At 32.2% G+C, this 72,089-nt stretch overlaps 1 protein-coding gene across 1 annotated transcript; it reads left to right on the top strand.

The window, feature by feature from the left end:
* Positions 1-14,609: 14,609 nt before the first annotated feature.
* On the top strand, positions 14,610-68,435 carry LOC134681507 (uncharacterized). The gene is made up of 4 exons (XM_063541145.1): positions 14,610-14,634; positions 15,198-15,506; positions 58,023-58,106; positions 66,601-68,435. Exons 1-4 carry the CDS (start codon positions 14,610-14,612, stop codon positions 68,433-68,435), a joined length of 2,253 nt encoding a protein of 750 aa, XP_063397215.1.
* The last annotated feature ends 3,654 nt before the right edge of the window (positions 68,436-72,089 follow it).

The following is a 72,089-nucleotide window of genomic DNA, read 5'->3' as shown; positions in this document are numbered from 1 at the left end:
TATTCAATATCTTTTAAAATAAAATTATTTAATTTCCAGTACCCATTACCTCTTTTAGAATTTAAAACCTGAATGTTAATTACTACCCCTTGGTGGTCAAACACTTTAATAGGTGCTTGTTTTATTTTACAATTCTTAACAAGAGACTGAAAATCTTTTCCAATTAAAATATAATCTATCCTACTTGCTTGAGTCTTATCTTTTCTTCTCCATGTAAATTCGGTATGTGCTTTCGTGCCAAATATCTATCAGGCTATGAATTTTTATAAAGGTTTTTAACTATTAACAGGCTCGGATAATCGTGCATTTTTATTTAAACTTTTTCTATCAATATTTCTTAACGCTTCATTCAAATGGCCTCCAACCAAAATTATGCAAATCGAGTTTTCCTTTATAACATTGTTGACCTTTTTATAGAAAGAATTCCTATCAATACTGTAATTTGGTGCATACTGACAAACTAATGAAAACATCAAATTATTCATTTTTACATTTAATAGGGTAAGTCTCCCGTCGTTATCACAGAATTTATCAATCACCTCTGTATCTGCGTATTTATTCATAGCGATTGCTACCCCTTCAAGATTTGTTTTTGTGTCTTTGTTAAGGTTTATGTACCCTTCTGTAGCCATTTTTGTACGAATTTTTCAAACCTCAATTGTATCAAAACTACAGATATAATAAATAATAGAGATAGGCCATTTAGTTCATATTCCAAGGGGAAAATTGATGCAAAGCATTATTTTTTACTGTTTCATTGCATTTGATAGAAAAAGAGGACTTTGTGGCAAATAAATCAAATTTTTTATAGAGTACTCGCAGTTATCTGACAGCTAGTTTAAGGTCCACTAACAACTAATAAAATAATCATGCATCTAAGTCTAAACAATCAATCCGTACACATCCAACATCCTATGGATTTAGTGTTTAGACATCAAAACAGCCAGAGAAAAACATGACCTTGTGCAAACTTGTAGGTCGTATTGCAAGTTGTGAGTCGGAAAAGCCGGAGGTAATGGTTTGGCTTGGAAAGGAGGGACGAAATATACTAAAAGAACAGTCAAACTCATTAATCGAAAATAAACTGACAACACCATGGCTAAAAATTAAAAAGACAAACACACAAACAACAGTACACATGACACATCATAAAAAACTAAAAAATAGGCAACACGAACCCCACCAAAACCTAGGGGTGATCTCAGGTGCTTCGGAAGGGCAAGCATATCCTGTTCCACAAGTGGCATCCGTCGTGTTGCTTATGTGATATTAAATCCTGTTAATAGTAAAATTCGGTAGGTCACATCATTAAAGGGGACGATAAATGGCTGTCCCGTGTAAAGATAGAGCCATATCTCTTGCACGTTAAAGACACCCTTGTAGCTTTCGAAAAAGAGTAGGCTAATGCCGCTACAAGGCAGCACTCGCACCCGCAAAGTGGAAAGGGATTTATATAAGTTGTAAAAGTTGTTTCCCAATCCACTATAAATACATATGTTTAAACTAAAGGGAAGGAGATTGTAGTTACGACGTAAGGAACATATCCGATATCATTTGTGTAACAGTCTGGAATGTTGCTACTTAGAAATGGAAAGTTCACAATTTGAAAGCAGAAATCATCTCTTTTGTCGTAAAGTTTATTTTTCAACCGACCCTCATTGTCAATTTCTAGATCTATGTAAATCAAGATATGAGGCCTACTGTATCTGTTGTATCCTTTATCTCCAGTTCGGTGGGATAGATGCGTTAAACATATTGTCACCAAATTTTGAATTATTTAGTGAATGAACATCATTTATATAGCGGAAAGTAGAGTTAAAGGATATTGCTAACTTCTTATCTTTCTTTCTAAGAAGTTCCTGTATAAAGTCAGCCTCATAATAATAAAGAACCAAGTCGGCAAGAAGAGGGGCACAATTTGTTCACATTGGAATACCGATCTGTTGAAAAACACGTCCTCCGAACGTAATAAATATGTTATCAATTAAGAAATCAAGCATCTTGTCGATTATGTCAGTATCAGAGAATTTTTTGTTTGAATCAGAGTAGTCCTTTACAAAGTAGGATTTATCCCTTTCTAAGACAAGATACTTGTATCTACGTTGGCCATTCTTTTTTATGAAACAAAGCAATAATAACTCTTTCAATTTGGAACTTGCGAGTTCACTGAAAAGGTGAGCTCACCGATATTTTTCGATCAATTCGTCTGAAACTAAAGATGGCGTAAATTAATAGTTTCTATAAAGGCAAAAATATTAGAGGTTATTTTTTTATCGTGTCCCATCTTTGCTTCCAGACACTGGAATGAATACCAAGGAATGCTATTCAATTAACGTTTGCAGACGAGGACATCTGGCTTCAGGAAATTATTGAAATTTTCTGGGGCGGTTCCACGCAAGGGCGTATGGGCGTATGCCCCCCTTCCACAATAACCCCTATCATTATTTGCTTTATTAAACAATAAAAAACACATACTCTGAATTCTTTTTATACTATTTCCCTACCCGATGGGGACTTGGACACCCTTTTTTATACAACAAAAACGGTAAGTAATCCATACATGAAATGGTTGTTTTGTGTGACACTTCCCCAATGGTCATTTCACTTGTACCTGGATGATACTTACTAGATAAATATGATACCGAGACGGGTATGTTCCGACGGACAGGGTTGATTTTCAGCTCATTTGTCTGAAATGGGATTATGTTTTTTTCTCCTTGTATTTGAAAGGGTCAGGCTTGACTTTCTAAAACGGGGCATTATAAATACAATTTTACACCATTGTTTCAGATAAAGGCGAATGTTTGATACAATTAAAATGTTTGAACTCGTTGCAATTGTTTGCACCTGTCCTAAGTCAAGAATCTGATGTTCAGTAGTTGTAGTTTGTTGATGTGGTTCATAAGTTTCTCGTTTTTATATAGATTAGACCGCGAAAACCATTTGAGTGGTTTAACACTAGTAATGTTTGAGCCATTTATATCTTGCTGATCGGTGTCAGCCAAGACTCCGTGTTGAAGACAGTGACTTTTTTTTTTACCTATAATGGTTTACTTTTATAAATTGTGACTTGGATGGAGAGTTGTGTCATTGGCATTCACACCCTTTTATATATATATACTAAATTCAAAACAACGGTTCAGAAATGCCCATATAACAAATCTTATATCATATATTTGGGAACTATTCAAGAGACTGACAAAATATTAGTTGAAATTACTAAGGTATACATAATAATTTTAAAGACGCAAGAAAAACATTTTTATTTTTATTTTTCAACTTTTCCCAGGTTCTGAAACAAAATTCTGGAAAAGAGGGGGGGGGGGGGGGGTAAGGGGTTTTGATTTTATTCTAACACAATGGTTCTCTTAGGGAAAATGTGGGAGTTTTTGCGATTGAGATTTAAAAAAAAAACTTTTCACAATGCATGATTGATCATGTAGTGTGACAAATTAACTCACTTCTTTCAAGGACATAAAAAAAAGAATTTCCTTTTTTTCTTTTTGAAACAAACTGTATTCTATTCTGAATATGAAAGCTATAAACTACGTTTAAACAACATTGAAACCGATCGTCGTTAAACGATGCCATAAGTTCGTTTTTTTTTATTTGGATTTTATATTTCGAAAATTAATCAAATCTGGGCGCCATATTTAAACTGGTGTTATTGAGCTCAGACTCGAGAATAAAATCTCCTTAAAGTGATGGATTAAAAATATTTCTTTAGCACAAGTAAGTAATTTTTTTATAGTTTTCGTGCTCAAGTTATTTAAAATGATATTTGGCCCGTTAAATATTTGACTTAGAAAGAAGACTGAAGCAATTTGGTTCCGACCTGAAATCATGTCGGAAAGTGCTAAAGGAATTTAACGTATCTCGATATGACTTCGCATTAAAAAAAAAAAAAAAAAAAAAAAAAAAACAGTATAAAAACGTTAAAAATTTAATAAGAATGCGAAATCATATGTTATAGGACTACCATGCTACTGTGATATCGTGACACCAAATCGCCTGCACTGCAGCCGTCCCGCTAGACCACACGACCACCCGGGCTTTCAAAAAAAGAGCTTTCGCTGGCCATGTGTTACCTTTCCACGTCAGTGTTAATCTAGCGGCGTACTACAGTACATGATATATAAGGCATGAAGATGTTATTGTTACAGATCAGCTAAATTATCTATAGTAAAGGATCCTACAAATTAATGTAAGATACAGTCACAGAAAATAATTATTTTCATAAGTACGTCTGAGTCAGTGACAACCCTACAACAGATGTATCCATTGGATCGCCATCAATGATGGTGATACATGGCTGTGTACATAATGTATATACAACTCGTCTGAACAACAACCCAACAATGTTAGATCTGAAAATTTGCTTTCGCAAATTTTTGGTTCTTCCCTCGCCGGGATTCGAACCCATGCTACTGTGATATCGTGACACCAAATCGCCTGCACTGTAGCCGTCAAGCTAGACCACATGACTACATGGGCTCTCAAAAAAAGAGCTTTTGCTGGCCATGTGTTACCTTTCCACGTCAGTGTTATTGTAGCGGCGTACTACAGTACATGATATATAAGGCATGAAGATGTTATTGTTACAGATCAGCTAAATTATCTATAGTAAAGGATTCTACAAATTAATGTAAGATACAGCTACAGAAAATAATTATATTCATAAGTACGTCTGAGTCAGTGACAACCCTACAACAGATGTATCCATCGGATTGCCATCAATGATGGTGATACATGGCTGTGTACATAATGTATATACAACTCGTCTAAACATCAACCCAACAATGTTAGATCTGTAAATTTGCTGTCGCAAATTTAAGGTTCTTCCCTCGCCGGGATTCGAACCCATGCTACTGTGATATCGTGACACCAAATCGCCTGCACTGCAGCCGTCCCGCTAGACCACATGACCACCATGGCTCTCAAAAAAAGAGCTTTTGCTGGCCATGTGTTACCTTTCCACGTCAGGGTTAATCTAGCGGCGTACTACAGTACATGATATATAAGGCATGAAGATGTTATTGTTACAGATCAGCTAAATTATCTATAGTTAAGGAACCTACACATATGTAATACTGATGTTCATGTTTTCCTCAGAAACTGCAGATTTTAAATATGTAAAGTCATGAAGTTTGTTTCCAGTTTTTGGAGAAAAAAATAATTTGTTTTTGACCCTGAGAAAAAAAATGTTTGTTTCACCCTTAGCTGCCACTATACGTTATGCTAAAATTGAAAGAAAAAAATGTTTTCATCTTGTCGCCCAAAAAAATAGAGCGAAAAAAAAGTTTGCGTTGAAAAAACCCCATACCCCCCTCCCCCAGAAAATCAAATGATTGCTGCCTAAGTCCTAAAAATTACGCATGCCTTTGACTTAAAAGACCCCCCCCCCTCTGACCAAAAAAAAGAAACAAAACAAAACACATAACGATAACTGTATGAATGAACGAACGGACGATCGAAAGGAAAATTATGAAAGAAATCGATACGACCAAACAGATAAGTTGTTCATTTTAAAAACTCAGCGGCCGGTAACAATATGCACGAAATGAATCTTTTCTCAACTTTAACTTTTAAGTACGATGTCAACAAATCAATCTCATGATGGCGATGTAGGCCTTAAACTGTTAGTTTACCAAGTAAAGCCTGTTTTGGTATAACGTTGATATGGATTCAACATACTGCCTGACTTTCTTGACATTAAGATAAACAAAATTGATACAAAGAAGAAAATATTCCAACTTTTACTGACATTTTACGTTGACATTTTCGGCGCCGGAAATTGACAACGTTGATCTATGTATTAACACAACATCGGATGGGGTCGATTCCGGCATATTTTGTTAAAAGAATCAGTAGCACTTAAAATTTATTGATGTTTTAAGATTCATTCATTTTTTTCAATAATATTCAGTTGATAATTAATTTCGAGAGATGAATAGCTATCGTGTACTTCAGAAACAAGGGAAAAGGAGGACCACGCCTCCATAGTGGGGACAAACAAAATAAAGATGACCGTTCTCCATTTCTACTCGATAGAAGTTCCTAATTTTTTCATAACATCTGCATTATGTACCAAAGATTATAAAATGAAAGTAAAAAAAAATCGAGGCGGAGATTTTTTTAGAATCAGCTAATAATTATAGCAGACCAATAAACGTAATAAACAAATAGGCGAAACTGGCGCCTTCTTCAATTTCGAAAAAAATCTATAATTTTACAATTTATTGACATATATTGATATTTTTATAGAGGTTACATATATAGGGACTCAGCTATTCTTGATAGTTGAATGAATATTTACTTTAGAAACAGAATATTTCCCAATTTCTAATTCTACCGGCCATGCAAGGAAAAACCTATAAAAAAATGAGACCCCTATTTTAAAATGGGTACTATATTTTGCCCTAATTTGGACACCCCTTTTCTTTACGGATTTCGATGTGAAAAACTAGCGGAATTACGATGTAAAAATTTTAGGGTAATTGGAGGATAGGCTTTTTTTTTGTACCCCTTTTTAATATCGCTATTTAATTCTACAGTGCAGAAAATCGAAATCTGAAATTCTATGTTCAGATGTGAAAAAATAAGATTGTCTTTTATTTTTTTGTTCAAACATGAAAATAGTAAGTAAACTCATATATTTTTCTTTTATAAATGTGCTTACAATCAACAGCATTGACCGCCGGTACTTTGCTATAAACGAATGATTTTTTTTTTACATAAGCGCGCAATTTTTCAGCTGACGTCGGCCGACGCAAAAAAGTCCAACTTTCGGCGTAGGACTACTGAGCGCCGCCGAATCACATTTTGGCCAAAAACGCACATCCGGTTGTCCTACTGTTAACTAACTGCTAACTTTTCGCAGTAACGTCCGTAAAACGTATGCAGTTTCATTTTAATCCAGTCTGCTTCTTCGCTGTCTTTATTTTTTAACTCACGAACAATGAGGCAAATGTTTGTTCTTTTGGTAGATGTTATTATTATCTCACATTTTTTATACATTTTTAGCTATGTCTACTTATAAAACTACCTTTCAGCCGTTAAGTCAACGAAAAACGTCATTGGACATTTTTCCTATTCCTGCTTAATATGCAGCCATCGAGTCCAACGGTTTAAATTTTACCAAGAACTAACACACCTCGTTGCTTCTGCCAAGTTTTGGGAAGATCAGAGAATAAAAAATAGGAACACTAGACATAAGAGATAAAACAATTGTTCCACATAGCTTTGTTGTTTTGATCCTCAGATATACTATACATTTCTAAGCATATGACCAAGAGCTAAAAGGAAAACATATACTGAATTAGTTTTTGTATTGGTTAGTGTTTGTTAACATTTTATTTGGTTTTGCGGAGGAAATTTCAAAGTTTCTGTTTTAAATCACAGAAGTTGTAGGAACAGCCTGCGTGACGTTTTACCATATTTTAAGTAAAACCAATCGAAAAGAGTTGTATATAACTTGTGTTTATTTTTTCTTCTTTCTTTTGTTAGTTTAAACATATTTTATTGTTCAAAACAAATGGATTAGACACAAGTTTTCCAACTTAGTTCCGTCTTCTCCATAATATACATAAATATACATTATATTTATATAGCACATTACATAAATTTGTATTTTTCTAATAAGCATGAAGGCATGAAAAATAATTAAATAAATCAAAACTATTGTTACTATAACATTTATACACAAAGAATAATAGAAACGGCTCAATGGATATCAAACGTTCTTCTTTTAAATAATCAAACACACCCAAACGATTAGTCTAAAGGGAAAACACCTACTGTTATTAGTGTGTGTTTTAAATGACTTTCTATAATATTTACCTGTATAAGTTGTAAAAGTAACATGCAATATTGTGAATATATATAATTGTGATACGGACATTAAATTCTGCCGTTAAAAATGCGGATAAAAGGATGACAAGAACAAAGATTAATGTAAGTATCGTTTTTGTTTTAACTTCAATAATTGAAATCCATTGAGGCGAAACATTATGTTACCGTTATGAACAATAAATCAATCAATCGAACAATGCATCGTCTGTACTTTAGACTAGTAAATAAAACAATAACCAGCAAGGTTGTTATCAGAGTGAGAAACGTTGAGTTTCTTTTATATATTTATGTACTGCAGAAAATATTACAAAATTGTCTTTTGTATCTAAGTTGTCATTACCAAACAATAACAAATCAATTGTAACAGGAATGTCCAAGTGGGTCAGTTCAGTAAGCATAACATTTCTTTGCGATGCAAAGTTATTACAATATAATAAATAGTGTTCAACACTTTTACTAGTGTACCCACATGCACAATATGCATCATGTACTAAGTTGGCCTTGTTTAAATCTGCGCTCAGTGCACTGCACTTGTTGCGTAGCCTTGCATGTAATACAGATAGCAGTCTATCTCCATAAAAATAGTACCTAGGAGGTTTAACATTATGAAAATACAGTTGTTGCAATTGTAACTTGAAAGACAAGAATGTAGGAATTTGACGAATATGCAAATCTAATTCATTCCACAATGTAATAGAAGAAGGAAAAAAAGACTGTTGATAAACTGATAGACGATTCAATGGTATATAAATGTTATGTCTATTTCGAAGGTTATAATTATTAGTATCTGATACATACGGAGGAACCAATTCTTGTAAATAATCCGGTGTTTGATTATTTACAATTTTATAAAACATGGTCAGTTTTTTAATTTCCCATCTGACACTTAATTTCTCCCATCCCGTCTCTCTATAAATAGAGTTGATACTAGCATAACATGGTAAACCGGTAACTATACGTGCAGCTTCAATCTGAATCTTTTCTAACCTTTCGGAATTAATTTGCCCACAGTTGTCCCAAACTTCAGATGAATATTCCAAAATAGGACGAATAAAAATCATATAAATCTTTTCAAGATATTCCCTTTTGAGTCTAAATTTTAGTTTCCTCAGTACATTTACTTGTTTTGACGTCTTCTCTATCAGTTTATCAACATGTTTATTCCATTTACAGTCACTACTAAAAATAATACCTAAATGTTTATGTATATCTACAGGAGCTATTGAGACTCCACCAAAATCAAAAGTAAGGACGTTCTGCATATCCCTAGTATTAAAAATCATAATATCTGTTTTATTAGGATTAAATTTTAGCATCCACTTCTCAGACCAATTTTGTAAATTATCTAAATCAATATTTATTAAAGTGTTGAGACTTGTAACATCGGGTGCAGTATGGCCAATAGATGTGTCATCAGCAAAAAGTCTACTGAACCCACTTAGATCATCTGCAATGTCATTTATGAAAATCAAAAATAATAATGGACCAAGTACCGACCCCTGGGGCACACCAGCTCTTAATCAGCCCAATGTGGATAGTGAATCTTTCATAACCACTCTTTGAGACCGTCCCGATAAGTAACTTTTCAACCAACACAATAAATCCCCTTTAATGCCATATTTTTCTAGCTTATATAAAAGACCTTTGATCCAAACTGTATCAAAAGCTTTACTTATGTCCACAAATGTTATACTAGTAAGTTGTTTGTCGTTTAGTGACTTTAAAATATGGTTATACAACTCAATCAATTGATGGGTTGTGGAATATCCAGGAATGAATCCTGATTGAAACTTGTATAATAGATTATGTGAATGCAAATGATTAAAAATATTTTTAAAAACTATTTTTTCCAGAAGTTTGCTCACACAAGATAATAAAGAGACATGTCTATAATTTGAGGGCAAAGATTTATCACCGCTTTTAAATGATGAAATAACATGTGCAATTTTCCACTGGTTTGGGAATATTTTATCACGTAATGACCTATTGAATAATAAACATAATGGTTTTGAAATTTGATTTCTGACAGCAAGTAACATTCTGTTGCTTATAATATCAGGCCCCACCGCTTTTTCAACATCAAGTGTGGAAATCATATCGTGCACGTCTTGTTCACTAACTACAATCGATGACAGGAAATCAGCACAACGATCGTTAAAAGCCGGTAAATCCTTATCTGGATTCTCCAAATTAGCTATAGAACAGAAATATTTATTCAAAATTTCAGACTTTTCAGAACTCTCATATGCCAAATTATAATTTTGATTCGGATCCTTCAAAGGTGGTACGTCATGAACAGGCCTGTCGCTTTTAATGTGCATACTAATAATCTTCCAATACTGTTTCGGATTCGCTTGTTTGATTTCATCTAAATTTTCATTTAAACTGGCGTAAAAGTGTTTTTTAGCCTGCTTTTTCATGTTATTTACTTTGTTTCGCTGTTTCTTAAACTTAAGTTCAGCGAAAGATGATTTCAAACGTAGAAATAATTTACGAAATCTGTCGCGCTTGCGCATTTCACGACGCAAGTTAGAATTATACCAAATTTTGTCATCACATCGCACTACAATTTCTCATGTAGGTATACACTCTGATGCTATGTCAAGGAGTGAATTAGTGAAATTAGTGCAAGCAACATTCATGTTATCTGCGTCATAAATCAAATGCTCCCAATTGGTCCTTGATACCTTTTGATTCATGAGGTCAAAATCCCCATTTTTATAATCCCAAATTTTCCGCTTATAAGCACGACTACTAGTAAATCCGCAATTAATTGTGACATATGTTCCATCGTGATCACTGATCTCTCTATCAATAGGTACCGTGTCTTTATCGACAACAGGTATCGAATCTGTCACTAAAATAGGATCAAGCAACGAAGTGTTACCTGTACGTGTATCAAAGTGCGTCGGCTTATCTATAATGTTAATGAGGCCGTTAATGAAAAAAAATATCTCTTATATTTGACGATATATCTGACATGAAATGTTTGTTCAGATCACCCAAACAAATTATACTATTATTTTCATCTAAGGCCCTTTTCAACATCATATCAAAATATTGCCAGAAACAAACTGAAGACTGTCGCTCTGATCTATAATTTATATTAATCAGTATTGATCGAAGTTTCGTTTTTAATTCGAACCACATACTTTCTACTTCATCATGTTCTAAATCAACACGACGAACAATATTAATTAAACTTTTATAATACATAATTATGCCTCCGCCGTTGGCATTCCGGTCTTTTCGAACTGGTTTCTCAAAACCAAATAATGATAAATCGAAATCAGTAACTTTAACATCTAAATGTGATTCGGTAAAAAATACTATATCGAAATCTTCAATTATGTCAGTAATATAATTCAGTTTGTTTCTTAGGCTTCTAATATTACCGTGGAAAATTGACAATGTTTTTTCGGGCGGGTCTGGTGTGCCTCCTGGACCAGGATTACTTTCTATAACGCCACATATTAACAATAAGCTATATAACAACATATAAAATGATACAATATCAGAAAATGATTTGTATTTACTTAGTATCCACAACTTACATTTCTCCAAATTTACACATATTTCAAAAAGTACATCAATAAAACTAACAGTATGTTTAATAACTGTTTTTACACAACCAGAACTCAGTTTGCAATAAAACAGTCCTATTGATATTCTGTGTGCAACAATATCACTACCCATTGTCGAATACAAAGTATTCTAGTATTAAAAAATAGGACCGTTTTAAGACATTTAAAGAATACAAACAATAGCACTTCGAATGATCAAAATTGAGTTTTTCAACGGCATTACATGCTGTAACAATGTTGTACAAATTGAGGTATAACAACGTAAAAGTTGTACACATTGAAAAAAAGGGGGGTGATGGTTGCGAAATTGAACGAGAGAAGTTTTAATAATCTGATAAATATCATTTCTATTGATGAGATAAACAAAAGTTATATATGTATTATTGATGTTCAGGTGCAAAGAACAAAAATTATTGTATTATCAATTACTATTGTCGATAAAATGAATAAGAGGCGGAGTCTAGTAAGGTTTGATATTAAGGCCATATGTTATTTACTTCTAGTCACGCTAGAGTAAGCATGACACTTGAGTGTTAATTAAACAACACAAAATAATTTGTATATAGGTTTTGAAACTGAGAACTCTACTCATACATTTACCACAGTATTTACACACTCAACAGTGTATGTAAACAGAAGCACGTGCTATGTCATATAATAACAATAACAAAACACAGGATAATACAGTTCAAAACGACAAGAAAAAAAATAAAAAAATAATAAGACAAATTCGTATGAATTTGCTAATTACAACCCAATATTATACAGAATTTGTCAGTACAAGAATATTAAACTTGGTGGAAACGGAATGTCTAATCCTCATCTTGGCTATCACCCTCAAGGACTTCCCCACCGAGTTTATATATGTCTTGTCTAGATTTTATCTTTTTCGGGCTGGATACATCAGTTTTCTTAACAAGTATTGTGCCGTCATGTGTCCAGAATGAATGTATCTTGTCTTTGATACGCAGAGTATTTAGTCTGTTTATCAGATCATATCTGTGTTTAGTTAGGTTCTCAGCTATAAAAATCTTGTCGGGGTTGTTTTTAAGTTGCTTCTTATTGCTGAAGACCATGTTACGCTGACGATAAGAAAGGAATCTTACGATGATGGAGATCTTTCCGTCTTTCATTTCACCAATGGGATGGGATCGACCTATGTCGAAAATATTTAGTTTGACTTTGAGCTTTTTGTTACAAATGCGTAAAACAAGATCATCTGTATCAATTGGTGTTATGACTGCACCGTTATTATCGGTTGGTACAGGAACATTATGGAACCTTAAACTTGTTCTCCTGGAGTATTGCTCTTGTTCCTCTATTCAAGATTCTACCTTAACTAGCTTGGATTTTAAGGATTTTATTTCGTCACTTTGTTTTTTCATTTCTGCCTCTTGCAGTATTAGAGCATCTTTGTGTTTGGTAATAGTGTCAATATATGGTTGGATTCTGTCATCAACAATTTCTATTATTTTGGGCTTCACTTGATCCATGATTTTTTCTGCTATCATAGGAATTATTGTATTGATGAATGCTTGGTTGTTTAATGTAGCAAAAACCACTTCTGATAGTTTAAATACTGTTTCATTTTCTATGGATCTTGCAAGAATGTGTTCAGCAAGTGGAATATGATTATCATCATGACTTGGGGATGTTTCTATGTCTTTTAGCTTAGCTTGTTTTTCGACCTGTTGCGAAGAAGGAGAAGATAAGTCAGGACTACTAGCTGGTTGATCACGTTTAGCTCTAGACTTAGGAGTTGTGTTGATAAATTTGTCTAACTTTGATTGTTTATCTTTGTTTACTAGGTCGGCCATGTTGCTCATTACTAATCAACTCACTTTGATTGATGTTCAATATCTTCAATTACACACTTCCAGAAGTTGTTGATGACGGAATACAGCATACAGATATCTCATATAATAAATGTTCAATTCAATTCATCATTAATAATTTGACAAGAAATACTTCATGATATAGATTTTCTCTCGTTTTTCGCTGCTCTGAAAATTTTCAAACCTCCATACTCAAGGGCACATAACTCCTCTTTAGTTATCCGTATAAACACTGAGTCAAGTTGAAACAGAAGGAATTCACGAAAACCGTAAAGGGTTAATTTTACGCTGATCTCATTTAACAGTTCATTGATATTGTTATGTGTGATTTATACCTGTAGTAAGATTTCGTAATTTGAGATTTAAAAATAAAATTTCATTTAAATCATAAAATATGTGACAGCAAGTCAAACGGTTTATATTTAGCACTCCCTTTTAATTGACAACGGAGGATTTGGAATTGTTTCCTACATATACATATATAATTATGTTTTTCAGACATGTATTGGACATGATGGATTTTCTGCCATTACTGATTCTAATAAACGTTCAGATAATACAAGGTAATTAAAATATTAGTGTGCATTTATCAGAGCTTCAGAGAGAAGGATATCATCAGACTTTAATATATATTCATAATATCTAAACATATTTTTTTTTACTTAAACCTATAAAAAAGATACAGAATTTGACATGAATACTCCCCATATTTCACTCCGATATAACAAAACAGGTTTTATAGTATGATTAAATATATGTGAAAGTGTGTTAATTTTAAGTTTATATAAGTTAAAACTTTTTATATATTCAAATAAAGCTTTCAATCCCCTATTATATAAATCTTCTTTAGCCTCTGTAAAGCTTCCACTTGCGCTTACATAAATGCCTAAATATGTATAACCCCTAGCCCTTTCAATAGGTATATTATTAATATTGAATATTTGGTCATACAGTTTTCCTGTTTTATTACATACCACTGATTTTGTTTTCTTTATATTTATTTGGAGTCCCCATTTATCACAGTAGTTATAAAGTTTATTAATACACTTCTGTAAACCATCAGTTTCTGACATCAATACTAAGTCAATTGCATACAATAACCAATTAAGCTGTAAGGAATCCAAACAGCAGGTTTACAGGTCTCATCAAATGAGTCAATAATATCGTTTATAAAAACATTAAATAAAATGGGACTTAAATTATCCCCCTTTTTTACTCCTATGTTAGATGTAACGTTTTCAGTCATAGAAAAGATACCTTTACACAAAGTTCAATATTGTTATACATATCTCTTAGAGTGTTTTAAATTTGTATTTCTCAGTTTATGAAAAAGTCCATCATGACTAACAGTGTCAAGGCTCTTCGTAGGTCAACAAAGCATGTAAAGAATTTTTTATCTCCTTGTTGAGTATACTTTTCTATTAGAGTTCTCAAAACAAAATGATGATCACTGGTGCGCCTGCTTTTACAGAAACCAATTTGTTCCGGTGTATGACATTTCTACTTGCCAAAAAATTCTCGAACCGAACATTTGAAAAATTTCACAAATAAATTGCCTAAACAATTTCCAATGATAATTCCTCTATAATTTGAAGGGTAATCTTTTGAACCACTTTTAAATAAAGGAACGCTGATGTGGAATTCTCCCTATTTGTATCTGATTACTCATGAAACAGTGCTCATTTTTGACTTGGATTATCGTCTTTAAAATAATTTAATTTATCTATTAAATCTTGTCGAAAATCCCTGATTGTTTTCTTTCTTGTTTTTCTCTTACATGAGGATCTAAATGCACGTACAATACAATTTACTGATGAAAGTCAAAAATGAAATTAATGTTATCCCGTAAAAATCTTGTTGATATCAATCCATGATGCACAAAGTTTCGTACCCTAATTTCAAATTTAATCAACTCAGAAAATTTCAGGTGTTTTGGAGTGGACAGTCATTGGAAAGGTTACAGAATATGGAAAAAACGTGACTTTATTTTGCCATGTTCCAAACTGCTGTCCCAAAGATGCTGGATGGGATAAGTGGACTCCTGTACAACAGACCCTGTTTATAGATATCAAAACAGGACGACCTAATAAAAAGTATGATGGAAAGGTTATGAAGGATGGTTACACCTTAATTATACAAAATCTGACTAAACAGGATCTCAATGCTTCGTATTCGTGCTTGTATGGCGTAACATTAGGTGAAAGAAAATTTTTACTGGAAGAGGATGTTTTCTCAGGTAAGTAATAATGAATAGATATAGTTCAGACACAATAGTGTAGTATGCGAAAAAACTGTAAAAAGTGAGCTGACACAAATGAGATAGAATACCTCTTCTAAATTTTTGTGTAAAAGTTATTAATACAACATATGAATCATAAACGGAAACTTGGAGTATACTATAATGGAACAGCAATCCAATAACACAAATTTAAACAATGAAAGACATGCGTGAATTAATAGATAGAGACTGTGAGAAAGCCAGCAAACCATAAACATTTAAAACTATTACAAACATATCTAGTTGTAAAACCTCTCGTTATTCAATAATAAGATTTATTGTTTATACACCGAGCTAAACCTGTAATAAATACCTTAACAAATATCAAAGATCTTCTATAAACACCTAATTCCTTACAAGATAAAAATGTATAGATAAAAAAACGTTAATTGAATTGTAATGTGAACGTTAACATGTTCCATGGTCACCTTCTTTTTAAAGATCTTAAAACTTCTTTTACAATCACATTAAAAACCTAACAAGACCGAACATGATTAAAATGAGTTCACGCATATCATAAAGTATAGCAATTTATAATGAACATGACTTGGTGCATCGTATGTAATACATCTATTGAAAAGTTTGGTCACACTTATTTCTTTATCAACGTTGTGTGATAATTATGCGATATTCATATATCTACCTGAGCTTATAAAAACAGATCATGCTTTTAAAGCAACTAAAGCACAAAGTTTAATTTACCTTTGATCACCATGCAAATTTAAATGATATTTTGACGAACAATCTACTCGTAGACATCTGTAATTGTCGAGTTTCTTTCAAATTCATCTTACGGAATTTCTAATAACAATTGGATATAAAATTAAAATGGAAACGGGAAATATGTCATATGCATCAACCCGACCAGAGAGCAAAATAAGGCTCCAGGATTTTTGATACAGCGTGAAGATCATAAAAAAAACCTCCAAAAAACTGATTCAATATACATGTAGTTATGTGCAAGATCAACTTGCTAAATGTTCTCGCAGTCTTTGGTTTTGAGATAAAAGTGTAGTCGTCCTGTTTTATTTTCCAAAAAAAAATCAATTCTTCAACATGTAAATTTTAATTTTTTTTGGATTCTTTTTTTAATTCAGTAATGAAGATAGTTGATATACGTATTCAACATTTTAAAGAACATTTTACTATTAACAATAACCACAATAAACCTATTTCTCGTATCAAACATAAACTAAAAGAACTAGCCAAGGAATTTGTTTTTGTCCCGGCCGATAAAGCTGCTAATAATATTATTATTGTTTGACGTAAATTTAACATTGAGGTTCTGAAAAAGGAAACCACCAATTCACCTACATTCCAACTGACTCCATTTTCAGAAAACGAAATCTGTAACAAACATAAACTTTTAGCCACCGCTTTACAAGCAGAGCCAAATACAATGAAAGTCCCAACTATGTATTGGCTTCCAAAGCTACACAAAACCCCTTACAAATATAGATTTATTTCGTCTTCAAGCCATTGTTCAACTACTAAATTGTCTATTCTTCTTACCAGCACACTTGGTACAATTAAAAACCTTATAATAAATTGTTCAAATAAGGCCTTCGAAAATAGTGGAATAAATTACTTTTGGAGTGTCAAGAACTCGTTGGAAGTTCTTGATAAATTGCATGCTCATATTGGTGATTTTGAATCTGTTCAAAGTTTTGATTTTTCTACCCTATATACCACATTGCCTCACATTCTCATTTTGAAAAAAAATCACACACCTAATTACATGGGCATTCAAAAAATCAGAATGTGAATATATATGTTCAAACTCTTTTAGGTCATTTTCTAGTAGCAATAAACAAAAAAACTATGTTAATTGGACATGCTTTGATACTATATATGCCCTTGAATTTTTACTAGATAACATTTTTGTTCGCTTTGGGGATTCCGTATATCGTCAGATTATCGGAATTCCAATGGGGACTAACTGTGCACCACTTATTGCGGACCTCTTTTTGTATTGTTATCAGTTACAATTTATGACAAAAATAAGCAAAGACCCATCAAAACAACATCTGATAAACAAATTTAATAATACTTTTAGATATTTGGATGATATTTTGGCTCTCAATAATGACGACTTCAGTATGTATATTAATGAAATTTATCCTGCTTAACTTACTTTAAATAAAGCTAATACTAATAATGACCACTGCCCTTTCCTATATCTATATCACTAACGGAAAGCTGAATACTAAAATTTATGATAAAAGGGATGATTTTTCATTTCCTATCGTTAATTATCCGTTTTTAGATGGTGACGTTCCCTTGTCACCATCTTACGGTGTTTATATATCTCAACTTGTACGATTCGCTCGTGTTTGTAACAATGTTTTAGATTTTAACGAGAGAAATTTATGTATTACTGAAAAATTATTACACCAGGGTTTTCGATATCACAAACTAGTCAAAACTTTTACTAAATTTTATCATCGGTTTAAAGACATCATTCGTAAATATAGCTCAACATGCAGACTTTTTATACGTTCAGGTATTTCACATCCAATTTTTTATGGAAATATTCTTTATAAAGCACAAAGGTGTCAGTATTCACCTCAGAAACTTACAAAACCTTTAAATAGACTAATTAAGAAGGGATATAATTACGATACTGTTGTCAAGTCATTAAAGATTGAATATTTTGGCGTTAATATTGAGTCACTGATAAGGTCTTTGCGTCGGAACTAAAGACATTTATTCTAAAAACAGTTGTTGGCATGACACGGGTAATGTTCTTCTCATATATGTTATGATGGTATGATACTAAACCCCTAACGGGAAGGATTGTGCCTGATGTTCATATGATGAAATCATAATCTTTCAGTCAGTTTAATTGAAGTCTGGAGCTGGCATGTCAGTTAACTGCTAGTAGTCTGTTGTTATTTATGTATTATGGTCATTTTGTTTATTTTCTTTGGTTACATCTTCTGACATCAGACTCTGACTTCTCTTGAACTGAATTTTAATGTGCGTATTGTTATGCGTTTATTTTTCTACATTGTTTAGAGGTATAGGGGGAGGGTTGAGATCTCACAAACATGTTTAACCCCGCCGCATTTTTGCGCCTGTCCCAAGTCAGGAGCCTCTGGCCTTTGTTAGTCTTGTATTATTTTTATATCAGTTTCTTGTGTACAATTTGGAAATTAGTATGGCGTTCATTATCACTGAACTAGTATATATTTGTTTAGGGGCCAGCTGAAGGACGCCTCCGGGTGCGGGAATTTCTCGCTACATTGAAGACCTGTTGGTGACCTTCTGCTGTTGTTTTTTATTTGGTCGGGTTGTTGTCTCTTTGACACATTCCCCATTTCCATTCTCAATTTTAAAGAACATTTATACAACCGGAAACTACCATTAATGCTCTTACTTGTAAGCTACAAACTTTTAAAGAAATAGAAAAACATATTAAAAGAAAAGTTCATTTGCAATAAGACTCAAATACTTGCAAATAGTAGACGAAATATTTGACAGTTCTGGATTTGGGAAAATTAAAATCTTGTAATTAGTACTAAATTGATCCTAGATGCTGGTACTGGGATGAACGTTTATGTGAAATTAGAGATGTTTGTCTATACATGAGCCCGAAAGTGTCTGGTTTCTATTTTAATTACTTATTTTGAAGGATATTTTATTGGAACCCAATTTGAAAAGTTTGGATTGTCAATGAAAAGAACATCATCATTATATGTGAATGTGAAATACAATGATATGACTATAAAACCTAAAAGAACGGAACCAATACAGATACATATAGAATGACAAAACGACAGTGTTACAGATTTTTTTTATTTCTTAAATACCAAAACGAAAAACAAGTGTTTTCGTTTTGTGTTTTTATATCCTCTCGATTTTCTTTTTTGGTAGCACAATACAAACCTCTTAAAATGACATTTGATACCAATTTTTAGATTTAGTTTGGGGTAGATCTCGTTAAAACTATGAAATACTTTTGTTTGTGTTAAATGATCATCGAAACAAAAAAAATGTCAACGTGGTTTGAGACTCATCAGTGACGCTCATATTAAAATATTTATAAAGCCAAACAAGTACAAAGTTGAAGAGCATTGAAGATCCAAAATTCCAAAAAGTTGTGCCAAATGAGGCTAAGGTAATCTACAAAATGATCTATGCCTGGGATAAGAAAATCCTTAGTTTTTCGAAAAATTAAAGGTTTTGTAAACAGTAAATTTAAGAAGAAAAAAAATTCATGTATGAATACAACAACAAAAACTTGCATTAACAGCTTTGTATATGAATACTGTTTCATACACAATATAAAAATTAAAATTTTCCATGTATGTCTTATTACAACTTTCGTATACAAGAATTGTGTTACCAGAAGCATGGCACATTTTTTTTAAATCTATTCCCAAGAATTATCAGTAAGAAAACGAAATGCACTACATCTTCACAAAGGCAAAATTGATTTTGATTTGATTTAAAGCGTTTTCTATTTATTGAGATATGAACAGGATTCAGCAATACGTATAGCTTACACAAGCTCTTTCAAAATGACTTGTACAAGATATGATATTTATAAAATATTAACAATTTATCTGAAAACTTATTATGTAGTGGAAAATGCATGCGATGAGAAGACACAAGATAATTTATATTTACAGTGCTAATTACTAAATATTATGTATATTTTGATAAGTAGGCAATTAATCCAATTATTCAAGTACCCTGAGACATGTTACTATCCTTTAGAAGTCAAAAGACATATATTAATATATATAAGGTTTGGAAGAGATAATAAGCTTACTTAGTGGAATAGATAATTGAATGTAAATGCGAAAAAGGAAAGAAATAAAAGAAATAAATAATCAACACTAGATAAAACAAATTGTTTAACGCATTGCTTATAGTTTCTGGGTTCCTCACATTATATACCTTGCAGAATCTATGTCTTAACATCCTCGGAGGAATGCTTACATTAAAAACTGATTTGATCGTCTTTCTTCCTGAAGTGCTGCTTCAATGCTTGGAATCATCATCTGTTTTAACCTTGCGAGCGTACTCCAAGACTACATCGGCCAGTCACTCTAGGAGCCTACACACCTTTTTCCTGTCTTACCATTGTCGTCTACCGGCAGTCCGTTCAAATTGGTTAATTAACACCTCCAAAGTCATTGATCCTCTTCCATTGAATATTTGTATTTTTGGGAGCCGTGAGCCTCGGCTCCGGTCCTTGGCAACAGAATTTCCTTACCATCGGGTATATTCTCTCTCTGTATAGGAGTCTGAAGAAGAGCTATTGACACGTTCTTTTAATTCCCTGAGCCCTTTCCTGAATCGATCAGTGTAGCCAGCTTGTTGTTGTGCCAAGTCTGTTAGAGTCGCCAGGAGCTGACAAGGTTGTCATAATAAGAGTCATAAATTTGGGAGGAGGAGCATTTGCCAATGAATCGACAGGGATGGGACTGTGATTAGGTCAACATTGGAGAAACCTGATTTAATCTACTTGCAGCCAATTGTTTCTGTAATGGTATGATGCTCTGAACCACATATGATTGACTCATAGTAGGTGGTAAATGTGCGTTAGCCCAAACATAAGCTTTTTGCTGCTATCCTTGATCAGTACTATAGGTTTCTAGTATGTTTTCAAATAGAGGTTGTTGTTGAATACCTTCTTACTTTAGGTGAGAACACCAAATTTGCTTCCAACAGAGTTGGTGCGATTAATGGTTTATGCAACTAATTGGTGAAAGATCCAAGACAAGGAGTTTGTTCTTTACCTGCGTTGTACTGGCTGCAATCAAATTGTGTTTGGCTTAGAAGATGTGTCCATTGCAGGAATTTTAACTTCTTAATTTCGGTTGTCCACTGATTCACTAACAACATATGCCATTTGTTAGAAAGTTCCCTGCTGTTTCAATGCACTTTTGAATTGAACTGTGTCTCCCTCCTCAGTTGTTGTCAGGTTGTCTTTCCGTCTCACCACCACATTGAATTTCTCATTGGTCTGACCGTCAATTTCGCTAAGCGCGAACCATTAGCCTTGTGGTCTATCCTGTCTTCAGACTGCTAAATTTGCTGAGATATTGCTCCCAAATGTTCATTATTAATATTCACTGCCTCCTCTGTCCGGCTTGCATCGTAATGAGACCAACACATATTTATCGATTCGCGTTTCGTCCTATTTCATATTGCTGTGAATCTCAGCTGTTCTTTGAGCATTAGATTTCATATCTTCTTAACATTCTTGGTACAAGTGTTGAATAGCCATTTCCTAGATGTCCTCTGTTAACGTGTCTTCAGTTGTGGGTTTCAGAATCTTCATATCCTCAAGTGAATTTGTTTGCCATTTCGATGTGTTTGTCTTTGTTGTCCTCAATTCCTTCCATTTTACTGATATCACAGTATACTATCTCAACTTGCAAAACATTGCAACCCAAGAAATCATATAGGCACTGAATAATATTTTAGGGCAAATAAATCTCAAACCACAGCTTTTATGTGTGATCCAAGACAAAACATATTGCAGTTTTTAATGAATGCTTCTTCTGCATCTACTTATTTGTATATGCAATGAAAAGCCACGCAAAATCATAAGGATATAACTGGAACAGAGACTTAATGACACTATACTATACCGTATTAAAATGTTTAAATTTTATGGAAAGGAATATCCACAATAAATGTAATTTCTTAATTTGTAAATTCAATTTCTTAATTTGTTAGCGTATTGTCTTCATTCGCTTCATGGATTTCTACATTTGTTGATTTGTGAAATGTGACTTTTTCAATTCTTAAATGCAATTTCCTAATTTGTTAACGTATTTTCTTCATGCGTTTCATGAATATCTACATTTCTTAATTTGTGGAATGTAACGTTTTCTTCGTTTGAGTCACGTTTCGGGAGATCGTGTCAGTGCAGTTGTTACCGCTGCCTGTCAAAGAGAAGTTACGTTTCTAAAGAAAAGCTACAAGTTACAAGAAGTTTTACATGTCTAGAATAAAATAATTTCACAATATTGTACCAGAGGTCGCTGTGGATTTATGTCAACTCGTACCTTTAAAAAATATCTCAAGTTAATCCAATCTTTTAGGAGAAAGCGATTATATGATGTTCTTTGAACGATAATTTATTTCATATACAACGGTTGACTAATTATAATCACACAATATTCTACACAGTGATCATTAATCATTGGCGGGAAAGGGGATGGAAGGTTCCGGGTGTTGAAACCCCTATTTGTTTGACTACTAATGATTTTGTATGGGAACAGATGGGGTAGGAACCCCCTTTTCTATTTCACTTGAAAGTGTTTGAACCTCCTTTAAAAAATGGCTGAATTTGCGACTGATTAGTGGATAATATGCTCCAACTTACAAAAATAGAACTGGGTTGTTTTAATGTTTTGATATAAAGGAAATAAAACATAGACGGGTGTATGAAAACACAGATTTCAAATAAATACTGACCATTGAAAATCATAATCCATTGAGTTTTACTTATTAACTTTTTAAAAACTAAGCTTTGGAATATTGTGGGACTATTTTTTATTTGTAACTTCTTGATTTGTAACATGTTGATTTGTAGCTTGTCGTGTTTCTTTAGAAACGGAACTTCTCATTGGCTGGAGGTGCTAACATTTACACTGATCTTCCAAACGTTACTCAAACAAATAAAGAATTTACCTTTACAAATCAAGAAATGTAGAAATTCATGTAACAGAAAGAAAAAGTGCATGTTACAAATTAAGGAATTACATTTTAGAAATAAAGAAATTTATAATTATGGCAGATATTCCCTTCCATGAAATTCAGGTCAATTTTCAATGATTTCCTATTTTTCAAGGCAACCATTTTGAAAGTAGCCGCCAAGTACACAAAGTCATTCAAATATGTTGAATTTCGGGTTTCCAGTATCAAATCCACTGTGGTTTGTGCAATACTGGATAATATTTTTGAATGTATGGCGGCCATCTTGAAATAAACCGCAATATTCAATTTTGAGTGTTTGTCGATAGCTAATATTGCTTAGTACACAAAAATTAACCATCATGAAAAATTTGTTGCTTTCCTTATTATTTTAGCATTTTTTTCACCGACTTCTGGATATTCTTATGTGGATGAAACTCCCGTCTAGTGTAAAAATTTCAACTTTTGTTAGCTAATTTTCGTTTGTTTCTGTGTCCTATATATTCTCCGATTTATTTGTATTGTGGTTCTATCATGTAATGTTGTCATTTAAATGTTATAGTTAACATTGCCATAAAAGCGAGAGGTTTGGCTTGCCACAAAACGAGGTTCAACCCAAATTTGTTTTTTTTTTATTAAAATATCCTGTACCAATACACGAGAATTGCAATTGTTATATTATAGTTCGTTTCTGTGTGAATTACATTTTAATTTTGTGTTTCTGTTGTGGCGTATAGTTCTCCTCTTATATTTGATGTGTTTCCCTAAATTTTAGTTTGTAACCCGCATTGTTTTTCTCAATCGATTTATGAATTTCGAACAGCGGTATGTTACTGTTGCCTTTATTTGATATGTCTTGTCATCATGTTGTTCGTCCGCAATATCAATATATAATTGATATCTACATGATGTATAAAAAAACGGTCAAAGACGGAGCGAAACATGTGACAACTTTATCTTTGGTTTATCAACGATTGCCCTCCATCAATAATTCCTTGAACACTTTATACATGTTCTATGTTTCAATTGTACTATTACAGCAGATTTAACACTTATATTAATGTTAATATATATAGGGTGTGGACAGGAAATCGAACAAATCATAAATGGTTAAACATGCTTTACCTTTTTTTCTATTTCAGACATAAGTACTACACAACCAAACGCTAAAACTGGTCACATGTAAGTAAGAAATATCTTTTTTTTTTATTTGTCTCTGGATGTTTTATTCGGCATCTTAAATGCCCTCCTCAAATAATACAAATATATGATTGTCCGTTGTACTTATAATTTTGTACAGTATTTAGCATTTTCTCTGATAACACAGCACCTGACATGTTTCAAAGAACTAGAACACTTGCTCTTTTAACATTCTTCATAGGAAGATTTAAAAGTATATGGACATTTTCAGTGTATGTAAAGTGGTGATCCTAAAATATCATTTTCACTGTATATACTTATAATTTTGTACAGTATTTAGCATTTCCTTTTAGAACACAGCACCTGACATGTTTCAGAGAACTAGAACACTTGCTCTTTTAACATTCTTCACAGAAAGATTTAAAAGTATATGGAAATCTTTGTCCTTTTTCTAAATCAAATATTCCAAGTTTCACATACTAAGACGAGTGTATTGATGGACTCGTACAACTTTACCGTCTGCTGGCCTATTAAAACAGTACATTAACGAGCGTTAGAGGGACACTTTTTATGACTAGAATCACCCGTGCATCATCAGTGAGTTCATGGGCACATTAAATTTCAACTAGTTTCATTTTTTTTATTAACCGACACATTTCCTGTCTTTTTGTTTATCAAAATATTGACGATAGCAGCAATAACAATTCCAGTATATTACTTTTCATATCAGTACACTAAAAGATTGGCCATCAAAATATTCTGATCCATTTGTTTATGTGAACAAATAAATTGCAGGCTAGCAGATGACAAAATAATTTTCTAATCCCTATCAATTCACCAATGCACGAGTGATCCAATAAACAAAAGTATTCCGTGTAATAGCTGTTCAGATTGGCAAACAATCTTGAAGAAATCATTCAACTTATGTCACTAGTTTTAGACAATAAGCTGCTATTGGATCATGTTGTGACACATGTTAATCCTGATCAACACTATCAGAGACATTTAATCTTTAAATATCTATAAGCATGATAAAAATCTATCCAAAATATATGGCGTTTTACAAAAGTAGTATATGTGTTACTGGTAAAAAGTTAAGCTAAGGGTTTCGTTATCACAGATTACTAGTACTTAAAACCTTTACTAACTTCTTCAATATATTTGTTAGACTCAGATCGACGTCCGGCCTTTAATCGACGTCCATTCCTCAAATCGACGGCCGTTTCTTAAATCGACGTCCAAATCTGACGTCGCATTCTCAAATCGACGTCCAATATTTCAATACTCTAATCGACGTCCAATGTGACGGCATGTATTGACAAAACTACGCCCGATTGATTGTAGTCTTATTTAATCGATGTCCAATATCAATAAATAATAAATTGCTGGACTTGATTGTTTACACTTATACATGTACATGTTTTGTAGGGTTCAAACATTTATACATACTTTCCATATAGAATCGTTTCAACCCGAATAGGTATCATGCATATTGATCAAAGTTTATCTTGAAAAAAAACATGTTAATCGAATCGATCTACATGTTAGTGTGTCATTCCTATTCATGTTAATAAATTATATACATGTAAGTGTATGTCAAGGAGAAAGCAACCTAACGAAAAAGAAAACCAAACGACATCTAGAGGACATTATTGAATATTCTACAAGAAGTGCAGCCAATAGTTTGTTGTGTTGTTGTTTTTTTTTATATTATAATTCGGACACTGCTGGTAAGATATTTTTCAACAAATTTTGAAGTTTTACACCTGGAGTGAAACATATACGCAAGACATTGGCATTATGTTTTATGTTGCGCTGTTACACAACTGTGCAAGGTTAAGTGCTCACACACATGTTTAACCCCGACATAATTTTTATGGTCCGATAGTGCAGTGGTTTCCGATGGTTTATGTCTTTCATATTTGTTATTCGGATTTTTTTATATTAATAAGACCACTAATTTTCTAATTTGAAGTGTTTGCATTATTCTTGTCATACCACATTTGTTTTTACGTAATACATGTTTCTAAAATTAAAAGAAAAATGATATCACAAGATGTTTACATATTTAGTCTATTATGTTATTAATCTGTTAAAAAACCTTTTTTTTTAATAAAACATATTTGTCACACATAATATGTTTAAAGGTCTAAAGATTTCAGATGCTGTCGGTTCTGGTCAATTTTGTATTCTCTGTTCAAAATGGACGTCGATTAAAGAAGCTTAAAATTTGACGTCGATTAGATAGACGTAAAATTAGCCGTCGAATAGGAATGTTATCTTATTGTGACGTCAGATTTAGACGTCGATTTGAGGAATGGACATCGATTAGAGACCGGACGTCGATCTGAGTCTTACAGATATATAAGGATTTGGTTTGTAAGTTAAGTTGTATCGTAGAAAACATATTTCAAACGGGAGACACATCCTCATTTTTACGGAAATGTTGCAGTTGTTCACCATGCAAGGAAATATATAAACGATTCTTTAAATTAACTTATTCTAAAAGATTATAAAGTCAACATTGTAATAAGATTATTGAATATTGTTATCAGTAAATAAAAAGCAAATTATCTATTATTGTTATACATTTATACACATTCATGGATCTACAAACTGTCGATACCTGTATCTTGGCATTGCACAAGGTTATCTTTTCTTCTTTGACTGTTTATGACGTCTTTACACTAAATACTAGTACATTGAATATTAAATGTGTACTGATTGACAATTTAGTCTAAGATGCATGGTTTTTGTATAAGTTGTTAGTGACTTGGAACTATCTTTAATTATTAGTAAATGCCAGTACTCTCAGTTCAGTACTAGGTGTTTTTTGATGTTGAGATATACAAGTACCCGACCATGTCCACTATGTGTTTTTGTTTGATATATGTCTACTTGTATCCAACTGATGCGTTAATCCTTTTTCAACTGATTGTGTTGAAAATTCAATATGCCTGAGCTTGCCTCAAGTCATGAGCCTGTAATTTAGTGGTTGTAGTTTCTTGATGTGTTACATTATTTTTTCGTTCGTCTTTGTATATAAATTAGGTCATAAGTGTTCTCCTTTTAACTGTGTTACATTTTTCATTTCGTGACCTTTTTCAGCTGATTACTCGCATGGGCTTTGCTCATTGTTCAGTGTTGTTAACGACCTATCGGTGACCAATTAGTGTTGATTTCTTTGTCATTTGTCTCTTTTGGAGATTTGTCTCATATGCAACCATATCACATATTTCTCTTCTGACCCACTTTTTCAAACATTTTTAGTCTAATTGAAATCATATATACATTGTAATGAATTTATATTTGGGAACAAACGTACGAGTTTTATTATTTTTTAAGGAGGAATGTGATGGGGGATGGAATGGCACATCCGACATTTTTCCAACAAAAAAAGGATAATGCCTGGTGTTTATTTTTTTAAGTTTATTTTTCCCCAACCCCATTCCCCACAAACACTTTTTCGTTCTTTCCCAAATAGAAATCAAATGTTATCTAGCTTACCATAGAAATCGTTTCATACATAACTTACTTCCGAAGTTGCATTGTAAACAGTCTCAAATGTGTACAACATTCATCTTTTACTTGACATGGTACTTTTTTTCTGAAACTATTATATTCTTGAATTTCTGCAGAAAAAAAATTGGCTAAAAGGATGTGAAAAAAAAAGTTTTGTTTAAACTGTAAAATATTAAAAACAGCATGTTTCATAATTTGATGCGTCCGAATTGCTTTTACGGGATTTACCTGAATCAGGAAAGCTCAAATCCAAACATTTGAAATCCAAGGATGTATAAGTACCGAAACTGTTGCAGAGATATATGACAAAAATACCAAAGATAATAAGCCAAATTTATCTAAAGTCAACTTTACCAAAGGGAGTTGGTCATTTACGTTTTTAATCTGTTAAATTTTGCTACCTCTTCTAAATGCACAATGTACTATTTCTTTTTTCAAAGTCGTAAAAGTCAGATTCAAAGCAAAGGTTACGAAAAAAACCTTAAAAAAAGTCAACTGGTTACGAGTGCAGACAAGCTGTCCGACAACAGTTGTTAACGGCTTGGCTCTTTATTACCTTTGTATTGTATCTAATACGTAGCTGCTTATCAAAGTTTCATCAGATATAAATAAAACTATGCTGTCTGCATATTGGAAATTAAACTGTTATATTGATCCGAACAGTTCTTTAAAGATTCAAATATGAATTTTCAAGTTTTGTTCATTGTTTATTTTTTTCACTTTACTATATATTTAATACTGCTCAGACAATTCTTTTGTATTCCATTTTGATACGTTCAGTAGCTTTTCTTTACTTGTAAAAAACAATAACACACTGAATTATCGAAACTACAGCGAACAATACTGACTGACTTGCAAGCACAACGTGTGCACACAAGGTTTAAAATAGATCATATCTCAACAGTTACCTTAAGTACATTTTTTGAGAGATTCTGATTTTTCAGACAATCTTAAGATAAACAAATGACCGTTTTAGACTAAACTTAGTTAACTTACTATAAAAATTCAATTACAACAACAGTAGTTTTAATTATAAAATGTTTTTTGAAAGGAAGTTTGCTTCAGTATTATCGCTGTTTTCGAGAAAAAAAAACCACGCCTCCTATGAAAGTAAACAATTCTTGCCATATATCAAATAAGTTGTATTCAGAAATTGTTATATGTAGTGTATCATTGCTATTGTCCGTACTCGTTGAAATTCGTCACGCAATATATAACGAGTTTGTAGACGACATTCATGAAATATTGAACCAAATTATTGTTTCTATTTTTAGTTGTGTACGTATTTTATCAATCATCACACAAGCAACAATGATCTTTCTGAGCTACTCAGTCTGGTTCTACACATGTTTTCACTCAACAAACATAACAAGAGATAAACAAACAATAAGATCAAGTTATTCTTAGAACACATTTGAAGCCTGTTTCGTTCACCTGAAGACCAAATTCCTTTGTCCCTATAACGCATATATTTACTAATTTACATTTGCTTTTTGTTAATTTGCTATTTTGCTATTTTTTTTTATTTTGACAGAAAGCATTGCCAATTCAAAACAGGAGATCGTAGTCAATTTGTTTGTGCTTTTTTTTTCGCTTCTTTTGTACTTGTCAGACATCCTTACCTGTATAAACTTATAGATACACGCTTTTCTTCATTGTCGTGTGCTTTACTTTGATCACCATTCACCGATCTTTCTGAGTCAAGATAATCAACTTTTTGATAACTAAGATTTTCTACCTTCTGTACAAATAACACGTGGTATCTAACTATAACCTAAATTGTTATTCATAATTACCGGAAATCAACGTTGATTGGTCTAAATATTCAAAGATTTCAGACTTGCTAAGAATGAAACTAGATTGTATTGAACGTTTGAAAGAGGTGGATTATCTGGACTCAGAAAGATCGTTCAGCATAGTAAGGCACACAAAAACGTAGAAAAACAGTTTATCGGTAAGTGAATACAGGCATGGATGTTTGAAAAGTACAGAATATGCGAAAAATGAGTGCAAACAAATTGTCCGCAATCTCCTGTTTTAAATGGGCACTGCTTTCTGTCTCTATATTGCCACAAAAATAAATAAAAAAAACATAAAATAGCACAATTAATTAAAAGCAAATGTAAATTAGTAAATATATGCATTATAGGGACAGAATAATTCGGTCACCTAATATTTTTATTTACAATTGTTATACTTTTGATTACGTTTCAGAGATATAAGTCAAATACTGCATGTTCCTCCTATGATCAATTTTAGCCATGTTGGTTGGTAGGCGGATTCGGATACATTGATTTATTTAACGTATATATCATCATAATAATGTTGACGTCGTTTGCTTAAATTAGTCTCAGTAGTTTCAGAGGAGAAGATTTTTGTAAAAATGCAAATATTTACAAAAACTTTAAAAAATTTACTTTAACTCCTTAAGGGGTCATTTGAACATTTTTGTCATTTTGAATTATTTGTAGATCTTACTTTGCTGAAATTATTATTTTTTTTACAGTTTATCACTGTCTTTAATAAAGGCAACAGTAGTATACCGCTGTTCAAAACTCATAAATCCATGGACAAAAAACAAAATCGGGGTATCAAACTAAAACCGAGGGAAACGCATTAAATATAAGAGAAGAACAACGACATAACACCGAAACGTAACACACACAGAAACGGACCAAGCATCAGACAAAACACCACGAGAATAACAAATATAACATGAAAACCAAATACATGAATTTTGGATAGACAAGTACTTAAAATATACAAAATAAACAACCAAAAACTGAAAAACTTCCTTAGAATTACCAATTTAGGTGCAGCAACCCATCAACGGGTTGTCTGATTTGTCTGAAAATTTTAGGGCAGATAAATTCTAATCTGCTTAACAAGATAAGTCCCATAACATATTTCTCTGAATGCTTTGATTTCAAAGTAATCTGAACACTTTAAAGTATAAAGTAACGTTTAATGTCGGTCTTCTGATGTCCCACTAATTTAGATACGATTGATATTGCTATTGACGAATTTTGCATGGCTAATTACGTTAATGTTTTCCCCTTATGTACTATTGTGCTTTTGCTAAGTGTTTTCAGTAACCTATTCTGAAATCGGACTCGGACTTCTTTTGAACTTCTTTTAGTTTTAATGCACGCATTTTTCTGTGTTTGTTTATTCTATACCGGCTAGATGTATAGGGGGATCTACGACATTTTTGTGCTTTGTAAAGATTACTGCCATGATAGTTTGAATGTAAAATAACTGCATGTATAAGACCCCTACATGTTGATTTATATTTTAATGATGTCCTCAAACAGATGATACAATTTCGAAAATATTTTGACACACGAACAAATTGATAAACCGACAGATTATGGATGAAAATATTGATCGTTTATATTTAAACTACAATAAATATCCACCAACTAACAAATCAAAATCTTAAATAATGTGTAGACTTGTTTTGACTGTTATATTAATAAAAGATAATTTGTCCTTATTTTAACCACTACTTGAAATAATCTGATCAGTATTTATTTAGCTGATTTGATCTTTTAACTTAAAAGAGGGACGAAAGATACCAAAGGGACAGTCAAACTCATCAATCTGAAACAAACTGACAACGCCATGGCTAAAAACGAAAAAGACAAACAGACAAACAATAGTACAAATGACACAACATAGAAAAATAAAGAATAAACAACACGAACCCCAACAAATAACATTCTAAATAATATTTCACAGTGCACACGCTGCTGTAGTCTTATGTATACTTACATATATTTTGAAAGAACAGAAACTATCATTGTTAAAATCAAAATAGCCGTTGTAATTTGACATTATTGTTGTTGGTAACAACAAATCTTGGACATAGATAAACTCACGCGATACGCACATATACTGCACAAGAAGATACATGACTCAAAGTACCGATATAAGGATATTCTATCAGTTAGGAGTCTAATTAAATTAAGTGATAAGGGATATAGGGAATTTTGTTAGGCTCCCAACACATTTGATTAGTTTATTATGAAACAAATTCAGAGAAAATATTGATTTTACCTTTAGAACTAATTAGTCATTCATAATCATGGCAATAATTTGGTTTTCAATTTCAGTGCTGGTATTATAGTTGGAGTTGTCGTTCTAGTAGCAGTGGCGCTGGCAGTTAGTTTGTTAGTTTTTCGATTTTGTAAACAAAAAAGAAACAGCCCAGGTATTTTAGAAATGTTTAAAATTCAAATCAACACAGTAGTTTAAACAGAATTTTGAGTAGCTCAATAAAATTATAGGTGTAAAACAAACATGATATGTTAAATCATTTTGTGGTATTTACGGCATACCACGTACGAACAAATTGTTGACTGCTTTGTTTTTCAATACGAACAAAAGACGCCGATGAAGTACTTTTTATTTTTAGCCCTATATATTGGCGCAAAACATAACTTTTATTTATTTGTGGATTATTTGTGACTTTTTTGCCAGATTTCTCATGTTTACACACTACTTTACAACAAGATGAAAGAACATTTATTAACATAACGAAAGTCTTCTTTTTTTATATTCGACAGTGGACGATATTTTTATGCTATTTAAGAAAGTTTATAATTTCTGGGTATTGAACGACGTTGAGGTTCCTTTCAATGACATTGGCATAGGGATCGTTTTGCAGGAAAAAAACGCATAAAAAGCTCACAAATTGTTAGTGTTGTCATTTGAAGAAGGGAAGTTAGTTCTTTATATTGAAGATCTTTCAATGAGTTTGATTCAGTTTTGTGCTAGTATTTCTTTGTTATTTTTAGTACCATGAAATTGAGAATAGAAATGGGGAATGTGTCAAAGAGACAAGAATCTGACCATAGAACAGACAACAGCAGAATGTCACCAATAAGTATTCAATTCAGCGAGAAACTCTCACAACCGGAGGCGTCATTCCGCTGGCTCCTGATCAAATACCTATACTAGTTCATTGAAAGTGGACGTCTTACTCAACTCCGACTTATACACAAGAAGCAAAAACTTAAAAATCGTACGAGACTAACAAATGCCATGCAGAGTCATCTGATTTGTGACAGGCGCAAAAATGCGGTGAAGATAATCAAGTTCTTAGCACTCCCCCTTTACCTCTAGCCAATAGACAAAAAGTAAACGCATAACAATACGCACAGTCAAAATTTAGTTCAAGAGAAGTCCAGAAATTGTAACAAAAGCAAATAAACAAAGTGACAATAATACATAAATAACAACAAAATTCTACATGTAGCAGTTACTGACATGCCAACTCCAGACCTCAATTAAACAGATTGTAATATTATGTCTTCATCTCTATAAATATTAGGCACAATCCCTCCCTTTAGAGGATTAATGTTATACCATCATAAATTATATGAGAAAAAACATAACCCGTGCCATGCCAACAACTGTTTTTTTTTATAAATGTATTTAATTCCGATGCAAAGACCCTATAAGTGAATCAATATTAAAGCCAAAGTATGCAATCTTTAATGACCTGACAACAGTATCAAAATTGTATCCCTTCTTAATAAATGTATTTAAAGATTTTGATAGCTTCTGAGGAGAAAACTGACTTGTTGTGCTTTGTAAAGAATATCACCATACAAAATTGGATGTTAAATACCTGAAAGTATAAGAAGACTGCATGTTGAGCTATACTTACAAATGATGTCCTTGTACCGATGATAAAATTAAGTGTTGACAATTTTGTAATATTAAAAACTCTGGTGAAATAATTTGTCATTAAAACATAAATTTAAAAATCTAAAACGTTGTTACATACACGAGTGAATCGTTCAAGATGAGATATATAAACACCGTAAGATGGTGACAAGTCAACGTCACCATCTAATAATTTATAATTAACGACAGGAAATAAAAAAAATCATTTCTTTTATCTTAATTTTTTGTATTTAAGCTTTCGGTTTATGATATAGATATCAAGATCGAGGAAAGGGCAGTGAGTGGTCATTGTGAATATTAGATTTATTTAAAGTAAGTTCAACAAGATACATTTCTTTAGTATACGACTGAAGTCGTCATTCTTGAGAGCCAATATATCATCTAAATATCTAAAAATATTATTTTTTTTATCAGATATTGTTTGGATGGGTCTTTTAGTGATTTTAGTCATAAGTTGTAACTGATATCAATACGAAAACAAGTCCGCAATAAATGGTGCACAGTTAGTCCCCATTTAAAATAACTTGACGATAAACGGAATCTCCAAAGCGACCAAACATGTTATCTAGTTAAATTTAAGTATACATTTCTTTAGTATACATGTGTACGACTGAAGTCGTCATTATTGAGAGCCAATATATCATCCAAATATCTCAAAATATTTTTGTTTTATCAGATGTTGTTTGGTTGGGTCTTTGCTGATTTTCGTCATAAGTTGTAACTGATAGCAATACGAAAACAAGTCCGCAATAAATGGTGCAGGGTTAGTCCCCATTTAAAATAACTTGACAATAAACGAAATCTCCATATTGACCAAACATGTTATCTAGTGAAAATTTAAGGGCAGATATAGTATCAAAGCATGTCCAATAAACAACACGCATTACAATTATTTTAATGACACTTATCAATCAGTAATAAAAGTATCACCTCGTTAAATGTACTACAAAGCTTGATCAGATCAAAAGATCGATTAATTAACATTATACCTGCCAGCTTTTTATTTTAATTCATTCCTAATTCGTTTTACTATTCTATTATTGTGTATGTGTTTTTACGAGCATTGAAACATGCCAAACTTTTAATCTACTTTAACATTAATGAACCGAAAACAAAAGATTTCTGTTTGATTTTATCATTTGATTTAAGATATATGAAAAGCTGTTCACTTTCAAAATCATTTATGAAAATATTTATTTGGAAATCGCGAATTCAATACGGCGCGAATTTTGATCGTGTAAGTAAATCGCGAAATAAAGACGGCGCGAAAATTTCCCGGTTTATAGTAATTAATTCCACTTTTTTGAAAGGCCTTATTTGAACAATTTCTTCTCATTTTTTCATTGTAACAAGTGTACTAGTAAGAAAAATTAGACAATTTAGTAGTGGACCAATGGCTTGAAGAAGAAACAAATTTATATTTATAAGGTGTTTTGTGTAGCCTCGGAAGCCGGTACATAGTGCATTGTATTTGTTTCGGCTTGTAAATAGGTAACTGAAATTTAATGTTTGTATCAGATGTAGTTTTCTGGCAATGGAGTGAGTTGGGATGTTGGTGAATTGGTGATTTTTTTTCAGAACCTTAATGTGAAATTTACGTCAATAAATAATGAAATCATTAGCAGCTTTATCGGCCGGGGAATAAAATCCTTGGCTAGTTCTTTTAGTTTATGCTTGATACGGAAAAAAGGGTTTTCATGGTTGTTGTTCAGAACAAAATGTTTTTTAAAATGTCGAAAACGTATATCAACTATGTCAATTACTGAATAAAAAAAGAGTCAAAAGATTTTTTGTCAGCTTTTTCCCGTTTTATTCATTTCATAACAGTAAGTACGGAGTGAGTCGTGAATGGTATTACGACACTCATTCCAATGGTGGACGATATTTAAGTCCTTAACTAAAGAATGATTTTCACTCTCGGTCTTGAACGATGTTAAGATCTGCTGTTATAACATGAGAAATGGGTCCATAAATGTATTCGGAATTAATGCATAAACATGAAGTATGTGTATTTTATCTGATATAAACACCTGCACACTTGGCTATAATTTAACACATATTTCCGGGTAGACTTCTTGAAAATATAACAAATAAGAGGAGAATTTAGGTCCGAAATATTTGTATGGTTGGTCCGAAATTTTCTTTGATTGCGATATTTTCTACGACTATGAGAACGGTTTTTACGAACAGTTTGAGAAACTATATCCACAATGTAAACACAATTGGTTCTTGATATGTAGAAAAATCTCATGATATTATAATTAAGACCGAGAGAGAGTACACTGTCTATTTTTTTTTTAATCAATTTGCTTTACAACTCAGTGGGACATTTTCTTAGTATACGACTTAAGTCGTCATAATTGAGAGCCAATATATCATCCAAATATCTAAAAATATTATTTTTTTTATCAGATGTTGTTTGGTTGGGTCTTTGCTGATTTTAGTCATAAGTTGTAATTGATAGCAATACGAAAACAAGTCCGCAATAAATGGTGCAGGGTTAGTCCCCATTTCAAAAAAACTTGACGATAAACGATCTCCATAGCGACCAAACATGTTATCTAGTAAAAACTTAAGGGCAGATATAGTATTAAAGCATGTCCAATAAACAACACTAATTTCAAATATTTTAATGACACCTGTCAATCAGTAGTAAAAGTATCACCTCGTTAAATGTACTACAAAGCTTGATCAGATCAAAAGATCGATTAATTTACATTAAACTTGACAGTTTTTTATTTTAATTTATTCCTAATTCGTTTTACTTTTCTATTATTGTGTATGTGTTTTTACGAGCATCGAAACATGCCAAACTTTTAATCTACTTTAACATTAATCAAGCGAAAACAAAAGATTTCTGATGGATTTTATCATTTGATTTAAGAAATCTAAAAAGCTGTTCACTTTCCAAATCATTTATCAAAATATTTATCTAGGCCATTTGGAAATCGCGAATTCAATACGGCGCGAATTTGGATCGTGTAAGTAAATCTCAAAATAAAGACGGCGCGAACATGTCATGGTTGTTGTTCAGAGTAAAATTCTTTTTAAAATGTCGAAAACCTATATCAACTATGTTCATTACTGAATAAAAAAAGAGTCAAAATATTTTTTGTCAGCTTTTTCCCGTTTTATTCATTTCAAAACAGTAAGTACGGAGTGAGCCGTGAATGGTATTCCGACACTCATTCCAATGGTGGGCGATATTTAAGTCCTTAACCAAAGAATGATTTTAACTCTCGGTCTTGAACGATGTTAAGATCTGCTGTTATAACATGAGAAATGGGTCCATAAATGTATTCGGAATTAATGCATAAACATGAAGTATGTGTATTTTATCTGATATAAACACCTGCACACTTGGCTATAATATAACACATATTTCCGGGTATACTTCTTGAAAATATAACAAATAAGAGGAGAATTTAGGTGCGAAATATTTGTATGATTGGTCCAAAATTTTCTTTGATGGCGATATTTTCTACGACCATGAGAACGGTTTTTACGAACAGTTTTAGAAACTATATCCAAAATGTAAACACGATTGGTAATTGGTATGTAACAAATTCTCATGCTATTATAATTAAGACCGAGAGGGTTTACTTTCTATATTTTGTTTAATCATTTTGCTTTACAACTCAGTGGGACTTTTTTAAGCTGATTATTTTTCTGAGATTTTGCTGTGCGTTTAAGGTAAATGGGAAGGGTTTTTATCTCTGTAAACATATTTTACACCGGCTCATTTATGTGTCTGTTCCTATTCAGGAGCCTTGGCATTTGTGATATGTTCGTTTATCTTTTATTTTTTTTTTACATTTATGTTTTGGAGTTGAGTGTGACGACAAGTTTTGCTGAACTAGTCCACATCTCTGAATAAAGGCAAGCTTTAACCCTTCTCAAATTGCGGGATTTTCTCGCTGAGTTGAAAACCAATGGCAGGTTTTTTTCTGCTCTTCAGTTTGGTTATTGTCTCTCTGACACATTCTCCGTAACCACTACAAATTTAATTAATCACATTGGTAGATTACTAGTTTAAACGCCTCATGTTTCGATACTCTAAGTTTATTATTGCGCTTTGGCATTTAAGACTTATATGTGATTTAAATTGATGCAGTATTGAATAAAAATCTGTTTAATTTATATATACAAAATTTCAAATTGCGAGTTAAAATTAATGCGATTATCACCCTGTCGCATTTGTCACAATAGTAATAGCACCAGGATTATAATTAAGTTTAAAAATTTATAAAGCCAAACCAGTACAAAGTTGAAGAGCGTTGAGAATCCAAAATTTCCAAAATGTTGTGCCAAATACGGTAAAGTAATATATGCCTGGGGTTATAGGAAAATCCTTAGTTTTTAGAAAAAATCAAAGTTTTGTAACCAGGAAATTTGTAAAAATGACCAGATAATGGATATTCATGTCAATAAAGTGTTGACTACTGGGCTGGACACTCGGGGACAAAACGGACACCAGCAGTGGCATCGACTCAGGGGTGTAAATAGTTATATCTGCCTGGGATAAGAAAATTCTTAGTTTTTAGAAAAAATCAAAATAAACGCATCGAAATAATTCCTTATTTATAGTAGTCGGTAAGATAAAACTCGTTACATAGTGTGTTAGTGACTCAAAACAGTATGAATGGTGTCAGTTAATTCCATATGGGTTTACAGCGAAGAATTAACTGACCCCATGAATATCATTTTAAGTCACTAGCACTATATACTATTTACGTGAATAGTTACAAAAGGTACAAAGATTTTAATATAAATCGCCTGACGCGCGTTTCATCTAATAAAGACTCATCAGTGACGATCGGATCACTATTATTATAAAGCCAAACAAGTTCAAAGTTGAAGAACATTGATAATCAAAAATTTCAAAATGTTGTGCCAAAAACAGCTAAGATAAACTATTCCTTGGATAAGAAAATCTGGAAGTTTTTACAAAATTTACAAAAAACGTTTTGTAACAGCAAATTTAAAAAAATTGCCATATAATTGATATTTATGTCAACACTGAAATGCTGACTACTGGGCTGGTGATACCCTTACGGACGAACCGTCGACCAGCAGTGGTATGACCCAGTGGTGTAAATTGTTATCAAAAGTACCAGGATTATAATTTAATACGCCAGACGCGCGTTTCGTCTACATAAGACTCATCAGTGACGCTCAGATCGAAATAGTTAAAAAGCCAAATAAATTCAAAGTTGAAGAGCATTGAGGATCCAAAATTCCAAAAAAAGAGACATTCTCATTATTTTCCCTTAACAAGAACGTTAGACACGCGTTTCGTGTTCATAAGACTCATCAGTGACGCTCAGATCAAAATAGTAATAAATCCAAACAAGTACGGTGTTGAAGAGCACTGAAGACCCGAAATTCAAAAACAATGTGCCAATTCGATAGGATAATCTATCCCTGGGAAAAGAAATCCTTATTGTTTTTCGAAAAAAAACAGTTTTGTAACACCTAATTTGAAAAAAAAACATGACCATATAATTGATATCCATGTCAACACCAAAGTACTGACTACTGGAATGGTGATACCCTCAAAGATGAAACGGCCACCAGCAGTGGTATCGACGCAGTGATGTAAATAGCTAGCAATGGTACCAAGATTATAATCGAATTTGTCAGACGCGCATTTCGTCTACATATGACTTATCAGTGACGCTCATATCAAAATAGTTATAAAACCAAAGAAATACAAAGTTGAGGTGCGTTGAGGACCAAGAATTTCAAAAAGTTGTGTCAAATACGCTTATATGAAAGAAAAAAAAAAGAAGATGTGGTATGATTGCCAATGAGAAAACTATCCACAAAATACCAAAATGACACAGACATTAACAACTATAGGTCACCGTACGGCCGTCAATAATGAGCAAAGTCCATACCGCATAGTCAGCTATAAAAGGCCCCGATACGACAATGTAAATCATTTCAAACGAGAAAACAAACGGCCTTATTTATGTAAAATGAACGAAAAAGGAAACCCCTATTTTTTCGAACAATTCAAAGTTTTGTTACAGCAAATTTAAAAATTGACCATATAATTGAAACCCATGTCAACACATTATGGGCGGTATGACCTTTGTTTATTGTTGAAGTCAGTACGGCGACATAGAATTTTTAATTTCAGTATCATGTTGTCTCTTGTGGAGAGTTGTCTCATTGGCAATTATACCAATTCGTCTTTTTTTATACGTATCACTTAACGTCGAAAATGTGGTATCGTCGTCCAGTTGTTAAACCGTTACACACATTTATCGACGTTACTCACCAGATTACATATATGTTTATCAATAACAGTGTCGGTCACCCTCAGTTGGTCAATAAAACGAACATGAATGTGTCAGCATCCTTTCTTCATTCAATTATATTTCAGAAAATGAAAGATATAAATGGGTTATGTCTGTCTATAACGATTTTTTGGGAAAATATATTTCACGGAGTAGGGTGTTTTCTACTTCCAGTTGTATGATTGCTCTTTCATTTATGGCACGTTTATAGTATACTGTTCCTAAGGATTTTTTATTGTTAAAGGTCTAACGGTAGTTTCCATTTGTTCTTATTTTCAGCATCATAATACCGGTGAATGGGTGTTCATTAACTTTATATCATATCTTCTTATTTCTTCATTTATGATTTTACTTATCAAATTTTAAATATCGCAGCAATGTTGCAAAGCTGGTAGAAATATATTACATTGTCAATGTACCTGGGTGCATATTAGTGTAGTCTCGTTTATTTATTGTACATACAACAGAACATGGCAAATATAAAGTCCTGTCTAAAACGGACAGAGGTAAAAACTCATAAAAAGAGATAAGGAATGTTTTTCGCTATACCATAATTTTGTTCTGATTACCCAAGTTGATGTTTTCCTCGAATACCTAGTGAGTCTACATGTATATCAACTTCTGTAGTTTTATAATTATAAAAGTTACTTTTGCACTTTTTATAGAAAGACATATCTTATAGCGGGAAAGTTTCCCTTTGACCATATTTCAGACCATTTTTTTTTTCTCAATATTAAGTAAAAGTCAGTTCAAGTCTATGCAACAATTTTTGCCAATTTTGCGTGGTTTAATATAATCTATGTAGATTAAGGTCATTCGTAACTGGAATTCAGCAGTTTATCGTTATATACTATACAGTCAAATTTGCTGAAGTGACCATCTGTATAAAGCTGAAACTTTTGTCACAAGACCTCGGCTTTAGTAGCTCCCAATATAGATTTCATGTTGATTAAATCTTTATTAAAATATCATCTGCCTAATGAAACTACTTTTTGGCTTTTCCTTAAGTGGTCAATTAAAACAGGTTTTGATATTTTTGTTGGAGATGAACATCTATTTAAACCTTGTTTAAGATGTAGCACGTAACATTACTCGGTATGTGAGTCACCTCCTTTGTACGGATCCCATACTTGTAATGTTAACATCTTCTTACTATTTAACATTAATGCTACTGTAACATTAAGAACGTTTAAATTTTTTTTTATTCATTACTGCCTCCTAATCTGTTCCTCTCTACTATCTTGATCATATAAATATTCTGTGGAAAAAATAAAAATGATAAAGTTGTATTTACAAGTATTAAAAAGGAAAATCACAAAAATACTGAACTCAGAGGAAAATCAATTAGGAAAGTCCATAATCACATGGCAAAATCAAATAATGAAATGTATCCTGCTGAACCTACTTTAAATAAAGCTAATACTAACAATGACTACTGCCCTTTCCTCGATCTTGATATTTATATCACTAACGGAAAGCTGAATACTAAAATTTATGATAAAAGGGATGATTTTTCATTTCCTATCGTTAATTATCCGTTTTTAGATGGTGACGTTCCCTTGTCACCATCTTACGGTGTTTATATATCTCAACTTGTACTATTCGCTCGTGTATGTAACAATGTTTTAGATTTTAACGAGAGAAATTTATGTATTATTGAAAAATTATAACAGCAGGGTTTTCGATATCACAAACTAGTCAAAACATTTACTAAATTTTATCATCGGTATAAAGACATCATTCGTAAATATAGCTCAACATGCAGACTTCTTATACGTTAAGGTATTTCACATCCAATTTTTTATGGAAATATTCTTTATAAAATATAAAGGTGTCAGTATTCACCTCAGAAACTTACAAAACCTTTGAATAGACTTATTAAGAAGGGATATAATTACGATACTGTTGTCAAGTCATTAAGGGTTGCATATTTTGGCGTTAATATTGAGTCACTGATAAGGTCTTTGCGTCGGAACTAAACACATTTATTCTAAAAACAGTTGTTGGCATGACACGGGTTATGTTCTTCACATATATGTTATGATGGTATGATACTAAACCCCTAACGGGAAGGATTGTGCCTGATGTTCATATGATGAAATAATAATCTTTCAGTCAGTTTAATTGAAGTCTGGAGCTGGCATGTCAGTTAACTGCTAGTAGTCTGTTGTTATTCATGTATTATTGTCATTTTGTTTATTTTCTTTGGTTACATCTTCTGACATCAGACTCGGACTTCTCTTGAACTGAATTTTAATGTGCGTATTGTTATGCGTTTACTTTTCTACATTGGTTAGAGGTACAGGGGGAGGGATGAGATCTCACAAACATGTTTAACCCCGCCGCATTTTTGCGCCTGTCCCAAGTCAGGAGCCTCTGGCCTTTGTTAGTCTTGTATTATTTTACTTTTAGTTTTTTGTGTACAATTTGGAAATTAGTATACGTTCATTATCACTGGACTAGTATATATTTGTTTAGGGGCCAGCTGAAGGACGCCTCCGGGTGCGGGAATTTCTCGCTACATTGAAGACCTGTTGGTGACCTTCTGCTGTTGTTTTTTTTATTTGGTCGGGTTGTTGTCTCTTTGACACATTCCCCATTTCCATTCTCAATTTTAACAAAACGCATCAAAATACATTGTTGTTAATATAATTTTAATTTACGTGACTGTCATACAAGTGATAGGTTTAGCTCGTTATAAAATCAGGTTCAATCAACCATTTTCTACACCAGAAAATGCTTGTACTTTGTCATGAATATGACAGTTGTTATCTATTCGTTTAATGTGTTTGAACGTGTAATTGTGACATTTAATAAGGGACTTTCTTTTTGTAATTCTATTTTTTTCATAATAAGTATTGTTTAGTTATAACTGTATTTTCGTTAATTCTGTATGATTCTGTTTTATGTTTGCGAATGTTTGGACTATTGCTTTTACAAAAATGGCAATATTAGACTTTTGATGGTAACATAATATGGATATAATCAGGTTGATTATCAAATGCTGATATATAGCTACGTATAATTCTAATGCAATTATTTTGAAACAATTGTTCTGATTGGATAACAGCAAGCGTAAAATTCTCTATCTTCTTGTCTGTAACTAAGGAAGCCGACATTTTGAATTTCGGAATGTATTGACAGGTTATTTCTACAATAATAAACAAACAACTCACTTGATGAGCCTAAAAATCTTCTTTTTACCAAATGTTATAACATCCTGAAGCGGCACAGAATCAGGAAAAACGCCAGGTGTTTATGTTTGACGCCGGAAGTATACCTATGACGTCACCTAGTGTAGGGACCAAAGAGCATAACATCTTTCCCGGAATTTTCTTTAATGAACAGTTTAGACTAAATTAATGATTGAAATTTAATTACAATAGATATAGGAAGATGTGGTGTGAGTGCCAATGAGACAACTCTCCATCCAATACAATTTAAAAAGTAAACCATTATAGGTTAAAGTACGGCCTTCAACACGGAGCCTTGGCTCACACCGAACAACAAGCTATAAAGGGCCCCAAAAATACTAGTGTAAAACCATTCAAACGGGAAAACAAACGGTCTAATCTATATAAACAAAACAAGAAACGAGAAACGAGAAACACGTATATATTACATAAACAAACGACAACTACTGTACATCAGATTCCTGACTTAGGACAGGTGCAAACATTTGCAGCGGGATTAAACGTTTTAATGGATCAAAACCTTCTCCCTTTTTCTGAAACAATAGCATAACATCACAACGTAGAAAAACATACGATAAAATATCAATTGGCAGACTTAACTCAATCAAAAAAAGTATGATTACACAATGAACGAATAAATTTGATCTGCGATATCTGAATACAAATGCACAGTTAATTAAATATTAGAGACAAACATTCATGACCAAAAAGCTAACAAACAAATTCAAACACACTGAGAAATATTTAACCAATCAATGTTCACTTTAGAAAAAAAAAGTTTTTTTATAATCTTGAAGTTTATACAAATGTTGTAAGAATAAGTGAAAAATTGAAGATATTACAAATAATCAAAGCTGGTGTACAGACAAGATCCATATAAATAAAAAATAACAAAAAAGCATTATAAACAGTATCAACAGGTCAAATTAACAAGAAAATACGATTTGAGAGTACTCGCAGTTACTGACAGCTAGCTAAAAGCCAAAACCAATTAATAGTAATATATGTATAAACTTGTTTTGCATTAAAATAGAGATAACTGTATTGTATTTGAAGCTTTGCGGACGTCCATCTGTAGTTTTACTGTCGCAAATACCCGTTTAACTCTAAACTAATTTGCGACAGTAAAACTACCGATGGACGTCCTTAAAGCTTCTAATACAATACAGTTATCTCTTAAATGGAAAAAACAACAAAAGATTTTATAGTTATAGATGATATGGAACTGTAGTATCATTTCACTGTGTAAAGTTACACTTATTGCTTACTTATATTTTGCAGCCAAAGAAGAAATAGACGATATCGACAAAAAACTGAAGGATGGTTTGTATATTTTGTTAACTACAACATTGGTTGTCTATATTTCAATATAAAATGAACGCTTTAACACTTTTAATCCTTTTCTCGATGTTAAACTTGCGTGTGTACTATATCCGTTATTTCAATTTCCAGATGATAACAAGTTTATTTGGAATCGTTCCTTCCATTTTGTTAGTAAAACAGGATTCAAATTTATAGCAACACACGATAACACATTTTAGGTGTTATACCAACAAATTATGGTACGTCATGCACATCCAGTTGTATACAAAAGTATGTCAAAAACAAATTTCCCTTGAATTTGACAGTTGTAGGTAATTAATCCTTCATTTTATTGCAGGTAAACATTTCTGTGTCGTAAACATATGTTTTTGGTATTTCAAAACACCATTATTTTTTATTTGGGATTTCTATAGAATCTTTTGTCATCTTGAGGTTACATGGTGACTAAACCTTGTGCACAGGTAAAATAAGGGGAGAAACTTGAGTGGTTAACTTCCAATAATGGTTATTTTCTTATATGCAATAAAAATGTTAAGTGAATTTTTTTCTATAGTACTGGACAGGATGAAACTTCACTCATGCCAAGTATTTTCTTATTTGAAACGAAGACAAATTCTGCACATTTTTTTAAAAAGTGCAAATTTAGCAAAGATTAATCGGGTAAAATCAATGGTGGTATTACACCTTATATTGGAAGCTGTACATGCAGCTCTTACCTTGTGAGTAATCTCATGTTCTAACTTGTCTTGTATTTAAGTGAAATATTACAAAAAATGAAATATCCGGAATGGATTGAGTCTCCAAATCACATTTTATGAGAAATTCGGCTTGAAATAGGACTATACCATGAATATTCAGTTGACAGAACAAGCCATATAGTCTAGTCGATTTAGTGAACAACCTGCAACTAATTGCAACACAAGGTTTTTCTCTGAAAAACAAGTCTGTTACTATCTATGAACAACATACTAAAACTATACAAACATATATATTGCGGAAAGTGGTTTAATTCACGAAAATATTTTGTAGAAAAATTGAGGTAATATAAGTTAATTCCCCTTATTTGCCACAATTGAAGAAAAAAAATTAATACAAAAAAAGTTCTTTATTTTTATAAACAGTTCAAGTAATACAATGCAATGCATAACTATCTCAATTCAAAAGAATAATATTTCAAATGCATCACTTTTTTTTATCTCAAAATTTGTATATTTAAATAAAGATATAGACCATGATTGCGGTCTGCTATTTCACAATTTGAAGATCTAATTCTCCACAATAGTGATGCATGGTATGTAACCTATAACAGAATACGATTCTGAGTTAGATTAACCAACATAGTCACAATCTTACTATGTTTTTGAAAGAAATCTATCCCTGTGTTTAAGTTAATTATAGTTGGGTAGGTGTTCTCGGAACTCATGTGTTTGGCCATTTAAAATTTGTTTTTTTGCAAGACTAAATTTTTGAAATTCAAAGTTTTTAATTTAATTTTTAACCACAACTTTTACATGTTTTTAAAAAAAACATTTTTTTTTCATGTTCCTTCTTGAACAAACATGTTAAGATTTAAAATCGAACAATGTTTTATTGGAAAAAAAAAGAATGATGAGTGTTAAATGATTGTATGTTAGAATGAAAATTCAAGGCTCCTGAAGCAAATAACAAACTACTCATGTCATAAGCGACGATCTCAATACTTACACACCATATAAATAAAGCTTTGGTTGTAACACTTTAACCACAAGGGCGCAAGTTCCATACCAGGAAATTCGCCTCCCAAAACATCAATATAATTTATAATAATAACACTGAACCCACTTTTCACTTGTTTCTTATCGGATATGTACAGATTTCTATTTTAGTCTGTGCCAAGAGTATTAATTCATAAACTGTAATAAATTTTGAACTAGCTATTGGAACTCGGTGTCATTTTTGTCGAGCCTGCAACTTTTGTTGCAGAAAGGTCGACATAGGGATAGTGATCCAGCGGCGGCGGCGGCGTTAGCTAACTTCTTAAAAGCTTTATATTATAGAAGGTAGAAGACCTGGATGCTTCATACTTTGTATATAGATGCCTCATGTTATGAACTTTCCGTCAGTCACATGTCCAATGTCCTTGACCTCATTTTAATGGTTCAGAAAAAAAAAGTTAAGATTTTTTGTAATGTTAAATTCTCTCTTATTATAAGGAATTGGATAACTATATTTGGTATGTGCGTACCTTGCAAGGTCCTCATGCCTGTCAGACAGTTTTCACTTGACCTCAACCTCAGTTCATGGATCAGTGAACAAGGTTAAGTTTTGGTGGTCAAGTCCATATCTCATATACTATAAGCAATAGGTCTAATATATTCGGTGTATGGAAGGACTGTAAGGTGTACATGTCCAGCAGACAGGTGTCATATGACCTTGACCTAATTTTTATGGTTCAGTGGTTATAGTTAAGTTTTTGTGTTTGGTCTGTTTTTCTTAAACTTTATGCAATAGGTCTTCTATATTTGATGTATGGAATGATTGTAAGGTGTACATGTTTAACTGACAGGTGTCATCTGACCTTGACCTCATTTTCATGGTTCAGTGGTCAAAGTTAAGTTTTTGAGTTTTGGTCTATTTTCTAATACTATATGCATTATGTCAATTATATTTGGTGTATGGAAATATTTTATGATCTATATGTCTGTTACGCAGGTTTTATTTGACCTTGACCTCATTTTCATGGCTTATTGCTCAATGTAAAGTTCTTGTGTTTTGGTCTGTTTTTTGCTGAATTTATAAGCAATAAGTCAACTATTTCTGTTGTATTGAAGAATTGTTAGCTGTACCTGTCAGCCTGGCATGGTTTATCTGACATTGACCTCATTTTCCTGGTTCATTGATCAATGTTTTGTTTTCTTGGTTAATGTTGAGTTTATGTGACAGTTGTATTAAAGCTTTATATTTGGTCAATCAAAATAATTTCTATGATTAGTAAAGAAGGCGAGACATTTCAGCGTGTGCACTCTTGTGTTAATTGGTTTAGTATATACTCTGTGCTGACCTTTTTAAGTTGAGCCCTTTCCAACTGAGTTTTACAATTCGCACTTATTTTGTTTGCTATTTCACAATTGTTCCTTATTAAGGGAGGGCTGATTGCATGCTCGCAAACATGGTTAACCCTGCACACTATGAAGTAAGTGGCCCTTGAGTACATGGTGGTTATTGTTTGCTGTCTATTCATTGTCTTAACAGTTTTATATTTTAACGATGAGCTATTTTAGTTGTTAACATCCACACCCTCATCATTGTTATCTCTTGTGGACATTTTTGTCATTGTCAATCATACAACATCTCATGTTTTTAGAATGGGGAGATTTTACAATAAATCATGGTTTCAAACATACTACCAACAGATCACTGATTAAGTTTAGTGGACCTGAAAAGCCAAACATTTATATTCTTTAGGCATTTAGGTGTATTTTATTTAAATATTTATCGTTCAAACGAGTAATATCTGAACTATTATAAATAAAGAGAGATTTTAAAAGTCAATTAGAAAGCAACCTAAACAACTAACAAACATATCAGATTAGCCATAAGTCGCCCACATTTTTACAATTCTTATGATAAAGCTGATTTTCTTTTATTAATTTAGTTCAATTCGATTTCTTAAAGAAGGATCTTGGTAATGCTTTTCTTTATATGCATATGTATCTATGACCATGCAGCAGACAACCCATGTTAGTTCTTTGTCATTATCCTCTGATTAATGTTTCAGACCATCACTTGCAGGTTTACAGGGTACACACAAAAGGTGCTGCAGGGGCGGATTCAGCCATTTAAAGAAGGGAGGTTCACAACCCAGGACAAAAGGGGGGATTCAACTACATGTCCCCATTCAAATGTATTGATCGGCCAAAAATTGGGGGTTCCAACTCCTGGAACCTCTCCCCCGTCCGCTCTACAGGAAGAGATCCCATCAGTTTATTCAACAGTCAGCTTATCTCATTTTCAACATCTAAAATTTGACAACTTTGGTACAATTGATATTTAAATTTAAATTCTTGAGGTAAAATTATTATCATATTGACAAAGCTTCTCTTGAAATTGCCTTAAACAATTTCTAAATTTCATGCTGATTCAGTGAACTGGTTTATGTTCCAAAACATTAAAAAGCTTACATATCTGAAATTAAACCTGGAACTTGATAGAGATTACTAAACAGAATTGGTCTGTGTTTATAACTGTGACTTTATGCAATTCAAGTGTTGAAAAACTGGCTAATGGAAAAAATACACAAAAAAGGACTACAATCTATGACGATACAATGACACTAGAAAAATCACTCTTCCAGCAATTTAATAACATGACAAAATCAAAGGCAGAAACCAAACTGATTCACAGTTATTTTTTTAACACAATCATAATTTTTGGTTTAGTTAATCTACAAATTTAATGACTATAAATACATTAAAAACAGTTATATAAGATAACAATTTCATTCAAACTTCTACAAAATGCACTTCTGAGTTTGACTGTGTGTTTATTTATTCTACATTGTCTAGAGAAACTATGGGAGGGTTGAGTTCTCACACAACATGTTTTTGTCCATGCCACATTATATCACTTATCCAAAATCAGGAGCCCCTAGCCTTAGTTTGTCTTGCATTTATGGTTTTTGTTGTTGATAACTTTGGTTCATGTGTATGTATTGGAGTTTCATGAGTGGTTTCCATTTCGCTGAACTAGTATGCTAGGTTGGAGACTAATAATAGGGGCCTTGTTTTCTCTTTGCCACATTTCCAAAGTTTTTAAAAATCAAGCTTAAAGTGAGCAAGATTTTAAAATTTTGATTTGTTATGCCCCTCACTTAGGGGTACTATGTTTTTTCAGTCTGTGCGTCCGTTCATTCGGTTCTGTCTGTCCTGCTTCTATAAAAGTGTTTGGTCAAGGTAGTTTTTGATGAGGTTGAAGTTCAATCAACTTGAAACTTAGTGCACATTCTCCCTGTAGTATGATCTTTCTAATTGTAATGCCAAAGTACAGTTTCGACCCCAATTTCGTCCACTGGACATAGAAAATGATAGTGCGGTGGGGCATCTAGGTACTTTAAGCACATTCTTATTTTGTAATTAGTTTGTAAAACAAAATATTTCACACAACAAATTGGTTATTATTGATATCGATAACAAGAGGAATACATATGCATATAATCATTAGATAATAAAGTCTGTCTTTAAAGATCAGATTTAAAAGTTAAAAGATTTGACCATGAATAACGGAACTTTTTATTTTATTAGCTTATATTATTTTTCTGTACGCATCATATTTTACACAATAATTTCATTTTTCTAATACTCATTTCTATAGGACTTCTTAAGATAAACATCAGAAAGTAGTTTCTATTTATATCTCTATTTGAAAGTTTCAACCACCAGTAACCAAGATTTGTTTTCATTTCCAGTTATTGGGTTTTCTGTCATAAAATATATATTCAACTAAATTACCCCAATATTAATACTGATAGCTAAAGGACTTCACAAAATAAACATAAAATAGTATGTTCTTTTTTTTTATATAGATCAAATTTCAAAAACATTAACAACGGAGATTTTCTGCGTTTTCAGTTTTCCACATTTTGTTCACCAAAAATCACTCATTTCACCTCAAAATTACTTCAATATAAATAATAACAGCTAATGGAATACTTAATTGTCTTTTAAGATAAGGTTTCTTGTCTTCCACAAGCTTTAGGTCTAAAAATGCAACAATAAATAATAATTTTTCTTCTTTTCCAGTTTTCAGCATTTTTTCTCTAAAAGCCACATATTTCACCCAAAATAACCCTTTCCGCAAATTATATCCATGTAGAGTTTAATTATTAATTATGTTGTTAGTACAAGTCTATATTGTAATTTTTAACTAAAAAAAACCTTGTGTTGCAATAAGTTGGAGGTTGGGTGATTTGTGGCCTAGATTGACTAGGCTAATACAAAGTGTTGTTTTGTTGTTGTTTGTTTTGTGGGGGAAGGGGGGGGGGGGCTTTTGCTCCTTATTTCTTATATTCTGCTATGAAAGAACATTTTCCTCTGAAATACTTAAATGAATATATAGTTTAAAGGAGATGGAATTATTTTTAATTATAAGAAATGAGTAATTGAAGCATTATAGCAGAATGAACAACGCTGTAAAGACAAATCATTCACTAAAAGAGAAGCACTGTAACGCGGTGTAAATTTAATTTTTACGTAAGGACTTATTAAAACCTCATTTGAGAAGGTAAACTTTTATATGGATTGTTCATTCTGCTATAATGCTTCAATTACTCATTTCTTATAATACTAATACCATAAATGAGTGAAAGTTATCCCATTATTTTTGTCGAGCCTTCGACTTTAGTCGAAAAAGCGAGACATAGCAATCCTACATTCTGTCGGCGTCGTCGTCGGCGGTGTCGTCGGCGGCGTCTACAAATATTCACTCTGTGGTTAATGTTTTTGAAATTTTAATAACTTTTTTGAACTATCCTGGATTTCTGCCAAACTTGGACAGAAGCTTGTTTATGTTCATAAGATAGTATCCAGAATTAATTTTTTTCCGTATTTTACTTATAAATGGACTTAGTTTTTCTTCCAGATAACATTACATTCACTCTGTGGTTAAAGTTTTTATTTTTTTTATAAATTTCTTAACTATCCTGGATTTGTACCAAAACTGCACAAAAGCTTGTTTATGATCATACGATAGTATCCACAAGTAAATTTTGTATAAAATAAAATTCCAATATTTCTGTATTTTACTTATAAATGGACTTAGTTTTTCTGCCAGGAAACGTTACATGCACTTTGTGGTTCACGTTTTTTAAATTTTGATAACTTCCTTAAACTATCCTGGTTTTGTACCAAACTTGGACAGAAGCATGTTTCTTATCATAAGATAGTTTCAATAAGTAAATTTTGTAAAAAAAAGAAAAATCCCATTTTTCCCGTATTTTACTTATAAACCGAATTAGTTTTTCTTCAAGTTAACATTACATAAACTCTGCAGTTTAAGTTTTTAAAACATTTTGAAGATCCTTAAACTATCCTGGTTTTTTACCAAACTTGAACAGAAGCCTCTGACAATCAAAAAATAGTATCGAGAGGAACATTTTAATTGATATCTTTCGTCATTTTTGTTGAGTGTGTGATTAACAGTAAATGTAGGCGAGACACTGGGTTCCGCGGAGTCCTTACAAATTTTTATAAATTGGCCTGAAAAGTTTAAAATTTGAGGAAATGAGAGGTATAAATTGACCAAAAGAGACATTATAAAAAAGACAAAGAGGTCCATTAGTGGTATTTATCTTCATTATATCATATTGTGAATCTAAGTCAACTGTTTGTAGCCAGATAAGATAGATATTTGATCGTTTATTGGTCCACACTTTATTCTATTTTGATGCGGCTTAGTTAGGATTTATCGAAGAAGTTTTCCTCGAACCGCTGTAGATGTCGTCTTTCATTATACTAGATTTTTCTCAAACTACTGAACTGATTATGAGGGAACAAAATGACAGAAATGCTTTGAATTACCAGTATAATAATTACAAAGGGAAAAAGTCACATTTAGTTTATAGGACAATAATAACCTCTTTAGGTGTAATACCACCAAACCATGGGACGTCACATCCGGTTGTATACGAACGTAGGTCGAAAAAAAATTCCCTTGAATTTGACAGTTGTGTGTAATTAATCCTACATTTTTTTCCAGTAAAACATTTCTGTGTCATAAACATATGTCTTGAGTATTTCAAAACACAATTATTTTTTATTTGGAATTTCTATTGGATATTTTGTAATCTTGAGGTTACCTAGTGACTAAACCTTAAACACAGATAAATTAAGGTGAGAAATTTGATTGGTTAACTCCCCAATGATGGTTATTTTCTTCTTTTTTTTCTATAGTACTGGACAGGATAAACTTTTAATTACAACTGGGATAAAAGTAACAATAACATGACTAAGAAAAACAGTGCTGCTAAAAAAATTCTAACGACGTTTTTTTTTATATTTTGTATCTTTTCAAAACAATTTCTCGAACAATATCTAGATTTCTTTGGACATGTTGCATTGCCAAACTAAACATCAGTTCACCTGTCATCGTAAGCAGTTCAGAGAATGAACGTTCACAACATACAGAATTTACGGGAAGAAAAAGAAGCAGTCTTTAATCAATTTTACAATGACATATTGGCTGCTTTCATATTGTTCTAACTGTTAAAACTAATTTGCAACTTTACAGATGACATAACTTATAATTAGGGCCAACCTAAGTCGTTTGCTTATCTACACAACGAATAGGCTAGAGGCTACATACTGTATAACTGTGGACAATGTTATACTTTCATTGCAAAAGACTATTGTTAAAAAATAATGTCATCAACATCATAATCTGTCATGTACAATTATCAAAGGAATATTAGACAACTGGAGCGTTTGTCATAAAGATTGATTTATTGATAAGTGTTCGCTGAATGCCGCCTCATAACAAAAAGGAGAGAACTAATCTTAATTACTTTTCCAATTAAAGTATTTTTTAAAAATTATAGATAAAAAGTTTACTGAACAAAAATTGTATACAACGTTAAGAGAATAGTCATAAAAAAGAACAATAAATGAACGAAAGACAAACCAGGGAACAGATAAACACATTCCGATATACAATAAAACAATCAACGCTGAATACTGAAAAAACACAAAAAAATAGGGATCCCGAAAAAACTATGTCAGAGGATAACAATTCTTGCTTCTTGCTAGACACTCACCAAAACAATCTGATATGAAAACAAACAAGTGATGCAAATGTTTATGAGATAAAATACCTCAAATGAAATGAAATCCATTTTCAGACATTTCAAAAACTATCAATTTAATATTTATATGTATGGCTTAGTTCATATGATATCAAATTATTTATGAATTTTTCCAGAAAATAATCTGAAAAAAGACCAATTTTGGTAGAATATGGTGCCATCTCATTTTTTCTCAACATCAAAGTTTGTTCGAAAAACCATGTACACAATTGTTTAGTTCATTGACAAATTACTTTACATCTGTACAAAGATTTTTCCTAGTCTTTCAACACTATCATAAGCAAATTTATATCAACATACTGATAAACTTGCATCTGTCTGAATTGCAGATGTTTGTGTTTTTGCCGATCGGATAAGTTTATCCATTTCCAATTAGTTTCTGCGGTTTCTTTTCATGTTGTGCTGTAACACCACTATCTTACATTATGGAAGGTGTTAACACTCCGAAACATATTCAACCTAGGCGAATTCTGTATCTGTGTTTTTCCAAGAAAGGTGTGTGATTAAAAGTTTTCGAGAAGTTGGTGACGGTTATACTGTTTATTCTTCTATAAGTCATATTTTTGGTCCTTGGATTTTGTTTTCTAAATTATATAAACTGTCAGGGTAAAGTAAGCTAACTATGTGACATAGATGTTGTTAAAGTGTCGTTATATATTATAATTGCCTGATTTTGAATTCGCTTCTGTTGGAATCTTTTGGACACTTGGCCCATTGGCAATAATACCACACCGTCTTGTTCTATATCTAGTTTTAGGCTTTTTTTTTTAAGTTAAATAGATAAATATACAGAAATTAACAGAAAATATAACGGTATTTATTTTTTGTGCTGAGATTATTTCGTGTAAATTACAAAAACAAATGTCTTGAAAACTGCAGAAAATGAATATTACATGAAAAAGCTCATATTTAAAAGACTTGTTTGTTCTACTGTCTTTGATATCTTTATGAGTTAATACTTTTCATAGATATTGTCTCTTAATTTGGAAGTTGCTTTTTATAGTTCCTATTCTCTTTTTACTTCTTGTCAATCTCTCCATTTGTTTAATTAATACTGACGTAAAGTCTCTATCATCATTTTTATTAAATATGACTCAGACGCTGTATTGGCTATCACCGAAGGCAGCACTCGCACCCGCAAAGTGGAAAGGGATTAATATAAGTTGTAAAACTTGTTTCCCAATCCACTATAAATAAATATGTTTAAACTAAACCGAAGGCATTTCTGTTTTTCCAATATCTGTTATAATACCTTCCAAGAACACAAACCTTTTCATATTTGTATACAGTTGAATTAAGCATTAAACTGAATTTAGCAGCAAATGAGGAAGTTATTACAATTATTCAACCATACACCTGGCTCTCTCATGGCAGTCAGTATGGATATAAATACAGTGAAATGTATAATACCAAAATTACCGAACTCCGAGGAAATTCAAGACGGAGAGTCCTTAATCAAATCAACTTAATGAAAAGTTCAAACACATGAAACGAATTAGTAACAACTGTTATATTCCTGACTAGTTACAGGCATTTTTTATGTTTAAAATGGTGGATATAACCTGTTCTTACAGGTAGCTTAAACTCTCATATTTTGACAGTCACTGTGGTCGATAATATTTGATAAAATCTTCCATAGTTTCTTTTTATCGTGGTAAAAATTCTGAAAAGCGCTATGTATATATGTTTGGTAGCAACAGCTTTATCCATGTTCGATAAATGGAAATATAAAAAGAAGATGTGGTATGATTGCCAATGAGACAACTATCCACAAAAGACCAAAATGACATAAACATTAATTATAGGTCACCGTACGGCCTTCAACAGTGAGCAAGGCCCACACCGCATATAATCAGCTATAAAAGGCCCCGATAAGACAATGTAAAACAATTCAAGCGAGAAAACTAACGGCCTTATTTATGTCAAAAAAAATAACGAAAAACAAATATGTAACACGTAAAAAAACGACAACCACTGAATAACAGGCTCCAGACTTAGGACAGGCACATACATAAATAATGTGACGGGGTTAAACATGTTAGCGGGATCCCAACCCTCCCACTAACCTGGGACAGTGGTATAACAGTACAACATAAGAACGAACTATAACAATCAATTGAAAAAGGCTTAACTCATCAGATAGACAAAACATAAAAGTGGACGTGGCCGAGTACTTATACATCCCGACACAAAAAGACACAATGAACAGATCTGAGAGTACTCGCAGTTATCTGACAGCTAGTTCAAGACCATTAACAACTAATAAAAAAATCATGCCTCTAAGACTAAGCTGTTTTCCCTCAAAATATAAAACTCCGTTCTGAGAAATTGCTCGTGTACTTTCTTTACGATTTGTTTATTGACAAACTTCTGTCATGTCAACGAACATTCACTGACACTTCAATCGAAAACATCGAGTGCTTTTGTTGACTTTTTCTCTCTTTCTGACGGTTTCAATAAAGGTAATTCACAAAAATTACTATAGTAAAAGAAATACTGAGATGGTTTAACCCAAATTTTTTTTCTGGTTCGTATAGTTCAGTCTTTACTATAAACTTTTGGAACTGCTTTTTGTCTGTTATAACTTTTGCGTTGTTTTTTTATTTTCTACTTTTTGTATGTTTCTTTGTTATATTTCTCCTCTCGTTTACGAAACGCGCGTCTGGCGTATATACAAAATTTAGTCCTGGTACCTATGATGAATTTATTTACTACCACTGAGTCGATGCCACAGCTGGTGGAGATTTATTTCCCAAAGGTTATCACAAGCCCAGTAGTCAGCACTTGTCTGCTTTTGTGCTGACTTGAATTATCATGCATATATTTTTTTTTATATAAATTTACTGTTTAATTTTTTTTTGAATTATTGAAATGCTAAGGCTTTTCTACCTCAGGCATATATAAACTTAGCTGTATTTGCCATAATTTTTAGGGGTTTTGGTTCTCAATGCCCTTCAACTCCGTACTATATTTGGCCTATTTTTCTTTTTTTGATTAGAGCGTCACTGGTGAGTCTTTTGTAGACGAAACGCGCGTCTGGCTTATATACTAAATTTAGTACCGGTATCTATGATGAGTTTATTTATTTAAAATATAGACCAATCTATGTGTTTTAAGAAATTTTATATAATTACTCTAGTCAATATTTTGGGAAATTTAAAAGATGAACCTTAATGAGCTTTAAATAGAAGTTTTAACGAATGTGAAAAGTGCCTCTGACTTCGATGTTCAAACGGATGTAGGATGAATTTGAATAGAAATATAATCGTAAAGTTAACTGTTGTGGAAAGCTGACCTCGTGAATAATACTGCATAGGTAATCCGAAAGTGTATGTCAGTTCCGCCATAGACTTTGCCGTTTTTCTTTTGAACATGATTTTTTATCGTTCTCGAAATAATTTCACACCCCTATACTTGTATCAGTTACAGGCTTAGTTCATTCACGCCAAATGGCAAATAACTCAATATAATGGAATATGATGCGACTGTTCTACAAGTGAAAGGTTTTATTAGCTTTTAAATCCACATTATTCTACATAAGAAAACGCCTGTCCCAAGTCAGAAATATGACATTTGTTATCCATTCATTTGGTGTGTTTGAGTTTTTGATTTTGCCATTCGATTTGGACTTTCCTTTTGAATATTCCTCGGAGTTCAGTATTTTTGTGACATTAGTTTCTACTTGGAAGACCATTTATAAAGGGGGGAAAGTTAAGATTTCAAAACATTCTTCCTTACACTTGAAAGCTGCATAGAAAACCTAAGACGCAATTATACTTCTTTTGGATTCAATGTATACCCTCAGAATATGTAGGGTACTTACTAATAAGAGAAAAATAATTAACTTCATTATTCAATTGAATGTAAAAAAAAAATGTAATATTTAGGGTTTATTTTGTCCTAAAATGAATTGTATCCAAAAAATTTCACACACTGAAAAAAATAAGGAATTGAGTCAATGTTCCTTAACATATAAGAAAAGTTTCATTTTAGAATAATTGCCATTTATTAGTAGTAATTATGTAAACAGTTGTTAATTCGTGAAATGACTTACATGGTCATTTCTATAAATTTTCTGTTTACAAAACTTTTAATTTTTCGAAAAACTAAGGATTTTCTTACGCCCAGGAGTAGATTACCGTAGCCGTATTTGGCACAACTTTTAGGAATTTTTGGGTCCTCAATGCTCTTCAACTTTGTATTTGTTTGGCATTTTAACTGTTTTGATCTGAGCGTCACTGATGAGTCTTATGTAGAAGAAACGCGCGTCTGGCGTATTAAATTATAATCCTGGTACCTTTGATAACTATTATCTGTGAATAATACCAGAAGTGCATTGTAGATCTATCTTTACTTATATCGTTTTCGGTAACTCTTGAATATATATACTAGTTTTGTCAAATGATCTTAAAATTACTTTTTTTTGTGAATTCAGATAAATTGCTATCCTGATGTTCCTTCAAAATCAAATTGCTTCATGAAGTCAAAGCAAATGTTGTCAATTGCATAAATGTCTACATTTAGCTGATAATTAATACATTTTATATTGGTTAACTCAAGTCATGTTATTTTTAAGTTTCATTCGGAACGTTTTTGATTTAACTATTAGGCGAAAACAGCCTTTGTCAGATTCTGAACGGGATTTTGTTTACCGGTTGGATGTAAGTGATCGTCATCTTTATCGTCCTTTTTTTATTCGAGTTCAACTAAAACTTTATATATATGTACCTGGCATAATAATTTCTGATAAACAAAATTTGCTATATGTAAGAGACTATAACATCAAATGTTGTTCCTATTTTAGAAAAAGAAACCAATTCAGAGTTGAAAAAGAAACTAATTCAAATGGAAACTAGGATAGAAGAGCTCATTCCAAGGAAAATCAGAGGTATATCGTCATTTTTGTGTATTTGGGGTCTCAACATTGATTTTGTTGGGTACAGATATGCAGCTGACTTAATTTAAAACGGTAAAACAGCATTTACACAAATCTAATCAAAAGTTGACACTTATTGAACCATTGACATATTTTCTTGATTGAATTGCAACCCTTTGATATATTTGGTGTGTCAAAAAGGAGGCAGTCCCAGCGGCATAATTGTATATACACCTCTCGCCCTGTGCATTTTTGACACCATCTGATAATTTGAGAAAAGTAATTGTTCTCTAGACATGCCTTTAAATATTGTACGTAATATTGTACTACAAGGACAACAAAAATTTGACAAAAGTTAATCAGTATTTCAAATTAAGTTATCATCATGATAGGTGTAATACAATCAAATCATATTCGTCACATCCGGTTGCATATGAAAAAGGATCGAAAAAATATTCCATTGAATTTCAAAGCTGTAAGAAATTAATTCTACATTTCATTAAAATGTCTAAATTATAAACATATATTTGGTGCTTTAAAGCATCTTTTTATTTTGATATTTTTATTAGATATTTTGGAAATTTGAGGTTACACGGTTACTAAAGCAAGCATAACAACATATTATATACTATAAGAGAATCAATGTGTGCCCCTCTCACTTTTAATGACAAAACTAACGGTATGATCGATTGGAAATTACTCTCGCAGATAAAAGCTATAAGAAAAAATTGAGTTTTCTCAAGAGCTAGATGTCTTTGAAACCTATGGTTTTTGAAAGGTTATATAAAAAAAGTAAAATCACAAAAAACACTGAACTCAGAGGAAAATAAAAACGTAAAGTCCATAATCACATGGCAAAATCAAATAACAAAACGCATCAAAAACGAATAGACAAGAACTGTCACATTCCTGACTTGGTACAGGCATTTTCAAATGTAGAAAATGGTGAATTAAACCTGGTTCTATAGCGCTAACCCTCTCTCTTTCATAACAGTCTCATCAAATCATCAAATTCCGTTATATTTACATGATGCGTTAAATAAACAGTCACAATTAATAAAATAGTCCAAATATGGGTCTATCAGTCATCATCGCATAACAATTTTAAAAGGGACAATTTAACAGAAAACAAAAACATCTATCTACGAACACATGGATTGACTTGAGTGTATACGTCACATAAATTTGTCGTTCAATGTGCATACAAACAGTTTTAAAAGAGGGACGAAAGACACCAAAGGGACAGTCAAACTCGTAAATCTAAAACAAACTGACAACGCCATGGCTAAAAATGAAAAAGACAAACAGAAAAACAATAGTACACATGACACAACATAGAAAACTAAAGAATAAACAACACGAACCCCACCAAAAACTAGGGGTGATCTCAGGTGCTCCGGAAGGGTAAGCAGATCCTTACATCGGCAATGTAACCATACAGAGTTAAAAAATCAAAAGTATGTAAGAACAAATTACAGAAATAGACCGAGATTTAAACTAGTCCAAAAGGTATAGGTAGAATTTTTGAGAATCCAAAAATAGTTAACTCCACTACGCGATTGAATGATTTTGACGTTTGTGGTTCAACGTATATAGTAATTCATAATAGAAATATATCATAATGACATATAATAGACCAAAAAATTACTGACGGGATCTTTTAAAGTACAGGGTCACGTAATAAGAACAAAAGAAATACAAAGGGTCGCATATACGAAACAAACCACCAAAAAATGAAAGCCAATACACACACATTGACGAGATGTATAAGTACCGAGCCACGTCAAACGGATATTACATAAAACCATTCAACAGTAAAAGTAATATTAATAATAGAACAAAGACAAATGAAAGAACAGTAAAACATGTTGTTAAGATGTTAAACAACATCAGTACGCAGAATCTATACATCAAGACCATCGTGTATTATTTGAGAAGTTGATACGGAATATTTATCAACAAGGTCTGGGTACCTTCCGATGAACTTTTTTAGAAAAAGGACGAGACGTTCTTTGACATGCCCCTGGTTCATCAACTTTCTACTCAGACACTGATGACGTTTTACAAAGTCTGAGTAGGAGCTGCAAGCTCTTGAATATCGAATAAGTTGGGAAATATATATCTCATATGCAGGTGAAGTTGGTATGTTGCTGCTAAGGTGGGGGAAATTTATAATCTCAAAATTAAAATCGTCTCATTTGTCATAGATTCTGGAACTGAGATGACTGTGTAAGTCAAATTCGAAATAAAAGTCTAAAAATGAGGCGGAGGAAGCGGTGTATGTTGTTTCTTTAATCTCTAGTTCTGGGGGATATATCAATGGAACCCAATCAGAAAAGTTCGGATTGTTTATGAAAAGAACATCATCAATATATCTGAAAGTGAAATTAAATAATCTGGCTTCTTTGATCCTCTTGTTTTTGACAAGTGTCTGGAGGAACTCCGATTCATATGAAAATAAGAAGAGGTCGGCAAGAAGAGGCGCACAGTTTGTTCCCATAGGAATGCCGACAATTTGTTGGAAAAGTCTACCTCCAAACTCAACAAATATGTTGTCGATAAGAAACTCCAGCATACTGACCACTTGTTCTTCTGTGTGTTAAACAAATAAGTTTGGTCCTCGGTGAGTCAGTTAAAGGATTAAAGATTAATTAAGGTTATAGTTGTTAATGTCAACACTGAGTTTCAATTTCGATACAGTTTTCGAGCCAATTACATGTTTTGTCTTAAAGAAAGCTAATACAGGACATAGGTAAAAGTTACCAATCATAAACCTACTTGGAACTATTATTCCTTACATTTAAGGTAATAAACAAGTGTGAAAAACAAGTGTTTGTGTACGGTGTACAGTAACGTAACTATGCACCGTACAGCTATACTTATAACGCACACCCAGTGGCCTGCTATCAGAAAAAGAATTGGAATGAATATAGAATTATATCGGATGAGACAAACGCCAACTTCTCTGAAAAGTATTTGTACATGTTTTAGATATAGTTCTTGTTAAGGGAAAATAATGAGAATGTCTCTTTTTTTGGAATTTTGGATCCTCAATGCTCTTCAGCTTTGTATTTATTTGGCTTTTTAACTATTTCGATCTGAGCGTCACTGATGAGTCTTATGTAGACGAAACGCGCGTCTGTCGTATTAAATTATAATCCTGGTACTTTTGATAACTATTTACACCACTGGGTCGATGCCACTGCTGGTGGACGTTTCGTCCCCGAGGGTATCACCAGCCCAGTAGTCAGCACTTCAGTGTTGACATGAATATCAATTATATGGTCATTTTTTATAAATTTTCTGTTTACATAACTTTGAATTTTTCGAAAAACTAAGGATTTTCTTACCCCAGGAGTAGATTACCTTAGCCGTATTTGGCACAACTTTTTGGAATTTTGGATCCTCAATGCTCTTCAACTTTGTATCTATTTGGCTTTTTAACTATTTCGATCTGAGCGTCACTGATGAGTCTTATGTAGACGAAACGCGCGTCTGGCGTATTAAATTATAATCCTGGTACTTTTGATAACTATTCATCAATCTACGACCAAATCATTTCTTAAAACAACAATAATGTTTAGATAGAAGTACACATTAAAATTATGTGAACAAAACAAAGATTTTCGTTGCCGTGTAAGGTCTCAATAGATCACACCCGCCTGATTAGTACCTTTATCCGCTGTACCGATGATACACGGTGTTGATTGTACGTTTAGCTGATTTGTTGACAGAATGATTTATTGATTGACTAATTGCATAACGCAAAGAGACGAATATTTCATATTGAGTACTGCAAAGATTTGTTTGCATCTAGTGACGACAATATTTAACGACAAACCGTCTTGAATTATATCATCCTTCCTACAAAAACAGACAAAACAATACATGGTTAGGCATTCGTATTAAATCCTTATTGTGGCTTTTTTTTTAATGAAGAACAGCAATTAAACGATGTTCTTTTACTTTTTATGTGATTTTAGCTTGTTACTTTTTGCTTCTTTTTTGTTGCGCATGAACTGATTTTGTGTCATGGATGGATACTCCTTGTCCTTTTTTTTCTATTGAATTATCCTTTTCAATCATTCAATAAATCTCTTTTTATGAGGAATTTGGTGCTACATGATGATTTGGAACCAATTAACTAACCACTTTACTAATAATCATGTAATGAAATGCACAAAAAGAATTATTTCCTTTACAAATATTATTTATTGAAAGCAACTGTGTTACTATAAAAATGAAGCCTTTCAAAATTATGATGGTTCTATTGATTTGGCAGTAAAATACAAAATCAACAAGGATTTAAATATGCGCCAGGAATCGATTGCAAATGATTTACCGAGTCTGACGTATTAAATCAAAAGACTGGTACATTTGATAACGATTGAACATGTATTTAAACTATCTGCACACCTTTGTGAATAATACATCATTGCTGTACGGCTGTTTATGCCAATATTTAAGGCATACGTCTAGCATTTGTACTGGTACATTTGAAATCAATAAATTCGTTTGATGTGTTTGAGATTTTGATGTTGCTGTTTGCTCAGGAACTTTCCGTTTAGAATTTTCGATATTTTTATTACTTCACTTTTTTGGTAATTTTTTATATCTTGTTTATTATGACAAAATATTCTTTATATGATTTTCAATGAATTTATAACTGTCTCGGTTTCATACAGAAATATTTTCACGCATTAATTATCCACAAATGTATACATTAAAAAAGAAAATACGGAATTTTATTTTTTTTGTCATACACTGAATCTTTCTCATTCCGTATAATGCAAAAATATGAACAAAGGAAATTTGATCGTTATTTTTTGTAGATTATCATATTTTCTTGTATCACTTTTTTATGTACCTATTTATCTTAAGAAAAAAAGAAACGAGGAAAAGAGAAGGAAAGATGACTTCATAGTGTACATTTGTGTGTTTACAATAATAAACATCGGCCGACGAAAAGGTATCTACTGATATCATTGCTATATATTTTCATCTTATAAGAATCAGGTCAAGACAAGAAAATGTCGAATTCCGATGTTTTGCAATGACAAGTAGCTAAGATTTTTTTAAATATTTTATTTTTTGGGTAATTTTAAACAAATATAAACAATGAATTGACTGCTGTACAAATGTGGCTGCTGGTTTAATCATCTGCTACAAGTGGAACTAGTAATAGTAAAAGAAAATCACTACTTAATAGAGATAATTGCAAAATATATAAGCAGTGGCTGTATATACACTCTGAATAGAACTCATATCTCAAAACAAAAAGATATTTATCCTTCGACTTTAATCTGCAAACTGCTTTTATTTGGATTATAGTATGAGGTTATTTCTTTAAAAAGTGTTTTTAGTTGTGTTTGGGCCTGCACATAGCAACAGGTGTCGACAAATGTGTTCCTCCGGCAGAAAATCGTCTAAATTAGTTCAGCAAATAATGGTCAATTCATTTTGCTGTCTCTACTTTTATATAGTTGCATTTTGTGTTGCAAACAGTGCGACTGTAGTACGTCTGGGACGCCATTTTCCAAAAACGACGTCATTCGATATACTTGACGTCATGACCTGATTAACTGTCTAACCATTGTCATCATTCTTCGTAAGACCACACATTTAAAAACTGCTTAAATATTTATATAACCTTTCTAGAGCTTGTGGCTTACACGGGGCTAAATATTTTATACTGTATCGAAGGAAACCACACAGACTTCGAGCACCTGAAAAAAACTCTGAAACCTAAGCTGACTATCCTTTAACAAAATCCGCTCATTTCTTTATCGGGCTGTAAAATTCATCAATCCGTACGAGAGAATCCTCTACATTTTCAACAATGGTGTTGATTTTTGTTTTATATTTTATTTAATTTTTTTTTATTTTTTTTTTTTTGGGGGGGGGGGATTAAGATGAGGTGTTTAAGTTACACATTGCAATTGTTCTTATACAATTGCATTATTGACCCAGTAAATTCCGTATTAGGACAAATGATGTGTACACTGTTTAACGAATGTATCCTGATTTTGTTATAAAAAACACTCATTTATTGCTTTTTTTATGATAAAGTCCGTAAAATTTATCCTGATTTATTATGACAACACTTATTTTCAAACATTAATCCAAAATATCTCACTTTTGGTTTAATTGCTTAATGAGAGCTCAAAATATTCTTTTTTTTTAAATTTGAAAAGTGAATGATTTGAGGGAGATAATTCGAGTTGACTTATTAAAAATTGCACCAATATTTATAAGAATAATATCAGTAAATCAAAGAAACACAAAAAGTCGCATACAAATGTATATACAAAACACACCAGCAAAAAATGAAAGATGATACAAACACATTGACGGGATGTTTAAGTACCGATCCACATTAAATGGATATCTCATTAAACAAACATACAGTGAAATTGATATTAATAATAGAAAAAAGACATATACAACAATATAATACGTTGTTAAAATGATAAACAACATCCTTACGCAGAATCTACAACAAGACCATCATGTATTATTGTGACGTTGATCCGGACAATTTATCAACAAAGTATTGGTACCTTCCGATGAACCTTTCAGAAAAAGGACGAGACGTTCTTTAACATACCATATTTCATCAACTTTCTGCTAAGACACTGATGACGCTTTTAAAGGTCTGAGTAGAAGAAACAGGCTCTTAAATATCTAATAAGTTGCTACTAAGGTGGGGGGAATTTATAATTTCAATACTAAAATCGTCTCGTTTATCATAGATTCTGGTACTGAGATGACTGTATACGTCAGATTCGAGATATAAGTCTACAAATGGGGTGGAGGAAGCCGTTTATGTTTTTTTTTAATTTCTAGTTCTGGGGGATATACTCATGGAACCGAATCAGAAAAGTTCGGATTGTTTACGGAAAGAACATCATCAATATAACAGAAAGTGAAATTAAATAATCTGTCTTCTTTGATCGTCTTGTTTTTGACAAGTGTCTGAAGGACCTCCGAAAATAAGAAAAGATCGACAAGAAGAGGCAAGCCTTTTGATCCCATAGGAATGCCGACAATTTGTTGAAAAAGTCTACCTCAACACTCAACAAATATGATGTCGATAAGAAACTCCAGCATACTGATCACTTGTTCTTTAGGGTAGACTATTTTATCTTTTTGTTTGTCACTATTTACAAAATATGCCTTATGACATCACAATGTAATAAATTTATAGCATATGTTACCATTTTTATGTTGAAAGGCATTATGGACTATTTCTTTCATGCGATTTTTGAATTTCACTTGGGAAATGGTGGTATACAGGGTTGAAAAGTCACAAGTTTTGAAAGAACTAATTTCAAAAAAGGACAGAGATTTAAAATTGTCTAGAAGTTATTTAGAATTTTTAAGATTCCACATATGGTAAATACCACTACGCGAGTAAACAGTTTCACATTATTTCTGAAGACTCTTTCACTGCGGATGGATGCGTTCAACATAGTCACCAAATTTTAAACAATTAGTGAGAGAACATCATCTACATAACTGAAAGTAAAGTTAAAGGATAACGCTAACTTCTAATCTTTCTTCCTAAGAAGTTCCTGTATGGAGTCAGCCTCATAATAATAATAGAGAAACAAGTCGGCAAGAAGAGGGGCACAATTGGTTCCCATTGAAATGTAACAAATATGTTGTCAATCAAGAAATCAAGCATCTTGATGATGTCAGTTTCAGAGAATTTTTTGTTAGAATCAGAGTAATCATTTACAAACTAGAATTCATTCCTACCTAAGACAAGAGACTGGTATCTACGTTGGTCATTTTTTTTTATGAAAGACAGCATTAACAACTCTTTCAATTTGTCTTTAAGTTTGGAATTTGGAATACTTGTGTAAAGTGCAGAAGAGTCAAATGTTTTAATACTATTTCAAGATAAAAACTGTGTGTCTTGCAATGTTAAAGAAAATTTAAACTTGCTTTATATCTCTTTAACACAATCAACTCTCTAAAAAACAAAATTCTTGATATGCAAAATAAATATATAACTATGTTGACACTAAAATGAATTGCTCCCTAAACGTCATGTCTCAAATATGATAAGGACGAGATGCAAAATCGTTCGACCGATAGTCAATGTTAAAATACTTAGATAGAAATTTGATAAAGAATCAACGTACATTTTGTAAGAAAGAGGCATATATTATGCCTTCAAAAATAGGATAAATCTTATTTTGTGCGGTAAGCTATTTAATGTATTAAGTAAGATAATATAACCCTCCTTTCCTTCCACGGTAGACAAATGCCAAAAAACGAATTTTAATGTAAAGGCAATGACAGCCACCTATAAATTGTAGTAAAATGTGTACTTATTTATAAATCAACTCCCATTGCAGCCCTGCTGTAGGTTTCGGACAGTTTTGAATTTGCAAATATTTTCGTTTAATATCAATGAAAATTTACCGGCAAAATAATTGTTAGTTCATATGAATAATAATTGTTCAGGTTTAATAGCTATACCTTTATATATTTTTAGATCAGATACGGGGACAAATACAAGAGTGGAAAAAGGAAGATCAGATGTTCGTGGCTACAAGAGCCAGTGAATACGTCATAGACTGTTTACAGGATAACAGTTGTGTAACTTTAACCGGCCCATTAGGAGTTGGAAAATCATTTATTGCAAGACACACAGCCCTAGTTCTACAGAAGGAAGGATACAAAATAGTACCCGTGAGACAACCGGTTGATATCAGAGATTATTATCAACCTGGTGAACAGACAGTCTTCATTGTAGATGACATTTGTGGAAATTTCACTGCCAACCAACAACAGATTGATAACTGGAAACAACTGTTACCTGTAGTTGACACAATTATTACAGACACATGTTGTAAGATTATTGTATGTTGTAAGTTACAAGTTTATAAAGATGATAAGTTTAAGATATTAACACCTTTTAAATCTTGTGAATGTAACTTGATATCATACGAATTATGTCTTACATCTGATGAGAAAACAAATATAGCAAAAACCTATATTGGTACAAATGTCAAAGAAATTAATGATTTGTCGCAAAATAGTGATTTTTTTCCACTTTTATGCTCCTTATATCTTAAATCACAAAATGAAGATATAAAAGAATTTTTCAAAAATGCTTTTTATGTCTATAAAGGTGAGCTAGACAAGTTACACGAGCATGACGATGAAGGGAACTATAAAATATGTAGTCTTGCTTTATGTGTTCTCTTTAATAATGATTTGAAAGAAAAATGGTTTCAGGATGAATTGACAGATGAACAACGACGGATCATAAGAGACACATGTGAGGCTTGTGAGTTCAACAGCATACCAAAGGCAAAACTAAAGAAAGCACTTGACACTCTTGATGGTACATTCATCTGTAAACAGAATGGTATTTATAGAACTAAAAATGAGAATCTATTTGACTTCTTAGCTCATTACTTTGGTCAGAAAATGATTAAATGTTTGATAGATCATGGTGATAGTGGTTTAGTGCATGAACGTTTTATTTGGCAAAAATCACCTGATGACACGACAAGATATGATATAGATTTTATTATTGAAATACCAGATGATTATTTACAATTATATTTACAAAGATTTATCAAGGATTGGCAAGCAGTAAAGGTGGCAGTTGTGTTCAGTAACAATAATATGAAAGTATCATCATTCAGACAACAGTTAATACAGTACTTACAACAACTAGATAAATTATACCAGGTAACACTAGCCAAAACCAGGGATACAGTGATGCCAATGGGGGAGTGTGGATCAGGAACTACTCCACTGATATGTTCTTGTCATGATGGTTATATTGATATGGTAATGTGGATATTACATAATGATGTGGATGTTGATCAATGTAGAAATGATGGGACTACTGGACTGATCATGGCAAGTTCACATGGACATACTGAAATTGTAAACTTACTATTAGAGAAGAAACCTAATGTTGATCTACGGGACCAGGCTGGATGTAGTCCTCTTTACATGGCAAGTAAAGACGGACATACTGATATAGTAAAGTTACTGTTAGAGAAGAACTCTAACGTTGATCTTTGCGACAGGGATGGATGTAGTCCTCTTTACATGGCAAGTAAAGACGGACATACTGATATAGTAAAGTTACTGTTAGAGAGGAACTCTATCGTTGATCTTTGCGACAGGGATGGGTGTAGTCCTCTTTACATGGCAAGTAAAGAAGGACATACTGATATAGTAAAATTACTGTTAGAGAGAAATCCCGACGTTGATCAATGTGATAATAATGAATGCAGCCCTTTGGACATGGCGAGTCAGAACGGCCATGCAGATATAGTAAGGTTGTTGTCACGAAAGAGTAATTAAAGTTTATTGATTAGATGATAATGTCTTTAAACAGCTGATTAAGCCTTGTATTGATCATGTACCAGTATATTCTAGCTATTAATTTAATATTCATCAGAGATGAATAACTAGTATATATTTCTTTAGGGGCTAGCTGAAGGATGCCTCCGGGTGCGGGAATTTCTCGCTACATTGAAGACCTATTGGTGACCTTCTGGTGTTGTTTTTTTTAAATGGTCGGGTTGTTGTCAGTTTGACACATTCCCCATTTCCATTCTCAATTTTATACTTTGATTTGGATTCATGGGTACAAAATTGACACACAAAATAACACATGTTCTGGTTTCCCTCTATTCAGATAATTATCAAAGGTACCAGGATTATAATTTAGTACGCGAGACTCGCGTTTCGTCTACATAAGACTCATCAGTGACGCTCATATCAAAATATTTATTAAGCAGAAATTGACCACTATTTGCTACAATAGTTGTACTATTTCTAAGTAACACATCTAAATATAGCTTTGTGAAATGAGTTTGTAATCATGAACAGTTCAATACAGGGTTCACGTTGGACAACATCTAAATAATTAAAACACAAATCATAAAACACATGTAACTGGAAACAATGTCTGTATTATCATTAATAGTAGAAAACTTCAAATGTAATGATTTGGAAACATTCATGTATTCCCACCATATGAATGATACAGTGTCGAGTTTTGAAAGAGTTAATGTATTCTAAACATTTGCTAAAGGTAATAAAAATAGTACGTGTGTATTACAATTCAAGTCTACAAACAGTAACTGAGAGAATAGCATGCACATAGCTATGCATACATCCTCTGCAATGCGAATCTACATTGAGTCAAAATTTCACAATTTACACTAGAATGTGATCGGTAAAATATAGATCAGACGACTATATTTATATATATATCTACGACCGTGAAAACAAGGTGACATTTATCCCATAAATTTTGTTTTATATCGCTCTTTTGTTTCATTTGCTTCTATTTATGTAGTCTTTAATTGTGTTGTCTTCTGTTCAAGCTTGTGGTTCATTAATTGTAAAAATGTATCAAATTCTAGTACATGTATATGTATACCAAATAATAAGTCCATTCTCACAAAATTTGAAAAAAAGCCTTAACACACTACAAATGTGAATTGGAAGAGTATTTGTATTGTTGTGTACGAAAACAACTGGCTCCATGGAAATAACACTCCTTGCAAGAATACCATAAGTAGCATTTCAATTCATAGTGTTGATATTTAAGTATTTTTATATGCAAACTATTAATGAAAGCTAATTGGCTCTATATATTCTGTAATCATACGTTATGTAGTTATTGGTCATAAAATGTTGCACTGTACATATATGGAAACTTTATTAATTTCATGCTGTACTATTTATACTCTTTTGTGACATTTAGAACATGAAAACCTGTGTGTTTCCTATTTACTGCTTATGAACATGTCATATTCTTTTTGTTAACAGAACATTATGTTATTAGTATCATTTTCATATGGTTATCAAAGACACTAACACATACGATCTCCATTTTGTATATACATGTACATGATTTGATATAGTGAACGTTTATATGCGAAAATAATACAATGATTTATTTTCGTATTCAAATAATGAAACGAAAACACACAAAAACACACAAAAATAAAGAAAAATGAGAACAAAAAGAAATGAAGAAGAATTTATAATTACAAACCTGGTACAGTTAAAAGGTATTCAGGATGTACTTCGGTGATCTTAGGTAAAATTCAATAATTCAAGAATTCAAGATTAATATGTTAAGCTAAAAGAGTATAAGTTAAGAATCAAAATAAGCTAAACATATTGAAAGTTCATAGAGCTCCTTTTCGAGAAAGGTGATTTATAAAATATGGCGGGAAAGGCAGACTCGGACTTTTACCTGATGTTTACATTGGCATTATATAGGTCTCAAATCGAAACAAAGAAAGAATCTGCTGAAATTTTGTCAAATGAACTTTTATGAGTTATAAGTTTTATTTTAAAAGATAAATTGGTATTATGAGACAAACTATTTTACCTTGTATCGTATGGAAAAGCACTGAGGAGTTCGAACATGTTAGACTTATTCCAAAACCTAACCTCATATAAGAACTGATTGTTTTTGTTAGATGTATTTCAATTTGTATCCAACTGATTTTTATAGTACGTTCTTATGTTTAACTGTTACACCACTAACCCAGGTTATGGATGGGTCTGGATGATAAGGCTAACATGTTTAACCTAGGCACATTATGTATGTGCCTGTCCTAAGTCAGAAGCCTTTAATTCAGTGGAAATCGTTTGTTGATGTGTTTAATATTTTCATTCTTTTTATACATAAATTAGGCTGTTAGTTTTCTCGTTTGAATTGATTTTATTTGTCTCTTAGAGATCATTTATAGCTGACTATGTGTTATAGGCTTTGCTCATTGTTCAAGGTCATACAGTGACCTGTAGTTGCTAGTTTCTGTGTCATTTGGTCTGTTGTGGAGAGTTGTCTCATTGGCAATGTTACCACATCTTCATTTGCATCTATTTTTACTAATTTACGAACATATACACATTGTAATGATGATTATTCACTTTAAAGAGTGACAACGTCATTCCAAGTCTTGTGAAAATATCTGCGCTTAATTTGAATAGCAATTATTTTTTCAATGCTTAATAAAGACTAATTATTTACTTAGCACTGCCTGCAATGTTGATTATTTTTTTTCAAATTTTATGATATTTGCAGTTGACATTATTTTGTTTTATTTGCAAACAAAACAAACCAGTATTCCCCATTAAATTATTACCAAAATTCTTTGACTGATATACGTTTATGATGGTCAGGTTCAGTTCAACTAGAGATTTAGCCAGTTGAGGTATTTATAATCGTGACTTTTTGGGGGGTTAGATCCGTTGTTTGTTAAAACAATGCCTGCAACTTTTAGATAAAACTTCGATCATGGTATACATTTTGCATTAAATAAACATGCATAACCAAGGACTTATATAGACGTCCCTGGCATAACTTATATTTTTTATTATCCAGTATATATTTGATGAATTCCTTAGAGTGTTGGCTTTCAATGTTATAGAACTGGATACTGTAAAAATGTAACTTTGACTTACAATATTCATATAATGTAAAACAAATAATTTTTAAAAGTCGACTTTACCGTTTTGGAGTTGTCACATGACGGTTTCATCTGTTTCGACCAAAAAATTGTAGGAAGAAACAAATGCCTTAAGATTCTTCAAGGAGATACGATTTCATGCAGGTGTATATATTGTTGATACAAAAAAATAGATTGACTGTGCTTATTTTTTACGTCATCTCGCTTACACATGTCAAACTATAAAAGTTACTATATATCTAGTTTTATGATGCTACTTTGTGATGTGAAATCAATTATAGAAACTTAGACTCCCTGAAGCCAAAAGTTAGTTATTATTATGTAATTGTTCTTAACACATAAAATACTTAGTATTGAATTAGTATAATTATTTTAATAAAATTATTAATCTCTTTCCTATGTTTTCCTATTTGACGCTGATTATTAAAATAGTCAATTGTAAAAAAAGATGAGATGTGGGATAATTGCTATTGATTCACCAACATCAATATGATAAAAGGACACGACTATAACGGACTAA

The sequence above is a fragment of the Mytilus trossulus genome, chromosome 8 (assembly GCF_036588685.1).
Source record: "Mytilus trossulus isolate FHL-02 chromosome 8, PNRI_Mtr1.1.1.hap1, whole genome shotgun sequence".
Lineage (NCBI taxonomy): Eukaryota > Metazoa > Mollusca > Bivalvia > Mytilida > Mytilidae > Mytilus > Mytilus trossulus.
This window is presented reverse-complemented; position numbering and strand designations above follow the sequence as displayed.

Excerpts from the sequence above, each read along its gene's own strand:
- LOC134681507 (XM_063541145.1), top strand. The coding sequence starts at position 14,610 with ATGACTAACAGTGTCAAGGCTCTTC. Across the intron at positions 14,635-15,197 it reads TAACAGTGTCAAGGCTCTTC|GTGTTTTGGAGTGGACAGTC; the intron begins GTAGGTCAACAA and ends AGAAAATTTCAG. Across the intron at positions 15,507-58,022 it reads GGAAGAGGATGTTTTCTCAG|AAAAAGAAACCAATTCAGAG; the intron begins GTAAGTAATAAT and ends TTCCTATTTTAG.